We start from the raw sequence: 72,089 nt of genomic DNA, 5'->3' as shown, positions 1-72,089 counted from the left end.
CGGCAATACCGATTGCTTCTGGCCGGCAAAGAATCCGGGGACGCATTGTGGAGGAACGTATAGAGGACCTGCGGAGGAGCGCATCAATGCATTCCACCACCGAGTCCTACATGCGATCTTTCGCAGGTCCTAGTGCTCCACTGCACTGCGTCCCAACTTTCCCTGCTGGCCAGAAGCAATCTGTATCTCCGACTGTTGTGAGTGTGAGTGTGTGTGTGATCTGATGTGTTTGTAAGAGTATGAGTGTGTGCGATATGATATATTTGAGTGTGTTGGCTGGAAGCAGGGGAGGATGGCATGCAGTAAAGCTGCTTGGAACACCCGCTAAAGATTGCAGGAGGACCTGGGAGCCACGCAGACGTCTGGGTCCTGGTAATTATGATTCTCCTGGGAAGTGGGGTCTGCTTTAATGAGGGGTAAACTTACCCCCAACTGTGTTTCCACAAAAATAATCCCTAGCGCATTTTTCAGGGCAAAAAAAAAAGAATAACACAACATCTTATTTTTGGAAAAAAATTGTAATATTAGGCATTATTAGATCTGATATACCCCCAACTCTAGAAAAATACAGAAATCTACCTGCATTGCCCGGGATGCCCCTCAGGATGCCAGCCAAACTGGGTAGAGACCTCTTTGTCCTCTTCTTGTGCTTTTGAAGCATGGAGATATACTTGCTCTCGATGTGTCTTGGGACCACCAGATTGTCAATGTCTCTCTTCACCAGCTTTGGCGGATGACTTAATTTGAGTTTCTTTAGTAGAGCTTCTTTGAGGTCGTCGGGAGTAAACCCACAAGTCGTCGATATAAGAAAGGTACAGAGGAACCCGATGAGTCCCATCATTAGATTAGTGTTCATTATTCTTCTCTAAGCGAAGAGAAACGTCCAAGTTGTCTGGAGGATATGATATCTTCTTGTTCTGAAGGTTTCTGATGGAGAGCTGAGGCTCCTTTTATATGTACTCCAAGGGACGACCCTGCTGTGAAGAGCCAATAATGTAAAAAGGGAATCAGGGCTGAGACAACACGACAACATTAAGGAGTCTGACAGATTCTTAGCTTAATCTTCAGACAAGAATTACTCTAATAATTAGGTTTGTTTTAACCAATCCGCCACTGAAAGGACCGCCGACATTTATTAGGAAGTAAAGATATTGTGATAAGGGAATTTCATTTTCTTGTATAATTTTTGTTTAGAAAATGAATTCATTTTACAATTATCTTTACTTGGTTTAAGTGTTAACCAAAAATCAAAGGCATATCTTTATTTTGGAAGTATAGCACCACAGTTACATCATTTCTAGATTTTGTATTATTGTGTGCATTTAATAGATGGATGGATGGATAGAAGGATAGATAGAAGGATAGATAGATAGATAGATAGATAGATAGATAGATAGAGGGATAGATAGATAGATAGATAGACACATGGATGGATGAATGGATAGATATAGAGATAGATAGATGATAGAGAAATGGATGGATAGAGAGATAGAGGGATGATAGAGGGATAGATAGAGGGATAGATAGAGGGATAGATAGATAGAGGGATGGGTAGATAGTGGGATTGATAGAGACATAGATAGATGGATAGATAGATAGAGGGATAGATAGATGGATAGATAGAGGGATAGATAGATAGATAGAAGGATAGATAGATAGAGGGATAGATAGACAGATAGAAGGATAGATAGAGGGATAGATAGATAGATAGATAGATAGATAGACACATGGATGGATGAATGGATAGATATAGAGATAGATAGATGATAGAGAAATGGATGGATAGAGAGATAGAGGGATGATAGAGGGATAGATAGAGGGATAGATAGATAGATAGATAGATAGATAGATAGAGGGATGGGTAGATAGTGGGATTGATAGAGACATAGATAGATGGATAGATAGATAGAGGGATAGATAGATGGATAGATAGAGGGATAGATAGATAGATAGAAGGATAGATAGATAGAGGGATAGATAGACAGATAGAAGGATAGATAGAGGGATAGATAGATAGATAGATAGACACATGGATGGATGAATGGATAGATATAGAGATAGATAGATGATAGAGAAATGGATGGATAGAGAGATAGATAGAGGCATAGATGAATGGATGGATAGATAGATAGAGGGATAGATAGATAGATAGATAGAGGGATAGATAGATAGATAGATAGATAGAGGGATGGGTAGCTAGTGGGATTGATAGAGACATAGATAGATGGATAGATAGAGGGATAGATAGATGTATAGAGGGATAGATAGATAGATAAAGGGATGGATGGATAGATAGAGGGATAGATAGATAGATAGATAGATAGATAGAGGGATGGATGGATAGATAGATAGATAGATAGATAGAGGGATGGGTAGATAGAGGGATAGATAGATAGATAGATAGATAGATACATAGATAGATAGATGGATAGATAGATAGAGGCATGGATGGATAGATAGAGAGATAGAGTGATAGATGAATGGATGGATAGATACATAGCTAATAGATAGATAGATAGATAGATAGAGGTATAGATGGATGGATGGATGGATTGATGGACAGATAGAGGGATGAATAGAGGAATAGATAGATGGATGGATAGAGGTATAGATAGAGGCATGGATGGATAGAGAGAGATGGCTAGAGAGATAGGTAGAGAGAAGGATGGAGAGATAGATAGAGGTATAGATGGATGCAGAGATAGATAGATAGATAGATAGATAGAGTGATAGCTAGATAGGTAGAGGAATATATTGATGGATGGATAGATAGATATTTAAATTAAACAGAATTAACTTTAATAAAGTATCATGAGAAATTTAGTTATGGCTTTAATAGATTTATGGACTTTATCCCCTTCACAGGCGATTTTCCATTTTTCATTTTTTTCTTCCGTTTTTTCCAAGAGCCATAACTTTTTTATTTTTCCGGCCATTTAGCCACATATAAGGGCTTGTTTATTGTGAGACGAGTTGTACTTTTGAATGACACCATTGATTATACCATATAATGAACTGGAAAACGGGAACAAATTCCAAGTGTGGTGAAATAGCAAAAAAAAGTGCAATTCCACAATTATTATTTTTTTTTTTTCACCATGTTCATTATATGGTAACACTGAGCAGGTATTATGATTCTCCGGATAAGTACGAGTTTGTAGATACGAAACATGTATAGTTTTTTTTTATTATTATTTAAACAGTAAAAAAAAAAATCAGAAATTTGTAAAAAGGTAAATTAAAAAAAGAATCACGTTTTTGGTGCCATTTTCTTAGACCTGTAGTGTTCTCATTTTTCAGGATCTGGTGCTCAGTGACTGCTTATTTATTGTATGTGAGCTGGCGTTTTTATTTATACCATTTTTGGGTAGATGGGATGTTTTGATCACCCGTTATTGCATTTTATTGCAATGTTGTGGCTACAAAAAAACCCCCAGAATTTGGTGGTTTGAATTTTTTTCCATTACGCAGGGTTAATTTATTTTAGATTTTGATAGATCGAGCATTTCTGAACTCGTTGATATGTGTATTTTTTTATTATTGTTTTATTTTTAACAGGGCAAAAGGTGGTAATTTGAACGTTTGTGTATTTTTTTATTTTTTTTATTTTATACTTTTTATTGTTTTTATTGGTCCATACTGTTCGATCGCATTTGTTGTTCTGTGCGATGCGTCAGCCTCAATAGCACCGCCCTGTACAGCACAAATACTGATCTCCTGTGAACGCTGACGCTCACAGGAACTTCGTTATGACAGCGACAGAGGCCATCAGCTGATGGCGGCAGGTAATGGCGCGCTCCTTGCCGGCGCTTGTTACATTGCGTTGTCAGAGTTTGCTCATAGCCTGGAGGAGCTCATTTACACATAAGAAAAATGTGGATTTCTCCATCGGATCGCAGATCTCAAGGTATCATTTTACTGAGCCTCCTATGACCTACACGCCCATATAGACGACTCAGATGATTCCCTTTAAGAAAAAAAATAATTATATATATATATTTACAGTATATTACAAAAGTTAGTACACCCCTCACATTTTTGTAAATATTTTATTATAAATTTTCATGGCACAACACTGAACATGGTGCGTAGTACAATTGTATATAATGTATATGGGGTATATATAGTGTAGTGTACAGTGCTGTTTAATATGTATATTGTGAGTAGTACTACTTTATAAATTGTATATAATGCATAGTACGGGTCTATATAATATGCAGTATATTACAAAAGTTAGTACACCCATTACATTTTGTAAATATTTTATTATATCTTTACATGGGACAGCACTGCAGATCTGACCCTGTGATGTAATGTACAGTGTCGGTGTGCAGCTTGTATAATAGGGGAAATTTGGTGTCCTCTAACTAATTCAACACAGCCATTAATGTCTAAACCGCTGGGACAAAAGTGAGTACACCCCTAAGTGAAAATGTCCAAATTGTGCCCAATTAGGCATTTTTTCCTCCCCGTTGTCATGTGACTCATTAGTGTTACAAGGTCAAGTGTGAATAGGGGGGGCAGGGGTGTTAGATTCGGTGTTATCTCTCACACACTCTCTCATACTGGTCACTGGAAGATCAACATGGCTCCTCATGGCAAAGAAATCTCTGAGGATCTGAAAAAAAGAAATATTACTCTACATAAAGATGGCTGAGGCTATAAGAATATTGTCACCACCCTGAGACTGAGCTGCAGCATGGTGGCCAAGACCATACAATGGATAACAAGACAGTATCCACTCAGGACAGGCCTCGCCATGGCCGATCACAGAAGCAAAGTGCACGAGCTCAGCGTCATATCCAGAGGTCGTCTGTTCAGAATAGACGTATGAGTGCTGCCAGCATTGCTGCAGAGGTTACAGGGATGGAGGGTCCGCCTGTCAGTGCTCAGACCATACACCGCACACTGCAGAGGTTACAGGGGTGGGGGGTCCGCCTGTCAGTGCTCAGACCATACGCCACTAACTGCATTACATTGGTCTGCATAGCTGTCGCCCCAGAAGGAAGCCTCTTCTAAAAATGATGCACAAGTAAACAGCAGTTTGCTGAAGACAAGCAGACTAAAGGCTACTTTACACACTGCGATATCGGTCCCGATATCGCTAGTGTGGGTACCCGCCCCCATCTGTTGAGCGACACGGGCAAATCGCTGCCCGTGTCGCACAACAGCCGTCACACATACTTACCTGTCCGGCGACGTCGCTGTGACCGGCGAACCGCCTCCTTTCTAAGGGGGCGGTCCGTGCAGCGTCACAGCGACGTCACTGAACCGCCGCCCAATAGCAGCGGAGGGGCGGAGATGAGCGGAACGTAACATCCCGCCCACCTCCTTCCTTCCGCATAGCAGCCGGGAGGCAGGTAAGGAGAGCTTCCTCGTTCCTGCGGTGTCACACGGAGCGATGTGTGCTGCCGCAGGAACGAGGAACAACTTCGTTACTGCTGCAGTAACGATTTTTGAGAATGGACCCCCGTGTCGCCGATTAGCGATTTTGCACGTTTTTGCAACGATGCAAAATCGCTTATCGGTGTCACACGCAACGGCATCGCTAATGCGGCCGGATGTGCGTCACAAATTCCGTGACCCCAACGACTCCGCATTAGCGATGTCGCAGCGTGTAAAGCCCGCTTAAGGACGTGGATTACTGGAGCCATCCTGTGGTCTCATGAGACCAAGATAAACTTACTTGGTTCATATGGTGTCAACATGTGTGGCAGCAACCAGATGAGCAGTACAAAGACAAGGGTATCCTGCCTACAGTAATGGAGGGTCATGGTTTGGGGCTGCATGAGTGCTGCCGGCTGTGGGGAGGTACTGTTCATTGGGGGAACCATGAATGCCAACATGTTCTGTGACACACTGAAGCAGAGCAGGATCCCCTCCCTTCATATCGACCCCAAATACCTCCAAGACCACCACTGCCTTGCTAAAGAAACTGAGGGTAAAGGTGCTGGACCGGCTGAGCGTCTCCAGACCTAAACCCTATGGAGCATCTGTGGGGCCTCCTCAAACATAAGGTGGAGGAGTTCAAGGTCTGTAACATCCACCAGCTCCGTGATGTCGTCATGGAGGATGAAGAGGAACCAGCGGCTTCTGTGAAGATCTAGTGACCTCCAGGCCCAAGAGAGTTAAGGCCGTGTTGGAAAATAATGGTAGCCTCACAAAATATTCATACTTTTGGCACTATTTGGCCATTTTCACTTAGGGGTGTACTCACTTTTCTTTCTAGCGGCTTGGACATTAATGGCTGTGTGCTGAGTTATTTAGAGGGCACCAAATTTACACTGTTATCCAGACAACCTCTAGCTATGACGCTGAGCACGTGGACTCAACATCTTTGGCCGACCATGATGAGGCCGTAATACAATCTGCACACTGACACTACACATTGTATCACAGGGTCAGATCTGCAGTGTTGTACCATGAGAAGATATAATAAAATATTTACAAAAATATGAGGGGTGTACTTTTTTTTACATAATGTATTTATATTTACATTGACGGATAAACCATCAGATTCTTTGTTCATGATATTTATGTAATGACAGCGCTCTTTCATGAAATCATTTAGGTGAGCGAAAAAATTCTTGTTCATTTTTCAGAAATACACAGTGCACGATGTTCAGTGACACGATCGCCATTTAATTCACAATTCTCGTCCTCCGTAAACAATTGACGGACATCGTTTGTCGTGAGTCACAATCCAACATTTAAAAGATTATCTGCTCATGTAATGGACCATTAGCTTTTACATTGACTTTGGATTTGACCATTCTTCATTGTGTGATGTGAACCACAAACTTGATCTTGTGGGTAAAAAGATGCGCACGTCAGGTGTAGAGAACATATTATATGTAAATGTCTTTTGTCGCAGGCCGTAAAACAATTACTGAGAACTGATGGGGGCTTTTATCCAAGTGTTAAGGTTTATATTACATTAGTCGACTTCAAACAATAGCGTCCTGACCCAGGTTCAAGCTTTAAGCTACTGTATGACCTTAGCCTTGGTCCTACCCTGGGGTATAGGTTAGAGATATCTACTTCCTAATGTTCTATACATATTAATCCAATGTCAGCTAAACCTGTTCATATCAGCGGGCCCCCCATTAAATGTGTATTCCTTTTGTTTTCCATAAAAAAAACCCTCCACCAGGGAAGTTGTTGTCCAAAATATCGTTGGGTTGACAGCCATCTTAGCCAACTCAAGAGCGCTTGTTTGGCCGAGTGCTCCTAAGTTTCCTATGAGAAATCTGCTAATTGACACATCAGCCAGCAGCTTATCTCAAGGAGAACAATGCGATAGGCAGTCCCCAATCGAACATGCCTGGTTGAATTTCTCCTGACCATCAGTCGGCTGGCACCACTATAAACATTAGAACGTTGACTGAACCCTTCGATATTGGCGGGTTCGGCCAATATAAGTCTAACGTGTATGGCCAGTTTTATATCAGTTCTGTCACAGAGAACACAAACTTCTCTATATGGAGGAGTCAGGAGACATTGATGTCGGCCAAATGATCATCATCATCCAAACTATGTTTTGGCCTACAGCTATCTGCAGTTTATGGGGATGCGATAGACATCAGTCGGCTTCAGTCCACCTTTCCATTTAAAGATAGCTTCCACTGTTATGTGCTCAGTATGAATGTCTCTGCTCCTTCTCAAAAGGTGTTAATTCCTAGAAAGGATCCTTGAAAGGATATGAATGGAGCCAATAGTAAGTGAATTGGAGTCTAACAAGTTAGTGATAAATTGATTCTAATTTCCATCAAAGCCATTTGTTGTCAAATGGGATTTGTATAAACAAAATAAACGTTTTGAATTCTAAGTTCCTCAAAATCCAAGATCGGTGTCTTTGACCATAAGGTTCTCAACTGAAAATATTCCTATGGATTGTTGATTTCATTGAAGAGGACTTTTACCAATAGAGTCTTAGATCTTGCCAAAATGACGACATACTGGTGAACAGTGTTCCGATAGTCCTCCACATTGATATATTTTTTTCTTCAGGGTATTAGTTAATCTCCACATTTGGAAGGTCTCGAATTCCACATCTTTTCAATCGGTTTGTTAAAGCAGACTCATGATGGAGTCAGTCAAATTGGACACAGTAGATGTCATGTTGATGCATTGCGACTATGTGTTATTTTATATATTAACCAAACATAATGAATGTCCAGGTAATGGTCATTTTTTGTATGGATATCTCTGTTTTGTGTTTCAAAAAAATATAAAGAATACAAATGTACACATTTAGGAAATAATGACTATTTGGCTATGCTAAACCCTTATAGGCCTTGAGTTGAAATACACATTTAATAGTTGTTGATTGAAAGCTCACGGTGGCCGTAATATAGCACACACTCAGCTTGGGATCTTTTGTCCAAAGAATTGGTGACAATTGATGGAGAATTGTCCAAAGAATTGGTGAAAATTGGTACACACCACATACTATAGATTACTACCAGATCCCACTGGAAACAACATCTGACTACACAACATATACAAAACTTTGAGAGATTTTGTAATTTTAGTAACAATTGTACTTGTAAGAAACACGTTAAATCTTAAATACCGCATTTTGTTTGCATATTATATATTTTTTTATTGTTTCTCACCATATAAATAAGTGTCCTAAATTATTTACCGTATTGTTTTGTACCTTAAAGGGAACCTGTCACCACTTTTTTGGCCTATAAGCTGCGGCCACCACCACCGGGCTCTTATATACAGCATTCTAACATACTGCATATAAGAGCCCAGGCCGGGGGTATAAAATAAAAAACACTTTATAATGCTTACCTAGCGGTCACTGCAGTGGGCCTTATGGGCGTCTCCGTTGTCCGGTGCCGGCGCTGCCTCTTTCGGCCATCTTTGTCCTCTTTCTGAAGCCTGGGTGCATGACGCGGCTGTGTCATACACACTCACCGTTCCTGTGCAGGCGCACTACAATACTTTGATCAAAGTGCGCCTGCTCAGGACCTGAATGCCAGCTAGTATGTGTGACGTCGGACCCATCATGCACCGCGGCTAGAAAAGGAGCACAAAGATGGCCAAAAGAGTCGGCGCCGGCACCGGACAACGGAGTTGCCCATAAGGCCCACCGCACGACTGTTAGGTAAAGTTTTTTTTATGTTATACCCCCGGCCTGGGCTCTTATATACAGCATGTTAGAATGCTGTATATAAGAGCCCGGTGGTGGTGGCTGCAGCTTATAGGCCAAAAAAGTGGTGACAGGTTACCTTTAATATTTTCTTACACTATCTTATAATGTTTGAATATTTAATTAAATAATATTTTGAGTGTTAAGACATTTTGTAAAATCCTAAATGTGGTAACTTTTCTTTTAAAGCTAATTCTTAATTAGTTTTTGTTTCTTTTAAGTCCCTATTACATGTGAACTATTCTTTAACCAAGAATCTGCAAAAACACTATTGCATGCCCTCATCATCTCCCGCCTCGACTACTGCAACCTCCTGCTCTGTGGCCTCCCTTCCAACACTCTTGCACACCTACAATCTAAACTATGTGACCCAATTAATCCACCTGTCCTCCCGCTATTCCCTGGTCTCTCCTCTCTGCCAATCCCTTCACTGGCTTCCCATTGCCCAACAGCTCCAATTCAATACCCTAACCATGACATACAAAGCCATCCGCAAACCTGTCTCCTCCTTACATCTGTGACCTAGTCTCCCAGTACTTACCCGCACGCAACCTCAGATCCTCACAAGATCTCCTTCTCTACTCCAGTCGCATCTCCTCTTTGTACAATCGCATTCAAGATTTCTCCTGTGCCTCCTCCATACTCTGCAACTTTCTACCCCAGCATATCAGACTCTCACCTACCGTGGAGACCTTGAAAAGGAACCTGAAGACCTGAAGATCTTCCGACAAGTCTACAACCTATAATAACCCTCAGTCCAGTACACCAGTGCCCAACCAGCTCTGTCCTCACCTACTGCATCCTCACCCATGTTATTTTATTACGGTATGCAATAATTTGAAGACCACTTTTTGAAAATGGAATTTTTATATTTGCACATTATTATGCATAAGCACTGGACGGTTTTGTACATGTTAATCACTTACCTCTTTTTCCCCCTTCACTCTTATTTTCGCACTTTACATGAGGAGGTTATTGTGATTTGGTATGCTATCTTACTTACACATTTGCTTGGGTGGTTCTGTGCTGACGTATGATTTGGAATTGTCCATAGAGATCTGATCTGTGGTTCGATTCCGTGTCCCGTCGCCCTTTTTCTACCAGGCTCTCAATATCAATCCTGTACCTGCTCATTATTTTTGGTGACTTGTTCCTTTCCCGCACATGCACAGTCTGTCTTGATAGATTGGAGGAGGGTAACAATGTATGCAACTGTAACATCTCACTATTTAGGTGATATGGGGAGGATTTATTTTCTGTGACCCCCTGAGGAAGCAAAAGGGATTTAGCGAAACCTGTTTGTGGACTCATTTGGTGCTCTCTTTGCATAGTGGGTAAAATTGTATCTCTCATTTACATATGGATTACTGATATTCTATTTAGGAGATCTAAGATCCTGACTTTATATGTGATGCAAGCTTGCAGTGTTGTCTGGATGACTTGGTGTTGTCTCTAATTTTTAGGCCTTGTGACTGTTTTAACAGATATATGATAAATTTTAAATATTTTTTGATTTGACTCGCTTTTTGTGTTTTATTTGTTTTGTTAAACATACCATACAAGTAATGGGAGCGAGGGATTTTGGAGCATTGAGGGATAAACTCTGCTGCCCGACTGATCCACCTCTCTCCTCAATACCACCCCGCTTCTCCTCTCTGCAAGTCCCTCCACTGGCTCCCAATCTTCCACCGTATCCAATTCAAATTACTAACACTGACCTACAAAGCTATCCATAATCTGTCTCCTCCATATATCTCTGAACTAATCTCTCGCTACACTCCAAAACGTAACCTCCGGTCCTCCCAAGATCTCCTTCTATCCTCCTCTCTCATTCGCTCCTCATGCAACCGACTCCAAGACTTCTCCCGAGCATCCCCAGTCTCCTGGAACTCACTGCCTCAACACGTCAGACTATCTACTACACTCGCAAGCTTCAAACGGAACCTAAAGACTCATCTGTTCAGAAATGCCTATAACCTTCAATGACCTCACTGCTTCACCACCGTGCGGAGCTGCCGCCCCACCACCGTGCGGAGCTGCCGCCCCACCACCGTGCGGAGCTGCCGCCCCACCACCGTGCGGAGCTGCCGCCCCACCTACACCCCACCTACTGTCTCCTCCCCAAAATCCTTTAGGATGTAAGCCCGCAAGGGCAGGGCCCTCTTCCCCCTGTGCTAGTCTGTCTATTGTAACGTGTACATGTATTCTGTATGTAACCCCCTCATGTACAGCACCATGGAATCAATGGTGCTCTATAAATAAACAATAATAATAATAATAATAATAATAATCATAAAGGATCGCAGATGTGAACACTTCTTGGATTCTCCCAGACAACAGATGCTGCAATTGACGTTCCAGACATGGATACGCACATGTCTTGTGCCCGTTTACACTTGTCTGATTGCTCTCACTGGCCTATGACGGGTTTTGCTACCTCTTTATGTCTGACACTGATACTCAAAATGCCTGTCCTAATGACCCTGGGTCATATGGGGGCCCCCATTTCTTTTCTTGCCCAGCTCTGTGGATTGCAGAGGTGGCTTTATGGGGTCTGCAAATAGCATAAAATTAATGAGCAAACACAGTGAGTGGAGAATAAGATGTGTATTGGGTGCACTTCACAGTGTGCTGTTCTCATTGCTGGATTTATCAGCCCCTCTTGTCATGCAAACAAGGGACGCCTGGAATTTGGGGAAAGCTCTGGACTGGTTTGTGTATTGGGAGTTAAGGTGGTGCTTTTAGCTTGTCAGACAGGAGATTAAACAGGCTGAACAAAGTGAAATATGGACGGCAAATGGCCCCGGGACATAAGATTCCTTCCTGGGAAAGGAATATGTATCCAGGCCTTTAAGATAAGATGAATGTGTGTATATCAAGGGTGGGCAATTCATTTTGCCGAGGGGCCACATGAGAGACCGTGACTGGTGTGGAGGCCGAACCAATAGGCTGAAATTAATTTTGCTCAATATTAATATTAACTTATTAATCCTAATTATTATTTTGTATTAATATTAATTGTATCACTTAATATTGCTCAGAATTAAGTATGCTGACAATGCCTATATACATTATGAACTCATACACAGCCCCTATATACAGTATGAACCCATACACAGCCCCCTAGATACAGTATGAACCCATACACAGCTCCCTATATACAGTATGAACCCATACACAGCCCCTTATATACAGTATGAACCCATACACAGCCCCCTATATACAGTATGAACCCATACACAGCCCCCTATATACAGTATGAACCCATACACAGCTCCCTATATACAGTATGAACCCATACACAGCCCCTTATATACAGTATGAACCCATACACAGCTCCCTATATACAGTATGAACCCATACACAGCCCCCTAGATACAGTATGAACCCATACACAGCTCCCTATATACAGTATGAACCCATACACAGCCCCTTATATACAGTATGAACCCATACACAGCCCCCTATATACAGTATGAACCCATACACAGCCCCCTATATACAGTATGAACCCATACACAGCTCCCTATATACAGTATGAACCCATACACAGCCCCTTATATACAGTATGAACCCATACACAGCTCCCTATATACAGTATGAACCCATACACAGCTCCCTATATACAGTATGAACCCATACACAGCCCCTTATATACAGTATGAACCCATACACAGCCCCCTATATACAGTATGAACCCATACACAGCCCCCTATATACAGTATGAACCCATACACAGCCCCTTATATACAGTATGAACCCATACACAGCTCCCTATATACAGTATGAACCCATATACAGCCCCTATATAGAGTATGAACCCATACACAGCTCCCTATATACAGTATGAACCCATACACAGCCCCTTATATACAGTATGAACCCATACACAGCCCCCTATATACAGTATGAACCCATAGACAGCTCCCTATATACAGTATGAACCCATACACAGCCCCTTATATACAGTATGAACCCATACACAGCCCCCTATATACAGTATGAACCCATAATAATAATATTTATTTCTTTAGCGCCAACATATTCCGCAGCGCTTTACAATTCAGGAGGATCATATACAAACAAGTAACAGTTATAGAAGATACAATATTTAAAGGGAAAAAAGGCAACCCTGCTCGTGAGAGCTTACAATCTACAATGAGATGGAGGGGGCAAGGTACAAGTGCTTATTTACAATGACAATCCAGCCATCTCAAGGAAATGGGGGATAGATAATGGCTTCCTGGACCAGTTGGCCAGAGCCTTGAGATGCATTTGGGTGCCATGGAATTTGACGTGGGGTTATTTTCTGATATGTTGTGGAGGGATTAGGTGAAATTAGTTCGGCTAGGGAGTGTGATAGGCCGCCCTAAAGAGATGCGTTTTTAGGGTGCGTCTGAAGCTGAGTAACTTGTGATTCGTCCTAACTTCTTGGGGTAGAGCGTTCCAGAGGTTTGGTGCAGCTCGGAAGAAGTCTTGGATTCGGGAGTGGGAGGTTCGAATTAGTGTGGATGTTAATCGACAGTCATTTGCAGAGCGTAGAGAACGGGTGGGATGATAGACAGAGAGGAGGGTGGAGATGTAGGGGGGGGGGGCACACTGTGGAGACACAGCTCCCTATATACAGTATGAACCCATACACAGCCCCCTATATACAGTATGAACCCATACATAGCCCCCTATATACAGCATGAACCCATACACAGCTCCCTATATACAGGATGAGCCCTCACATAGCCCCTATATACAGGATGAGCCCACATATAGTTCCCTGTATACAGAATGAGCCCTCACATAGCATCCTATATATAGGATGAGCCCTCACATAGCCCTTATATATAGAATGAGCCCACATATAGCCCCTCCTACATACAGGATGAGCCCCCATATAGCTCCCTAAATACAGCATGAGCCCCACATAGCCTCTTATTATAGACCACTGGATCAATCAGAGGTTTTGGATGAGAATTTTTCACATCAAATGGCCAAACTCTCAAAAAAAGAATTAAATACTGATCATGGGATAATGTCTCATTTGGTTGATAACTATGAAGAGTTCCACAGACCAGTGTGTAAGGAAAAGGATAAATCTTCTATAAACCCGGTGGCCAAAATAGCCACGTCCGCCTTGTGTGGCTTGTACTAGTTTGATGCTTATCAGACCTCAGTGATCAAGACGGTCATACAGTAAAAACACTTTTATTTTCTTTTTGCCTAAAGTAACCAAGGCTTTGCTTTATTTTACCATAGCAACCAGTCAGAGCTCAACTTTCATTTGACCTGAGCAGCCAATCAGATCTCAGCTTTCCTTTTGTCAGGGCAACCAACAAGAATTTAGCTTTCATTTTACTGTAGCAACCAATCAGAGCTTAGCTTATGTGTCACTATAGCAACCAGTTTAGATCTCAGCTTTCATTTTACTATAACAACCAGTCAGACCTTAGCTTTAAATTTTACCGTAGCAACCAGTCAGAGCTTAGCGTTAATTTTACCATAGCAACCAGTCAGAACTCAGCTTTAATTTTATCATAGCAACCAGTCAGAGCTCAGCTTTAATTTTACCATAGCAACCAGTCAGAGCTCAGCTTTAATTTTACCATAGCAACCAGTCAGAACTCAGCTTTAATTTTATCATAGCAACCAGTCAGAGCTCAGCTTTAATTTTATCATAGCAACCAGTCAGAACTCAGCTTTAATTTTATCATAGCAACCAGTCAGAGCTCAGCTTTAATTTTACCATACCAAGCAGTCAGTGCTTAGCTTTAATTTTACCATGGCAACCAGTCAGAGCTCAGCGTTAATTTTACCATAGCAACCAGTCAGAGCTCAGCTTTAATTTTACCATAGCAACCAGTCAGAGCTCAGCTTTAATTTTATCATAGCAACCAGTCAGAGCTCAGGTTTAATTTTACCATACCAAGCAGTCAGAGCTCAGCTTTAATTTTACCATACCAAGCAGTCAGTGCTTAGCTTTAATTTTACCATGGCAACCAGTAAGAGCTCAGCTTTAATTTTGCCATAGCAACCAGTCAGAGCTCAGCTTTAATTTTACCATAGCAAGCAGAGCTCAGCTTTAATTTTACCATAGCAACCAGTCAGAGCTCAGCTTTAATTTTACCATAGCAAGCAGTCAGAGCTCAGCTTTAATTTTACCATAGCAACCAGTCAGAGCTCAGCTTTAATTTTACCATAGCAACCAGTCAGAGCTCAGCTTTAATTTTACCATAGCAATGAGCCAGAGCTTATTTCTAATTTTACCATCTCCTGGGCAATTTCCAGGCTTTTCTGTTTCATCAATGAGCTGTGTTCTTGGTTTGGTGCGGAAGTAACATAAATACAAGATCTAAAAAAAAAAAATAGTGAAAAGATAAAAATAAAATAAAGAGTCACCTGTAATGGTGCAGACATCCAGGAGAGGATTATAAGAGGCCCGAGGAACTCAATCACCTTACCTGACGTCACGGAGCGTCAGCAGTGAGGGGGTTAAACATGGGGGATAAAGAGAAGCGTGGGGCGGATTGGCTATTGTATTCAGGGATAGGCGGCCATTGTGGCTTCCTGTACATCATTTTTCCATAATTCTGTACAAGCCATAAAAGGAAAACATAGCCCTGTTTTTCGTTGCCCGCCATTCACGACGTGATGTGGATTCAATGGCTAATGTGATCCAGTTATGGGCAGCCAGTGTAATAATCTGTTTATTTCTACCCCCGGAGATAGTTCATCTGAGAGGTCCTAAGCCCTATATATAGACTGTATCCCATTCATCACTAAGTACATAGGATTAGTGGTGTGCGCCCCGCAGGGGGCTGACGGGGAATGCCAACGAGGACACAACTTAACTGGATTCGGGATGTTTGCTCTGCAGGTGCCGATTACTCCAGGTCATTTGCACCATACACTGACAAAAAGGGATGAGGTTTGCGTTGCAGTTATCCCTTAAGGCCCATAAGCCCTAAAGCGCATCAACACCAGGGCCCCCATGTGCCATGTGCACACACAAAGTTTGTAGAAAATGTCTCAAAAGCCGTTTAGGGTACTTTCACACTTGCGTTTTTTTCCTTTCGGCGCAATCCGCCGTTTTGGAAAATAGCGCAATCCATTAACGGATTCTGCTGCTTCCCATAGACTTGTATGGACGACACATTGCGACTGATGGTCCTGCGTTGCATCTGCTGGCTGACGCTGCGCTGCATCCCCTAGGCAGAAAGAACGCAGCATGTAGCGTTTTTCTGCGCTTCCCAGAGCGTAAAAAAACTGCAATGTGCTGAATTCCGTCGGCGGCCGTAATTTTTATAATGGAAGCCTATGGTGGCGGAATCCGTCGGAATCCGTCATTTGACTGATTCCTTTGACGGATCCGTTTTTACACAACTGCGCATACTCAGTTGAGTAAATTGCTAAAAAAAAAAAAAAAAGCTACAACGAATTCCGTTGTTTTGCACGATCCGTCGCATCAGTTGTGCCACTATATGCAATGCATCCGTCACACAATGCAATGCGGCGGATGACGCACAATGCAAGTCTGAAACTAGTTCAGTTACATTAACCATGACATACAAAGCCATGCACAACCTGTCTCCTCCCTACATCTGTGACCTAGTCTCCCGGTACCTACCTGCACGCAACCTCAGATCCTCACAAGATCTCCTTCTCTGCTCCTCTCTTATCTCCTCTTCCCACAATCGCGTACAAGATTTCTCCCGTGCATCCCCCATACTCTGGAACGCTCTACCTCAGCACATCAGACTCTCCACTACCGTGGAAAGCTTCAAGAGGAACCTCAAGACCCATCTCTTCCAACAAGCCTACAACCTACAATAGCCCTCAGTCCAGTTGACCACTGCGCAACCAACTCTGTCCTAACTTATTGTACCATCACCCATTCCCTGTAGACTGTGAGCCCTCGCGGGCAGGGTCCTCTCTCCTCCTGTAGACTGTGAGCCCTCGCGGGCAGGGTCCTCTCTCCTCCTGTAGACTGTGAGCCCTCGCGGGCAGGGTCCTCTCTGCTCCTGTAGACTGTGAGCCCTCGCGGGCAGGGTCCTCTCTCCTCCTGTAGACTGTGAGCCCTCGCGGGCAGGGTCCTCTCTCCTCCTATACCAGTCTGTTTTGTACTGTTAATGATTGTTGTACGTATACCCTCTCTCACTTGTAAAGCGCCATGGAATAAATGGCGCTATAATAATAAATAATAATAATAATAATAAACTAGCCTTAGCAACACAATAACGCTGAATGTTGCTCGTGCTACCGTGTGCAGCTTACATGACCTAACATGGCCAGCAGCGTCTCCAGACTTGTTTCCAATCAAGCACATATGGGATGTCATTGGTCGGTGATTACACAGGAGCTGCCAGCAGCAGATCTTGATGATTTTCCCAAATGCATTTAGGACGGCCAAACACTGATCAGATGACCATTAATTACCTTGCAAGGGTCTGAATTGCTGCACATGACCCTAATGCTATAGACTGATGCTTTAAAAATGTTGTTTCCACTTTTCTATCATTTTCATGTCTGTCCATTCTGTGACTTCCATCATTCCAAGACTTTTCCTTCTTGGTCTTGTTACAATATCAATATTGAGGGGTTTAAAATACCGGAGATCTTCTTATACAGTTTATCACAAAAGTGGGTACATCCTCACACGATATAAAGTAGTCATTGTCCAGCTTGTATAATAGTGTAAATTTGGTGTCCTCTAAATCAGAGGTCCCCAACTCCAGTCCTCAAGGCCCACCAACAGTGCAGGTTTTTGGGATTTCCTTAGTATTGCACAGGTGTTAATGTAATTACCTGCCCAGGTGCTGGTTCCAACAGCAGTGCAATGCTAAGGAAATCCTGAAAACATGCACTGTTGGTGGGCCTTGAGGACTGGAGTTGGGGAACCCTGCTCTAAATAACTCAACACACAGCCATTAATGTGTGAACCGCTGGTGTGACGCCCTGGCGCAGCCAGGTGGTCACAGAGAAACAGTACACCCCCACACAACACCATCCCACATCAGGTACCATCTGCCACAAAACCCTAGCCACCCGAGTTCAAGGGAGAGTTCAAGTTAGAGTGGAGTCAAATCTGAGCCTAGCGAAGGGTAGCCAGGGTAGTGGCCCTGGTCTACTGGCTAGGTGGCAAGCAGTGGACCGTGTCCAAAGTCGACGGGAGTCCGGTCGCGGGAAATCCAAAGTGGACCGGGACAGGGTTGGAGCCCGCCGGTACCGACAGCGGAGATCCGGTCCGGAAACCGTGCAAAGGCAGGGTACCTGGACCCTAGTTAGAAGACGATTGCAAGCCCCTTCTCTAATTAACCAGGCCAGGGACAAGGTTCCAGACGTTGTTCCAGTGTGTTAGCCAGATAGAGCGAAACGGCAGCCCACCGCTGGGGATAGGGTATCCGCAACAACCCACTGAGATCCCAAGGGTCAGTTTTCGCAGGCACGTTTCGCCACAAAAGCAGAATCGGGAAGGACTTCCCCGGTCCACACGAGGTCGTCCAAAACAAGAGAAAAGTACATAGTGCCGGAGAAAGGGACATTGGTACACCAGCCGGGTGTGGGAACCGTATACACCCAGAAGCGGCAGCTGGCCACTGACACCTTGGTTTACCAGCAGACTTGTGTGCAATCATTTAACCGTGAGTACACCAACACCCTCCGGTCCGGCCTGGCGCACCACCACCGGCAGCCATAACCTACAGTGTTCTGGACACTGAGCCCCGGGGCATCCACCCCTACCCACGGAGGGGTCAACACCTAGCTGCCACTCCATCGCCCCTAGGTGCTCCCGAACAGCAGCTGTGGTACTCCACCTTACCACACACCGTGGGTGGCATCACAAAGTATCTACAACAATCCCCTGTACATATTACATCCCCTTTTTATTTGCGTGTCCGCACGACCCCCGGGTCCGGAGATCCCTCGAGCCACTGCAGCTCCGGATCCGAGCAGCCCGGCTGCTGACGTGGGGGCGGCGCACTGGCATCAAAAGTGAGTACACACCTAAGTAAAAATGGCTAAATTGTGCCCTTCATGTGAATATTTTGTGTGGCCACCATTTTTTTCCAGCACGGCCTTAACTCTCCTGGGCCTGGAGGTCACTAGAGCTTCACAGGAGCCACTGGATCCTCTTCCATCCTCCATGACGACATCCCGGATCTGATGGATGTTCCAGACCTTGCGCTCCTCCACCTGCCGTTTGAGGAGGCCCCACAGATCTAAGTAATCTGACCTGCGTTACGTTTTGTAATCCACAAAAATTCTCTTGCAAGTATGCTAAGTTGAGATTTATGTGAAGATTTTCCTCAAAGCATTGTTTTAGATGCTGAAATTCCAGGCATTTTTATTTTTTAGCGTGTTTTCGCTGCGGATACTCATCAAAATAGCCTCTAAGTCCATCTGAACTCCCACCCATTGATCCCCAGCAGTGTTAACAAGTCCCATGTCAATACTTTTAAGCATATTGGTAAATGTATTTGTTTTCCTGTCCGTACGCGTGATGGAGAGAAAAGGATGCACATATTAATGGCTGTTTTCTGGAGGACTTATTCCAGGAAGGAAAGAGAGTTTGGATTAAATAATGATAAAGAAAAGTCAGCAATGTAGGAGAAAGGTAGATTTCCTCCCAACCTCTGGACAAGGTACATAAGGCTCGGGGATTCACGGCGTGTGGCATCTCTCTGTGTCAATACTTCCATGAATACGTCCTATTCAGACCTGCACCTGCGACATTCCCCGACCTCCGCAGGGAGCAGCCAGACTAAGGGACAATACACCTGCTTCACCAGGGTCAACTCAGGCCGTATAGGAAGCCTCATGAAAAGTTAACAGATACCTGCTTCTATCATCATCATATGATTACTGTCAGGGCCCTTTAAGATAGAGGATACATCCAAGATTTGCCAAGTCCTACCACGTCAAGGGCCCCCTCTCCCCATATTCCACAAACTAGTCGACGGTCCAAAAATGAAAACTACCTTCAGTCCTTCACGCCAGTTATACTCCAATCCTATCAGAAAAAAACTGACATTCACATCTTACAACGATCTCTAACGATGTAGGTGCATTGGAATTGAGAATATGATCCCTTATGGAATTGTTGTTTGTTTTTTTTATTATTATTATTGTACCACACAATACCAGGCAGGAGCTGCAAAAGAAGATAAAATTTTAGGTTTGAAAATAAATAAATAAATAAAAACTTTAAATGTAAATTAATATCAATTATTTAAGGTAGCAAAGGAATAAAACTGGTCAACATTCATGTGAGGCATAAGTTTAACTGATAAGGTGCAGCCAGAGGTGTCTGGAGGGAGGGAATAAGGAGAGTGTGGAGTCTGGAGTGAGGGAGGAGGAAGACAGAGGAGTCTGGAGTGAGGGAGGAGGAAGACAGAGGAGTCTGGAGTGAGGGAGGAGGAAGACAGAGGAGTCTGGAGTGAGGGAGGAGGAAGACAGAGGAGTCTGGAGTGAGGGAGGAGGAAGACAGAGGAGTCTGGAGTGAGGGAGGAGGAAGACAGAGGAGTCTGGAGTGAGGGAGGAGGAAGACAGAGGAGTCTGGAGTGAGGGAGGAGGAAGACAGAGGAGTCTGGAGTGAGGGAGGAGGAAGACAAAGGAATCTGGAGTGAGGGAGGAGGAAGACAAAGGAGTCTGGAGTGAGGGAGGAGGAAGACAGAGGAGTCTGGAGTGAGGGAGGAGGAAGACAGAGGAGTCTGGAGTGAGGGAGGAGGAAGACAGAGGAGTCTGGAGTGAGGGAGGAGGAAGACAGAGGAGTCTGGAGTGAGGGAGGAGGAAGACAGAGGAGTCTGGAGTGAGGGAGGAGGAAGACAGAGGAGTCTGGAGTGAGGGAGGAGGAAGACAGAGGAGTCTGGAGTGAGGGAGGAGGAAGACAGAGGAGTCTGGAGTGAGGGAGGAGGAAGACAGAGGAGTCTGGAGTGAGGGAGGAAGAAGACAGAGGAGTCTGGAGTGAGGGAGGAGGAAGACAAAGGAGTCTGGAGTGAGGGAGGAGGAAGACAGAGGAGTCTGGAGTGAGGGAGGAGGAAGACAGAGGAGTCTGGAGTGAGGGAGGAGGAAGACAGAGGAGTCTGGAGTGAGGGAGGAGGAAGACAGAGGAGTCTGGAGTGAGGGAGGAGGAAGACAGAGGAGTCTGGAGTGAGGGAGGAGGAAGACAGAGGAGTCTGGAGTGAGGGAGGAGGAAGACAGAGGAGTCTGGAGTGAGGGAGGAGGAAGACAGAGGAGTCTGGAGTGAGGGAGGAAGAAGACAGAGGAGTCTGGAGTGAGGGAGGAGGAAGACAAAGGAGTCTGGAGTGAGGGAGGAGGAAGACAGAGGAGTCTGGAGTGAGGGAGGAGGAAGACAGAGGAGTCTGGAGTGAGGGAGGAGGAAGACAGAGGAGTCTGGAGTGAGGGAGGAAGAAGACAGAGGAGTCTGGAGTGAGGGAGGAGGAAGACAAAGGAGTCTGGAGTGAGGGAGGAGGAAGACAGAGGAGTCTGGAGTGAGGGAGGAGGAAGACAGAGGAGTCTGGAGTGAGGGAGGAGGAAGACAGAGGAGTCTGGAGTGAGGGAGGAGGAAGACAGAGGAGTCTGGAGTGAGGGAGGAGGAAGACAGAGGAGTCTGGAGTGAGGGAGGAGGAAGACAGAGGAGTCTGGAGTGAGGGAGGAGGAAGACAGAGGAGTCTGGAGTGAGGGAGGAGGAAGACAGAGGAGTCTGGAGTGAGGGAGGAGGAAGACAGAGGAGTCTGGAGTGAGGGAGGAGGAAGACAGAGGAGTCTGGAGTGAGGGAGGAGGAAGACAAAGGAGTCTGGAGTGAGGGAGGAGGAAGACAAAGGAGTCTGGAGTGAGGGAGGAGGAAGACAAAGGAGTCTGGAGTGAGGGAGGAGGAAGACAAAGGAGTCTGGAGGGAGCAGAAAGACAGAGGAGTGTGGAGGGAGCAGGAAGACAGAGGAGTGTGGAGGGAGCAGGAAGACAGAGGAGTGTGGAGGGAGCAGGAAGACAGAGGAGTGTGGAGGGAGCAGGAAGACAGAGGAGTGTGGAGGGAGCAGGAAGACAGAGGAGTGTGGAGGGAGCAGGAAGACAGAGGAGTGTGGAGGGAGCAGGAAGACAGAGGAGTGTGGAGGGAGCAGGAAGACAGAGGAGTGTGGAGGGAGCAGCAAGACAGAGGAGTGTGGAGGGAGCAGGAAGACAGAGGAGTGTGGCGGGAGCAGGAAGACAGAGGAGTGTGGAGGGAGCAGGAAGACAGAGGAGTGTGGAGGGAGCAGGAAGACAGAGGAGTGTGGAGGGAGCAGGAAGACAGAGGAGTGTGGAGGGAGCAGGAAGACAGAGGAGTGTGGAGGGAGCAGGAAGACAGAGGAGTCTGGAGGGTGCAGGAAAACAGAGGAGTCTGGAGGGTGGGAATAAGCAGAGTAAGGAGTCTGGAGGAAGGGAGTAGGAAGACTGAGGCATCTGGAGAGAGGAAGACAAAAGGAGTCTGGAAAAAAGGAGTGGGATAGAAGAATAGAAGACTATGCAAGGAAGGAGAAGTCTGGAAAAGCTAGTGAGATAGGAGGACAAAAGAGTCTGGGGGAAGAGACTATAGAAGTCTGGAGGTAGGGCAGTGTAGCACCCCTGAAGCCATCAGGGAGCTACAAGGTTCTGCATTCTCACCAGGATGCAGGGCCTACCCCCTAGGGACCCGGTAGACCGATGCCGGTCACACACAAACACTCCAGGTAATCCCAGTTTTCCCAAACAATCCCCCATACAATGGATGGCCGCCTAGAGGTGGAGCCAGTCCAGTCCACTAGTTGACCAGGTAGGAGGGGCGGACTGAGGATAGACAGATAGTCTGAGGGAGTCGAGGAGTGAAGTTGACAGGAGACGCACTGACATGGGGTTGACAGTAACCTGGTGCCCAGGAGGGTAGTTGCCGCTGGAGTACGGTGGAGTACTCCCGGAACTTCGCACCGACCGGGTACAGGACCTAGGACAGGCAGAAGCTCCAGGCCGGCCTGTTAACACCTGCACAGCAAGGGGACCATCAAGTGACCCTAAGAATCCGAGACTCAGTAGCAAAGAGAGAGCCGGGGACAGGACCAGAGACTCCAACCCCACAGGGTTCACGCTACCGTCAGGCGGACAGCAGTAGAAAGAAACACCACCGGACAGGGATCCCCAGTTGCTCTACGCCACAGGGACCCACCAACCAAAGACAGGTGCAGGGGAAGAAGGCACCAGATTACTAAACTGGCACTGGGACTAAGGGTACCTGGAGGTGAAACCAGCCGGCCTCGGGTAACCAGTTACCACCAGCAAAAGTGAGTAAAAACCCAGTTGCACTGAACTCGTGTGGACTACCTTCTTCCGACACCTGTCACATCACCTACCCTCTGGGGCCCGCCCTGCTTGCGGAGGGCCTACCAACCAAGCTGCCATTAACACCATCCCCAGTAGTGGACATTGTGCAGCGGCTGCTCCATCTACATAGCCGCAACACCGCAAGTGGTGTCACGTGTAAACACTAATCTAACCCCATGTAAATATATCCCGTTTACAAAAAGGGCCCAGGGCACGGAACCGGGCAACAGCCACCAAAGTGACATTCCCTAGTTATACACTGCCAGAGACCAAGTACCCCATAACTCTGGGCGCGACAGCAGAGGGCGGGAAGAGGAAGACAAAAGAACCTGGAGAAAGGAGTGGGATAGGAGAAGAGAAGACTATGCAAGGAGGAAGGAGGAGTCTTGAAAAGGTAGTGAGAGAGGAGGACAGAAGAGTCTGAATGGAGGTGGACAGAGATATCTGGAGGGATGGAATAAGATGAGTGAGGAGTCTAGAGGGAGGAAGGAGGAAGACAAAGGAGTCGGGAGTGAGGAGGAGGACAGATGAGTCTGGAAAAAGGAGTGAGACAGGAGGAGAGAAGAATATTGAGGGAGGAAGGAGGAGGAGAAATGAGTCTGGAAAAGGGAGTGAGAGGAGAACAGAAGAGTCTGGAGGAAGAGAACAGAGAAGACTGGAGGTAGGGAAGAGGGAGGGAGAAGGAAGAGAGAGGAGTCAGTAGAAAGGGAGGATAAAGAAGGAGGATTCTGTAGAAAGAGATGAGGAACATAGAAGTCTGGAGAAAGAGGGGGAAGGCAGAAAAGTCTGGAAAAAAGGGAGGAGGAAAAAAGAGGAGTCTGGATGGAAGAAATAAAGGAGTGATGAGTCTGGAGGGAGGAGGATAAAGGAATGAGACAGGAGGAGAAAAGATTATTCAGGGAGGAAGGAGGAGTCTGGAAAAGGTAGTGAGAGTGGAGTACAGAACAGTCTGGAGGTAAGAGAATAGAGAAGTCTGGAGGTAGGGAAGAGGAAGGGAGGAGGAAGACAAAGGAGTCGGTAAATGGGGAGGATGAAAACAGAGCAGTCTGGAGAAAGAGGAGGAAGACAGAAGAGTCCAGAAAAAAGGGGAGGAGGAAAACAGGGTAGTCAAGAGGGAGGTGAAGTTTCTGGTCCCTCAAGAAAAGAAAATACCATCTTTCATACTGACTCCTTCCTGGTGTCCACACGACCAGCCTTCCAAGTCTTCACGGACCAGAAGCAACAAGTTCCTCTACACATGATGGGGCACCATAATACAGGATCCCTCTAAAAGGGTGGGGGGGGGACTGTCTATTCCCGTTCAGGGATGTGTGGCTCCCCGCAGTCAATGACACCTAGTCAGAGAGACCATCTCCTCTGGATACAAGTTAGATATCCTTGCTTCTCCATCAGGCGTCTTTGTCCAGTTCCTACTCCAGAACGGTTCAAAGTTTTTTTTCAATCAACCTTTTTTTGTGAAGGACACTTGAATTTGTTACATTTTGGACTACATTTTGCTGAAGAAGGGTGTCCAGCTTCACCAACTCAAGATGGGAGTCCCTGTGTTTGGCCATTGTCTTCATGGAACCTGAAAAAATGTCTTTCCTCAGTGGACATTCAGGATGCCTATCTCCACATTCCCAAATGCATCAAAAGTTTCCCAGTTTTGCTGCAAAGGACTCCTCCCCATTTCAGTTTGGGGCCATCCCCTTCGGACTGGCCACGGCTTCCCGGATGTTCACAAAAGGTTATAGCTGCCTTCATAGTTCTTTTGTGTATCTTGGGGAGTAGTGGTCATTCCCTACCTGGTCAAAATCATTGTCAAAGAGCTCCTCTTTGAGAACCTACAGAATTTGCAGATCACCGACACGTTGTCCTGCTTAGAATGGATCTTCAAATCAATAAAAGTCATCTCTAATCCTAGCTGCATGCATCATTTACCTGGGAATGCTGTTCAGCAAAGTCCAAGGGAAAGTTTTCCGTCAAGAGGACAAGATGTCGAACTTGCAAACCGGCATTCAAACTCTCAGCCACCCATCTCCCTTTCTGCATGAGCATCCTTGGCAACATGGTGGCGGCCATTGAGGTAACCTCATTTGCTGTGCTCCACCCAGGCCTCTTGAGATGGTTCTGCTTTCCCATTGGGATCAGTCTGTCCTCTCTCTGGATCGCACAGTAGGTATCCCCATCATCCCTGTGGGCCCAAATTAGCCCAGATAATTTTACTCGTTAGTGGTCAACCTCCTCGCAAACATTCCATGGACACTTCCAGACCAAACAGACCTACTTTTCCAAGTTCCTCTCTTCCTCGTCTCGTATACACCCAGGGCCGTATTTGCCACTAGGCACCCGTGGTCCCGTGCCTAGGGCGGCACGTTGCGGGGGGGGCGGCACTTTCTGGCAGCAAAAAAAAAAAAAAAAAAAAAAAAAAAATATATAATTTTTTTTTTTTTTTTATACATCCCCGCCCCCCCGCCCCTCCCTCCGTTGCACTTCGCTGTGTTCTCGGGGGGGAGGGGGGGGGGGGTTTGAGAGGGAGAGAAAAGGCGCACTTCTGTCTCTTTAAATACACGGAGGGCGCCAGGCATAGTGAGCTGATTAACCCCGGAAGTTCCATCGTCTGCACTTCCGGGTCAGAGGCGCGCGGGCGCGCCAATCAGCTCACTGCCCCATGCTGCAGCGTCCAATTCTGCAGACATCACACGCCGCGGAGGAGGACGCGACTGGAGCTGGAGCCAGCCGGCAGAGGATAATAGCAGAGCAGGGCAGCAGGCACCGGAGCAGGTATGCGTAAGGCAGAGCCTAGAATGTATGGGCACCTTACAGGTTAGTTGATGATCGTTGCGATGCCTCTTTTTGGCTGGGGGGAGGCTGGGAAAAGAGAGAGGCTGGGAAAAGAGAGAGGCTGGGGGGGAGGCTGGGAAAAGAGAGAGGCTGGGGGGAGGCTGGGAAGAGAGAGGCTGAGGCTGGGGGGGAGGCTGGGAAGAGAGAGAGGCTGGGGGGAGGCTGGGAAAAGACAGGCTGGGGGGAGGCTGGGAAAAGACAGGCTGGGGGGAGGCTGGGAAAAGAGAGGCTGGGGGGAGGCTGGGAAAAGAGAGGCTGGGGGGAGGCTGGGAAAAGAGAGAGGCTGGGGGGAGGCTGGGAAAAGAGAGAGGCTGGGGGGAGGCTGGGAAAAGAGAGAGGCTGAGGCTGGGGGGGAGGCTGGGGGGAGAGAGAGGCTGAGGCTGGGGGGGAGGCTGGGGGGAGAGAGAGGCTGAGGCTGGGGGGAGAGAGGCTGAGGCTGGGGGGAGGCTGGGGGGAGAGAGAGGCTGAGGCTGGGGGGGAGGCTGGGGGGAGAGAGAGGCTGGGGGGAGGCTGGGGGGAGAGAGAGGCTGGGGGAGAGGCTGGGGGGAGAGAGAGGCTGGGGGGGAGGCTGGGGGGAGAGAGAGGCTGGGGGAGAGAGAGGCTGGGGGGAGAGAGAGGCTGGGGGGGAGGCTGGGGGGAGAGAGAGGCTGGGGGGAGAGAGAGGCTGGGGGGGAGGCTGGGGGGAGAGAGAGGCTGGGGGGGAGGCTGGGGGGGAGGCTGGGGGGAGAGAGAGGCTGGGGGGGAGGCTGGGGGGAGAGAGAGGCTGGGGGGAGAGAGAGGCTGGGGGGGAGGCTGGGGGGAGAGAGAGGCTGGGGGGGAGGCTGGGGGGAGAGAGAGGCTGGGGGGAGAGAGAGGCTGGGGGGGAGGCTGGGGGGAGAGAGAGGCTGGGGGAGAGGCTGGGGGGAGAGAGAGGCTGGGGGGGAGGCTGGGGGGAGAGAGAGGCTGAGGCTGGGGGGGAGGCTGGGGGGAGAGAGAGGCTGAGGCTGGGGGGGAGGCTGGGGGGAGAGAGAGGCTGAGGCTGGGGGGGAGAGAGGCTGAGGCTGGGGGAGGATGGGGGAGAGAGAGGCTGAGGCTGGGGGAGGCTGGGGGAGAGAGAGGCTGGGGGAGGCTGGGGGAGAGAGAGGCTGGGGGAGAGAGAGGCTGGGGGAGGCTGGGGGGAGAGAGGCTGAGGCTGGGGGAGGCTGGGGGGAGAGAGGCTGAGGCTGGGGGAGGCTGGGGGGAGAGAGGCTGAGGCTGGGGGAGAGAGAGGCTGAGGCTGGGGGAGAGAGAGGCTGAGGCTGGGGGAGAGAGAGGCTGAGGCTGGGGGAGGCTGGGGGAGAGAGAGGCTGAGGCTGGGGGAGGCTGGGGGAGAGAGAGGCTGAGGCTGGGGGAGAGAGAGGCTGAGGCTGGGGGAGAGAGAGGCTGAGGCTGGGGGAGAGAGAGGATGATGCTGGGGGAGGCTGCGGGAGAGAGAGGCTGATGCTGGGGGAGGCTGGGGGAGAGAGAGGCTGATGCTGAAGGTGGGGGAGAGAGGCTGCTGCTGGGGGAATGGGAGAGAGGGGCTAATGCTAGAGACAGAGGACAAGGGTTGAGGGATAGTGCAATGACAAAATCGATGGGGGGAGTGTAAGGACTCAGAATGAGAGGGGGCAGCATGTGTGGGCTCAGTATGGAGTGGAGCAATGTAGGGGAGTCAATATCAAGAGTGGGGTAGTGTGTGTGTGTGTGTGTGTGTGGGGGGGGTCTCAGCATAAGCGTTAGTGTGGTGGTCTTAGTATGATGAATGGGGCAGCATGGAGGTGTCATTATGGAAAAGAGTAAGGCAGCATTAGGAGCTCATGGAGAGGGGCAGCATGCATGGGACACTGTGAGGATGGAGCAGCATGCATGGGACCCTGTGAGGAGGGAGCAGCATGCATGGGACCCTGTGAGGAGGGAGCAGCATGCATGGGACCCTGTGAGGAGGGAGCAGCATGCATGGGACCCTGTGAGGAGGGAGCAGCATGCATGGGACCCTGTGAGGAGGGAGCAGCATGCATGGGACCCTGTGAGGAGGGAGCAGCATGCATGGGACCCTGTGAGGAGGGAGCAGCATGCATGGGACCCTGTGAGGAGGGAGCAGCATGCATGGGACCCTGTGAGGAGGGAGCAGCATGCATGGGACCCTGTGAGGAGGGAGCAGCATGCATGGGACCCTGTGAGGAGGGAGCAGCATGCATGGGACACTGTGAGGATGGAGCAGCATGCATGGGACACTGTGAAGATGGAGCAGCATGCATGGGACACTGAGGAGGGATCAGCATGCATGGGACACTGTGAGGAGGGGGCAGCATGCATGGGACACTGTGAGGAGGGGGCAGCATGCATGGGACACTGTGAGGAGGGGGCAGCATGCATGGGACACTGTGAAGATGGAGCAGCATGCATGGGACACTGTGAGGAGGGATCAGCATGCATGGGACACTGTGAGGATGGAGCAGCATGCATGGGACACTGTGAGGAGGGGGCAGCATGCATGGGACACTGTGAGGATGGAGCAGCATGCATGGGACACTGTGAGGATGGAGCAGCATGCATGGGACACTGTGAGGATGGAGCAGTATGCATGGGACACTGTGAGCATGGAGCAGCATGCATTGGACACTGTGAGCATGGAGCAGCATGCATGGGACACTGTGAGGAGGGGGCAGCATGCATGGGACACTGTGAGGAGGGAGCAGCATGCATGGGACACTGTGAGGATGGAGCAGCATGCATGGGACACTGTGAAGATGGAGCAGCATGCATGGGACACTGAGGAGGGATCAGCATGCATGGGACACTGTGAAGATGGAGCAGCATGCATGGGACACTGTGAGGAGGGATCAGCATGCATGGGACACTGTGAGGATGGAGCAGCATGCATGGGACACTGTGAGAAGGGGGCAGCATGCATGGGACACTGTGAGGATGGAGCAGCATGCATGGGACACTGTGAGGATGGAGCAGCATGCATGGGACACTGTGAGGATGGAGCAGTATGCATGGGACACTGTGAGCATGGAGCAGCATGCATTGGACACTGTGAGCATGGAGCAGCATGCATGGGACACTGTGAGGAGGGGGCAGCATGCATGGGAAACTGTGAGGAGGGGGGCAGCATGCATGGGACACTGTGAGGAGGGGGGCAGCATGCATGGGACACTGTGAGGAGGGGGGCAGCATGCATGGGACACTGTGAGGAGGGGGCAGCATGCATGGGACACTGAGGAGGGGGCAGCATGCATGGGACATTGTGATGAGGGGGCAGCATGCATGGGGCATTGTGAGGAGGGAACAGCATGCATGGGACCCTGTGAGGAGGGAGCAGCATGCATGGGACCCTGTGAGGAGGGAGCAGCATGCATGGGACCCTATGAGGAGGGAGCAGCATGCATGGGACATTGTGAGGAGGGAGCAGCATGCATGGGACACTGTGAGGATGGAGCAGCATGCATGGGACACTGAGGAGGGATCAGCATGCATGGGACACTGAGGAGGGATCAGCATGCATGGGACACTGTGAAGATGGAGCAGCATGCATGGGACACTGAGGAGGGATCAGCATGCATGGGACACTGAGGAGGGATCAGCATGCATGGGACACTGTGAGGAGGGGGCAGCATTCATGGGACATTGTGATGAGGGGGCAGCATGCATGGGACATTGTGATGAGGGGGCAGCATGCATGAGACATTGTGAGGAGGGGCAGCATGCATGGGACATTGTGAGGAGGGGCAGCATGCATGGGACATTGTGAGGCGGGGGCAGCATGCATGGGACATTGTGAGGAGGGGGCAGCATGCATGGGACATTGTGAGGAGGGGGCAGCATGCATGGGACATTGTGAGGAGGGAGCAGCATGCATGGGACACTGTGAGGATGGAGCAGCATGCATGGGACACTGAGGAGGGATCAGCATGCATGGGACACTGAGGAGGGATCAGCATGCATGGGACACTGTGAAGATGGAGCAGCATGCATGGGACACTGAGGAGGGATCAGCATGCATGGGACACTGAGGAGGGATCAGCATGCATGGGACACTGTGAGGAGGGGGCAGCATTCATGGGACATTGTGATGAGGGGGCAGCATGCATGGGACATTGTGATGAGGGGGCAGCATGCATGGGACATTGTGAGGAGGGGCAGCATGCATGGGACATTGTGAGGAGGGGCAGCATGCATGGGACATTGTGAGGCGGGGGCAGCATGCATGGGACATTGTGAGGAGGGGGCAGCATGCATGGGACATTGTGAGGAGGGGGCAGCATGCATGGGACACTGTGAGGAGGGAGCAGCATGCATGGGACCCTGTGATGAGGGGGCAGCATGCATGGGACATTGTGAGGAGGGGGCAGCATGCATGGGGCATTGTGAGGAGGGAGCAGCATGCATGGGGCATTGTGAGGCGGGGGCAGCATGCATGGGACATTGTGAGGAGGGGGCAGCATGCATGGGACATTGTGAGGAGGGGGAAGCATGCATGGGACATTTTGAGGAGGGGGCAGCATGCATGGGACATTGTGAGGCGGGGGCAGCATGCATGGGGCATTGTGAGGAGGGAGCAGCATGCATGGGGCATTGTGAGGCGGGGGCAGCATGCATGGGACATTGTGAGGAGGGGGCAGCATGCATGGGACATTGTGAGGAGGGGGCAGCATGCATGGGACATTGTGAGGAGGGGGCAGCATGCATGGGACATTGTGAGGAGGGGGCAGCATGCATGGGACATTGTGAGGCGGGGGCAGCATGCATGGGACATAGTGAGGCGGGGGCAGCATGCATGGGACACTGTGAGGAGGGGGAAGCATGCATGGGACATTGTGAGGAGGGGGCAGCATGCATGGGACATTGTGAGGAGGGGGCAGCATGATGTGAGGTCAATGTGCAGATCATATTTCATAATTGAGGAAGGTGTGGTGGGTATAATTTATAAGGGAGGGCAGTGTGTAGTTTATTAGGGGCAGTGTGACAGTCACAGTATATAAGTGGGGACGGTGTGGTGGGAATATTTTATACTCATGCTATGTTTTGATGTGCCTGTGGTGATCCCCATTGGGGGGGGGGGGTTAGTGCCCTTTGTTTCTCATTTATACTTTTTAAAGTGTTTTACAAAGTAGATCTGCCTTAAACAGATGTCGAGTGCGAAAACTCAGTTTTACGTTGTCACTAAGGGGTGCGACCACTTAAAGTGCCTAGGGCAGCACGAAGGCAAAATACAGCCCTGTATACACCATTGTGCCTGGAAGGACGACTTCTGCTGGTACGAATTTCATGAGCCCTCACCTATGTTTTTCCCCCCCCCCTTCCTTCCCTTTTTACTTTCCTGCAGTTTGGTCTTGAGTTTGGCTTAGCCCTCAGCTCATTAGACAGCCAGGTCATGGCCCTGTCCTTACTCCTCCAGAAAAACCTGCCTTCAAGGCCTTGTAGGAAGGCAGCACCGGGCTGCTCGGTCGCTACGCTCCTATTCTTACGGATCCCTATGTGTGGGGTGCTTGCCACTCACTTGCTTTCCTGGGACTCCATCTGCCTTCCTGTGCTCAGATGCAGAGACAGCTGTAAAGGAACCACGCCACACCAGGGATTTCTTAACCATACTTGTTCTTTAAACCTCTATGACAGACATGGCAACATACATCCTTTTACTCTTCAAATAAGCTTCCCAATATGGGTATAGCAACCACTGCCTGATTATTCTCCGTCATCTTCCCTCACTATTCTTACATGGTCCTGGAGTACCATGGACTATCTCCTTGTCCCTCTTACCAATCCTTCTCCATTTTTCCCCCAGACAGGCTTACCAAGCCTGCCGGGGTGAGTCTTAGGCTCCGGACCTCTAGAGGTGGCCTTAGGTTCCAGGACCAGCCATCACACCTTGGCCCACGTCCTCTGTTGTTCCTACCCACACTGCCTCTCCACCCTAAGATGGCCGCCTCTGTTACTCTTTCCACTCCTTTCACCATCGTTGACCCCATCTTTTCTAGAATCATAGCTACAACCCTACGTTGTATCTTGCGATTGCATTACCTACAATAGCCGCTAGATGACAACATTTATCATAAAATACATTCTAATCTAACTATTACATATCATTTATACATAAGTTTACATTGTTTTATAACACAAACATAACATACAAGACAAAACCATTATTTAATTTACTGGGGCTCGGCCACCTACTACATCCTCAAGTCAGGACTTTTCTTCAGGCTGTGGCCCACTCTGTTCCTCCTTACCGACTTCCGTTGAATCTTAACCTAGTGCTTCAAACCAATTCACAGAATTTCCCGAGGCTCGGCCACCTACTACAGCCTTAAGTCAGGACTTTTCAGGCTGTGGCCCACTCCGTTCCTTCTTATTGGCCTCCCTTGAATCTTAACCTAATGCTTCGTACCAATTCACAGGATTTCCCTGCTTTGGCTTTCCTGGAAGATGGCGTTCCTAATTGCCATCACGTGAGTCTGAATTGGTGGCTCTATCCTGCTGCTCTCATTTTCTTATCTTTCACCTTGACATGGTGGAGTTGCGTCTGGCCCCTTCGTTTCTTCCCAAGGTGATTTCTTCTACCTTAAAGGAGTTGTCCGACATTAGCTTAACAAAAATTTTTGAGTTTATCTGTGCTATATTGTCATAAATCACACCTACATTGTTATTTTTTGTTTTCTAACTTTTGTTCCTCTTGAATTATCCCTTTATTCTCTGCAGCTTCTTGTTTACATTCAGCTCTAGCAAACTGACCACTTCCTGTGCAAAACCTCAGTCACAGCTGGCACCACCCACCCTAGTGTCCAGCCTCGCCCCCTGCCCGCCCCCTGCACACACATTCCCTGTCAGTATTCTTCCCCAGCACCTGACCTGGTATCACTACAGCATTGCAAATCACAGCCCCACATCGGGCTCTGCACCGTACACGCACACACATGGCTCTGCACCGTACACGCACACACATGGCTCTGCACCGTACACACACACACACATGGCTCTGCACACGCACACACATGGCTCTGCACACGCACACACATGGCTCTGCACACGCACACACATGGCTCTGCACACGCACACACATGGCTCTGCACACGCACACACATGGCTCTGCACCGTACACGCACACACATGGCTCTGCACCGTACACGCACACACATGGCTCTGCACACGCACACATGGCTCTGCACCGCACACGCACACACATGGCTCTGCACCGTACACGCACACACATGGCTCTGCACCGCACACGCGCACACATGGCTCTGCACCGTACACGCACACACATGGCTCTGCACACGCACACATATGGCTCTGCACACGCACACACTTGGCTCTGTACCGCACACATATGGCTCTGTACCGCACACGCACGGCTCTGTACCGTACACGCACACACATGGCTCTGCACACGCACACATATGGCTCTGCACCGCACACGCACACACATGGCTCTGCACCGTACACGCACACACATGGCTCTGCACCGTACACGCACACACATGGCTCTGCACCGTACACGCACACACATGGCTCTGCACCGTACACGCACACACATGGCTCTGTACCGCACACGCACACATATGGCTCTGCACACGCACACATATGGCTCTGTACCGCACACGCACACATATGGCTCTGCACACGCACACACATGGCTCTGCAAACGCACACATATGGCTCTGCACCGCACACATATGGCTCTGCACCGTACACGCACACACATGGCTCTGCACACTACATGCACACATATGGCTCTGCACACGCACACACTTGGCTCTGCACCGTACACGCACACATATGGCTCTGTACCGCACACGCACACATATGGCTCTGTACCGCACACGCACACACATGGCTCTGCACCGTACACGCACACATATGGCTCTGCACACGCACACACATGGCTCTGCACCGTACACGCACACACATGGCTCTGCACACGCACACATATGGCTCTGCAACCCCCCCCATCCCCATAGGGAACACATGTGGAGTACATACTCACCTGTCCTCGGTCCCCGCCGCTTCTGCACATTCGTGCGCTGTCTGTGATCTCTTCAGCATAGTAGTGACGTCACCGCTGTGCTGAAGAGAGCACAGACAGCGGGAGGGACAGTGATGAGAAGCTGCGCTGCTTCTCATCAGCACTTTCAAATGTACCGGCATCGGTGATCTGTGATGCCGGTACATTTGAATGTGCGATCCTGGGCAGGGGGCCCGGTACTGGCGCTGACACCACGGCAGCTGCCGCCAGGCCCCACCCCCAGGTCACGGACCCCACAGCAGTGCAGGGGGAGGTTACTGGAGGTGCGGGGGGAATGTGTGGGAGGGTGCAGGGAAGGGGGCGGTGACTCCTCGCACTGTAGACACCCAGCAGGGAGGCGACATGCTGTTCCACATTTGCATGTCAACATGGCCCTGCCCATGTAGACGTGCAATGACCGGAAGCAGCAAAATCGCGGCAGGAGCGGTCACATGACCGCTCTGAGCCAGGGGAGAGGGGCTGACAGCAGGGCAGGTAAGTGGTCTCTATCTACTTACCTGCCCCAATGTAGCCCAATAGGGAAATAAAAAAAAAAAAATGTCAAAGAAGCCGGATAACCCCTTTAAAGATTGTTCTTTCTTCCCTATGCCTTTCTTCAAATCCTACGGAGAAATCTTTACACTATTTGGATATGATCTGAGAGGTGCGTCACTACCTGAAGGTGACAACTTCTTTCAGATTCCATTTGCCTCACAGAAGAATCTCACCGAGGTCTTCCTGCCTTGAAAGCGTCCATCGCCCAATGGATTCGTTCTCCATCCTGAAAGCTTAGGCGAAGGATGGTGGTCAATGCTCATTCCACCTCTTCACCATCAAGAATCAACCTTGCAGCTTTCTAAGGATGCTGCTTGGTACGCTTTTCACACTTTCACCTTGGTGAACATAAGTCCGAGGAAAAGGTGCTACAAGGCAGTCGCTCAGTTGAGTAATTGAAAGATTTACCTTACACATTTATATATATTTCCCACTCTAGGAACTGCTTTAGGACATTCGATGGTTTCTTGTGTCCTCAAATGAAGCGACCAACAAAACAGGTTTTATTGAAGTACCATAAAATCTTCTTCTCGTAGTCTTCCGTGGGGGGACACAGCACTCCATCTTTTTTCCACCCTCTCCTTTACGGCATTTTTCACTAGGGGAATAGCTTGGATGTCAGTAGGCTGTTGTAGCCTGCTAAGAAGAAGCCGACTATTTTCCTCAAGTTGTACTTTTTAGTATCGGCCTCCTGGTGGCAGCAGAGTTCACCCGTGGTTCCTGTGTCCCCCACCAACAAAGGCTACGAGGAAGGGATTTTACTGTAAGTACAAAAAGCCTCTTATGATTGTACTAAAAGTTATGTTCTCCCTGATCATAGAAAATAATAAAAGAATATTTATAGGTAGAACCGCCCCTGTAAAGTGTATTTGACATATCTGATTTGATTTCTCAAAACAGGACATTTAAAAGAAAAGTGTCATCAGATAACCAACTATTGTTTAAAGAGAACCAAGGATTTGGCTATATGAGGTGTAGGCAGTGTCATACTGGCAGTAATATGCTGCATCCAGGCATACCTGTTATACAGTGTGTCCACCCATATCCTGTACACCGCCATTAACTTGAGAACGGCGGCAGCTATAGGCATAGAAGTGGTGTCTAGGTATCGTAAAGTAGCCTTGCGCTATGCAATGAAACCACCTATAGCGCCACCTGGTGGAAAACAACGGAGTTAGCATTTTTATTAAAAAAGAAAAACAAAACAATTCGTCATTTTTACACTGGACCTTATCCTGCACTCTGCTTCTTGTTCTGTGCAGATGACTTTTCAGCAGTCACATTATGAAAGACAGGAATATAAATCAAGGATAGCACAGGATAGGCTGATCATAATAGGTGAGGTCACAGTTCACCTCCTCCTCCTCTTGTAGGATGACTGATAACTCCTCTATATACATTAGATAACACAGAATCCACCATTCACAATAAGTGATGTCACAGCTCCCCTCCTTCCTGTACAATGAATGGTAGGTTCTGTGTTTTCTACTGTATATAGAGGTGTTCAGTCATTGTACAGGGGAGGAGGTGAGCTGTGATATCACCTATGTTGAATGGTAGATCTTGTGTTATCTACTGTATATAGCGGTGTTATCAGTCACAAATGGTGATGGTACAGGAGGTGAGCTGTGATATTACCTATTGTGATAACACCGCTATATACAGTAGATAACAGGCTCAACATAGGCGATATCACAACTCCTATCCACCTGTACCATGACTGATAACACCTCAATATACAGTAGATAAGAGGATCCATCATTCACAATGTGGTATCACAGCTCACCTCCTCTTGTACAACCACTAATATCACCTCTATATACAGCTGATAACACAGGATATACCATTCAACATAAGTGATGTCACAGCTCACCTCCTTCTCCTATACAATGAATGACTGATAACACCTCTATATACAGTAAAGAGCATAGGATGCACTAATCACAATAGGCGATATCACAGCTCACCTCTTCCTCGAAAATTACTGACAACACCTCCCTATACAGTAGATAACAGAAGCCACCATTCATACAATAAGAGATATCACAGCTCACCTCCTCCTGTACAATGACTGATGACCCCTCTATGTACAGAACATAACACAGGATCCACCATTCACAATACGTGATGTCACAGCTCACCTCCTCCTGTAAGTGATTATGTCACAGAATAAGGAGATTTATAATGTAAAATATAGAAACTTTAATAAAAATTAACACATGAAACGTTGCGTTTGGCTTATTTTTTGCCCCCGGCTGCATGAACACTTGCGGTAATGTCCAGGTCTGATACTGTGGGAAGTATTTATTTCTTCTTAGCTTTGCTTGGTTTGGCAAACAGTGAATGGTCTATCTGTTCTCTGGAGAGTCCACGCACTGAGAAGAGTCTGGCCGCGCGCTCCTGCAGGGTTCCCCCGCATTTCAGGCCGAGCGCCACGAGTTCCACCTTCAACTTTTCCAGTCCCAGCACTTCCAGCTCTGACGGCGAGGCGATTGCAAGGAGGTCGAAGGGCACGGTAACCTGCCAGCAAGAAAAGAGAAAGAATAGTCCTCAATGACGGCACACAGGAACTTATTTTAGAGGATAGCCATGATGTGAGCCTAAAGACCTGCCATCAAACTGTGGTGGGGTCAAAAATAAAATAAAAAAAAAAAAATATAAAGAAGGGAATTTTGTTACTTACCGTAAATTCCTTTTCTTCTAGCTCCAATTGGGAGACCCAGATAATTGGGTGTATAGCTTCTGCCTCCGGAGGCCACACAAAGTATTACACTTAAAAGTGTAAACCCCTCCCCTTCTGCCTATACACCCCCCGTGCTCCCACGGGCTCCTCAGTTTTGGTGCAAAAGCAGGAAGGAGGAAACTTATAAATTGGTTTAAAGTAAATTCAGTCCGAAGAAATTTCGGAGAACTGAAACCATTAGACATGAACAACATGTGTACACAAAGAACAACAGCCCGAAGGGAACAGGGGCGGGTGCTGGGTCTCCCAATTGGAGCTAGAAGAAAAGGAATTTACGGTAAGTAACAAAATTCCCTTCTTCTTTGTCGCTCCATTGGGAGACCCAGACAATTGGGACGTCCAAAAGCAGTCCCTGGGTGGGTAAAATAATACCTCTTAATAGAGCCGTAAAAACGGCCCTTTCCTACAGGTGGGCAACCGCCGCCTGAAGGACTCGCCTACTTAGGCTGGCATCTGCCGAAGCATAGGCATGCACCTGATAGTGTTTCGTGAAAGTGTGCAGGCTCGACCAGGTAGCCGCCTGACACACCTGCTGAGCCGTAGCCTGGTGCCGTAAAGCCCAGGACGCACCCACGGCTCTGGTAGAATGGGCCTTCAGCCCTGATGGAACCGGAAGCCCAGAAGAACGGTAGGCTTCGAGAATTGGTTCCTTGATCCACCGAGCCAGGGTTGATTTGGAAGCCTGTGACCCCTTACGCTGGCCAGCGACAAGGACAAAGAGTGCATCCGAGCGGCGCAGGGGCGCCGTACGAGAAATGTAGAGTCTGAGTGCTCTCACCAGATCCAACAAGTGCAAATCCTTTTCACATTGGTGAACTGGATGTGGACAAAGAGAAGGTAAGGAGATATCCTGATTGAGATGAAAGGGTGATACCACCTTAGGGAGAAATTCCGGAACGGGCCGCAGAACCACCTTGTCCTGGTGAAACACCAGGAAAGGAGCTTTGCATGACAGCGCTGCTAGCTCAGACACTCTCCGAAGCGATGTGACTGCTACTAGGAAGACAACTTTCTGCGAAAGGCGTGAAAGAGAAATATCCTTCATTGGCTCGAAGGGTGGTTTCTGAAGAACCATCAGCACCCTGTTCAGATCCCAGGGTTCTAACGGACGCTTGTAAGGAGGGACGATGTGACAAACCCCCTGCAGGAACGTGCGTACCTTTGGAAGTCTGGCTAGGCGCTTCTGAAAAAACACAGAGAGCGCTGAGACTTGTCCCTTAAGGGAGCCAAGCGACAAACCTTTTTCCAATCCGGATTGAAGGAAGGAAAGAAAAGTAGGTAAGGCAAATGGCCAGGGAGTAAAACCCTGATCAGAGCACCAGGATAAGAATATTCTCCACGTCCTGTGGTAGATCTTGGCGGACGTTGGTTTCCTAGCCTGTCTCATAGTGGCAATGACCTCTTGAGACAACCCTGAAGACGCTAGGACCCAGGACTCAATGGCCACACAGTCAGGTTGAGGGCCGCAGAATTCAGATGGAAAAACGGCCCTTGAGACAGCAAGTCTGGTCGGTCTGGTAGTGCCCACGGTTGACCCACCGTGAGATGCCACAGATCCGGGTACCACGACCTCCTCGGCCAGTCTGGAGCGACGAGGATGGCGCGGCGGCAGTCGGACCTGATCTTGCGTAACACTCTGGGCAACAGTGCCAGAGGAGGAAACACATAAGGCAGTTGAAACTGCGACCAATCCTGAACTAATGCGTCTGCCGCCAGAGCTCTGTGATCTTGAGACCGTGCCATGAATGCCGGGACCTTGTTGTTGTGCCGGGACGCCATTAGGTCGACGTCCGGCATCCCCCAGCGGCAACAGATCTCTTGAAACACGTCCGGGTGAAGGGACCATTCCCCTGCGTCCATGCCCTGGCGACTGAGGAAGTCTGCTTCCCAGTTTTCTACGCCCGGGATGTGAACTGCGGATATGGTGGATGCTGTGGCTTCCACCCACAGCAGAATCCGTCGGACCTCCTGGAAGGCTTGCCGACTGCGTGTTCCGCCTTGGTGGTTGATGTATGCCACCGCTGTGGAGTTGTCCGACTGAATTCGGATCTGTTTGCCTTTCAGCCACGGCTGGAACGCCTTTAGGGCAAGATATACTGCCCTTATCTCCAGAACATTGATCTGCAGGGAGGACTCTGGCTGAGTCCAGGTACCCTGAGCTCTGTGGTGGAGAAAGACTGCTCCCCAACCTGACAGACTCGCGTCCGTCGTGACCACCGCCCAGGATGGGGGTAGGAAGGATTTCCCCTTCGACAATGAAGTGGGAAGAAGCCACCACCGAAGGGAGGCTTTGGCTGCCTGAGAAAGGGAGACGTTCCTGTCGAGGGACGTCGACTTCCTGTCCCACTTTCGGAGAATGTCCCATTGAAGTGGACGCAGACGAAACTGCGCAAAAGGAACTGCCTCCATTGCTGCCACCATCTTCCCTAGGAAGTGCATGAGGCGCCTCAAGGGGTGTGACTGGCCATGAAGGAGAGATTGCACCCCTGTCTGTAGTGAACGCTGTTTGTCCAGCGGAAGCTTCACTATCGCTGAGAGAGTATGAAACTCCATGCCGAGATATGTCAGTGATTGGGCCGGTGTCAGATTTGACTTTGGGAAATTGATGATCCACCCGAATCTCTGGAGAGTCTCCAGAGCAATGTTCAGGCTGTGTTGGCATGCCACTCGAGAGGGTGCCTTGACAAGCAGATCGTCTAAGTAAGGGATCACCGAGTGTCCCTGAGAGTGTAGGACTGCTACCACTGTAGCCATGACCTTGGTGAAGACCCGTGGTGCTGTCGCCAGGCCGAAAGGCAGTGCCACGAACTGAAGGTGTTCGTTCCCTATGGCGAAACGCAGGAAGCACTGATGCTCTGGTGCAATCGGTACGTGGAGATAAGCATCTTTGATGTTGATTGATGCCAGGAAGTCTCCTTGGGACATTGAGGCGATGACGGAGCGGAGCGATTCCATCCGGAACCGCCTGGTTTTCACGTGTTTGTTGAGCAGTTTTAGGTCCAGAACAGGACGGAAAGATCAGTCCTTTTTTGGCACCACAAACAAGTTGGAGTAAAAACCGTGACCCTGTTGCTGAAGAGGAACAGGGATCACCACTCCTTCTGCCTTCAAAGTGCACACCGCCTGAAGGAGAGCATCGGCTCGCTCGGGGGGCGGAGATGTTCTGAAAAAACGAGTCGGAGGACGAGAGCTGAACTCTATCCTGTAACCGTGAGACAGAATGTCTCTCACCCAACGGTCTTGAACATGTGGCAGCCAGGCGTCGCAAAAGCGGGAGAGCCTGCCACCGACCGAGGATGCGGTGTGAAGAGGCCGAAAGTCATGAGGAGGCCGCTTTAGAAGCGGTTCCTCCGGCGGTCTTTTTAGGACGTGACTTAGACCGCCATGAATCGGAGTTCGACTGACTCTTCTGTGGCCTGTTGGACGATGAGAATTGAGACCTGCCCGCGGGCCGAAAGGACCGAAATCTCGATTGTACCTTCCGTTGTTGAGGTCTCTTCGGTTTGGGCTGGGGTAAGGATGAATCCTTTCCCTTGGATTGTTTAATGATTTCATCCAATCGCTCACCAAACAGGCGGTCGCCAGAAAATGGCAACCCGGTTAAGAACTTTTTGGAAGCAGAGTCTGCCTTCCATTCACGTAGCCACATGGCCCTGCGGACTGCCACCGAATTGGCGGATGCTACCGCCGTACGGCTCGTAGAGTCCAGGACAGCATTAATGGCGTAGGACGCAAACGCCGACGCCTGAGTGGTTAATGACACCACCTGCGGAGCAGAGGCACGTGTGACTGCATTAATCTGCGAGTGACAAGCTGATATAGCTTGGAGGGCCCATACGGCTGCGAATGCCGGAGCAAAGGACGCGCCGATAGCCTCATAGATGGATTTCAACCAGAGCTCCATCTGTCTGTCAGTGGCATCTTTGAGTGAAGCCCCATCTTCCACTGCAACTATGGATCTAGCCGCCAGTCTGGAGACTGGAGGATCCACCTTGGGACACTGAGCCCAACCCTTGACCACGTCAGGGGGGAAGGGATAACGTGTGTCCTTAAGGCGCTTAGAAAAGCGTTTATCTGGACAAGCTCGGTGTTTCTGGACTGCCTCTCTGAAGTCGGAGTGATCCAGAAACGTACTCATTGTACGCTTAGGAAACCTAAAACGGAATTTCTCCTGCTGAGAAGCTGACTCCTCAATTAGAGGCGCTGGGGGAGAAAGCTCCAACACCTGATTGATGGTCGCTATAAGGTCATTCACTATGGCGTCACCTTCAGGTGTATCTAGGTTGAGAGCGGCCTCAGGATCAGAATCCTGATCTGCTACCTCCGCTTCATCCTCTAGAGAGTCCTCTCGCTGAGACCCTGAGCAGTGTGATGAAGTCGAGGGACTTTCCCAGCGAGCCCGCTTAGGCGGCCTGGGACTGCGGTCCGTGTCAGAGACCTCATTTTGGGACCTATAAGTCACCCCAGGAGCATTTTGCTGCTCTAACTGAGGGGGGCCTGGGGTCAATGAAACAACAGTGCCCGGGACCTGATTTACCGGCCTGGACTGTAAGGCTTCTAGTATCCTAGCAGACCATTTATCCATACTCTCAGACAGTTTGTCAGCAAATACTGCAAACTCCGTCCCTGTCACCTGGACAGTGGTAGCAGGTGGTTCCACTTGGGCCACCAGTAGCAGAGGCTCCGGCTGAGTAAGTGCCACAGGGGCCGAGCATTGCACACAATGAGGGTCAGTGGAACCTGCCGGTAGTATAGCCGCACATGAGGTACAGGTTGCAAAGTAAGCCTGTGCTTTGGCACCCTTGCTTTTTGCGGACGACATGCTGTTGTCTCCTCTGAGTACAATCCAGGAGGGTATATAGCCAAAAATCAACAGTGCGACCGTACAGTGTAAATGTATAGCATATAAGCATATATATATATATATATATGTACACTTCGGCACTCAGTGGGGCCAGCACCCAGGTGCTGCTTACCGACCGCTCAAAGCGGTTGTGTGATCACCAGATTCCCTGCCTGGGCCTCCCAGAGCCGTGTTGTCTCTCCTCTCCAGCGTCAGAGGTGCTGACAGGAATGGCTGTCGGCGTTCTGTGGAGAGGAGGGGGCCGTGGGCGTGCCCCAGAAAGTGCGGGAATCTGATGCCCCACTGTGCTGAATGAGGGGGGAGGAGGATACACAGTATGCTCCAGCCCTCAGCGCTGACGTTCTGTGCAGCGTCCCGCCCTTCCCCTGACTGGCAGGCCTGGGGGCGGGAGTATGCGATGCTAGGCCGCAAAAGCCGGGGACTAAAGTTATAAGCGCGGCCGGCAAATAAGAGCGGCCGGCGCGGTAGTCCCCGGCGCACTAACACACCCAGCAGCGCTGCGGCGTGTAGGGCACAAGCGCTCCATGCGCGGTCCCCCAGGGGGACACCGAGTACCTCACAGTAGCAGGGCCTTGTCCCTGACGATACCCGGCTCCGGTCCAGCAGATTCCTCAGGGGCTGCGGAGGGAGCACGGCCTCAGTGCCTGGAGGCCGATTAGGATCCCACTTCACCCAGAGCCCATTAAGGGATGGGGAAGGAAAACAGCATGTGGCTCCTGCCTGTGTACCCGCAATGGGTACCTCAACCTTAACCGCACCGCCGACCAGAGTGGGGTGAGAAGGGAGCATGCTGGGGGCCCTGTTATGGGCCCTCTTTTCTTCCATCCGACCTAGTCAGCAGCTGCTGCTGACTAAGATGTGGAGCTATGCGTGCATGTGTGCTTCCTTCGCACAAAGCATAAAAACTGAGAAGCCCGTGAGGCACGGGGGGTGTATAGGCAGAAGGGGAGGGGCTTTACACTTTTAAGTGTAATACTTTGTGTGGCCTCCGGAGGCAGAAGCTATACACCCAATTGTCTGGGTCTCCCAATGGAGCGACAAAGAAATATAAAATATAAAATATATATATAATTTTTATTAATATATATTATATTAATATATATTTTATTATTAATATATTATATTATAATATATTATATATATTATTAGTACTATTATTAATGTACATATATATAATAAAATATATAATAATGATATACATACACATATATATATATATATATTTTTTTTTTTTAATTGAAAAAAGGACATCATGTGCACATACCCTGGGGGTCCGCTGCTGCAACAATCACCTATATAGCCTGAAGGTACACTCCACCCCACAACAGTACTGGAGGCCCCTCCTTACTCCTGAAGGCCGATGTGTGGCCGCCTCTGGACTGATAGACGTCAGCATAGGGGCCTTTAGGACCCCTGTTCTCAGGATCGGTGGTGGTCTCTGATCAATTTGTTTAACCTGTTAGTCACTAGACCAATTTTGTTAGGTAGTTAGAAGGGTTCAAAGTTCATCAGCAATTTCTCGTTTTTCCCAAAACCATTTTTTTTTTGGAGACCACATCACATTTGAAGAGACTTTGAAAAGCCTAGGTGACTGAAAATATCCAAAAGCGACCCCATTCTAGAAAAAAAAACAAACAAAAACTGCACCCCTCCCACTGCTCAAAACCACTTCCAAAACGTTTATTAACCCTGTGGATGCTAAACAGGAATTTATGCACAGTGGAAAGAAAAAAAAATAATTATATTTTACCTACAAATGTTGCTTTAGCCTCAATTTATTCACTTTTACAAGAAACAGCAGAACAATGTGGACCCCACAGTTTGTTCCCCAGTTTCTTCTGAGTGTGCAGATACCCCATATGTGGTCAGAAACCTCTGTTTGGACAAATGGGAGGGCTCAGAACGGAAGGAGCAATATCTAAATTTTGGGAAAAGCTGAAATAGGCTGCGGGCACCATGTTGTACTTGCAGGCCCCTAAGGTAACTTAAACTGCAGAAAACCCCCACAAGTGACCCCATCCTAGACATTAGACTCCTCAAGCCTTCTATCTAGGGGTTTAGTGAGCATTTTGAACCCACAGGTACTACACAAAATTTGATAGCATTAGGTCGTCATATTGAAATTTTCATTTTTTCACAAAAACGTTGCTTTACCATTAAACTACTCACTTTTACAAGAGGTAATGCCAAAAAGTGGACCCCACAGTTTGATACCCACTTTCTCATGAACGCAGGGATACCCCACATGTAGTAAAAAAGTTCTGTCTGGACAAATGGGAGGACTCAGAAAGGAAGGAGCAATATATTTAAATTTCGGAAAGCGAATTTGACTGAAATAAATTGCGAGCATCTTGTCACATTTGCAGAGCCCCTAAGGTACCAAAACATCACAAACCCCCACAAGTGACCCTATTTTGGAAATTAGATCCCTTAAGGATTTTACGTTAGGGGTGTGTTGAGCATTTTGTACCCATCGGTGCTTCACAAACAATGTAGATGTGAAAACTATAGTTATGTTTTTTCCGCTAAAATATTATTTTAGCACAAAACTTTAATTTTGACAATAGATAATAGGAGAAAACAGACCCCATAATTTATTAAGCAATTTCTCCCGAACACAGTGATTCCCCCATACATGGTCAAAATCTAAAGTTTGGGTGCATGGCGGGGCTAGGAAAGCAACCAACGTTATTTGATTTTTGGAACCTAAATTTGGACGTGTTGCATTTGCAGAGCCCCTGTGGTGCAAAAAATGCAGAAACACCCACATGTGACCCCATTGGGCAAACTAAACCCTGTAATGAATTGATCTATTGGTGTGGTGAGTATTTTTAAGCCACAAATTATACAGAATTTTATTAGATTGGGTCGTGAAAACAAAAAACAAAAAAAAGTTTTTCCAATAAAATTTTACTTTAGCCCCAAAATTTTAAATACAAAGGGTAACAGGAGAAAATGGACAATTTGTTAAATAATTTTTACCGAACGTGGCAGTACCCCACATGTGGCTGTACACGACTATTTGAGCACACGGCGGGGATCAGATGGGAAGGAGGGAGACTTAGTATTTAGAACACAGATTTTGTTACAGATTGTGGCCTTCATTATCTGAGCCCCTGAGGTTCCAGATCAGCTGAAGCCCCACAAGTGACCTGTATTCGAAACGTCACTGCATAAGGAATTCATTTAGGGGTGTAGTGAGAATTGTGGACCCACAGGGGCCTCACTGAGTTTTAACATTTCAGTGGATTTTTAATTATTAGCTGCAATTTCTCAGTCAGTAACTCAAGGATTAAAAGTGAAAATGGACCCCACACAATGTAAATGTACAATTTTCCAGAACGCGCTGATGCCCTATATCAGACACCACTATGTGGCCACACGGCAGGGCTGAGCTGGAAGGAGTCATTTTCCTTTTAGAGCACAGATTTTGCTAGAATAGTTTCTGGTCAACATTTGCGGAGCCAATAAAGGTGCTAGAACAGCACAAAACCCCCAATAGTGACCCCACTGTAGAAACTGCACCTCTCAAAATCTGTGGCTGCAGTGAGCCATATTAGAGCTTGTTTATTTTGTGGGACGGTTTGGAGTCTTTTCTGCCATTTTATTTATTTTTATTACATTACTTCTTGATCGCCTTTTATTTTTTGTGTGTTCGTATGATGAAAAAGAAGGGAATTTTGTTTACTTACCGTAAATTCCTTTTCTTCTAGCTCCAATTGGGAGACCCAGACAATTGGGGTGTATAGCTATGCCTCCGGAGGCCACACAAAGTATTACACTAAAAGTGTAAAGCCCCTCCCCTTCAGCCTATACACCCCCCGTGCTGCCACGGACTCCTCAGTTTTGGTGCAAAAGCAGGAAGGAGGAAAAAATTATAAACTGGTTTAAAGTAAATTCAATCCGAAGGAATATCGGAGAACTGAAACCATTCAACGTGAACAACATGTGTATACAAAAACAGGGGCGGGTGCTGGGTCTCCCAATTGGAGCTAGAAGAAAAGGAATTTACGGTAAGTAAACAAAATTCCCTTCTTCTTTGGCGCTCTATTGGGAGACACAGACAATTGGGACGTCCAAAAGCAGTCCCTGGGTGGGTAAATAATACCTCATAATAGAGCCGTAACAGCTCCGTCCTACAGGTGGGCAACCGCCGCCTGAAGGACTTGCCTACCTAGGCTGGCATCTGCCGAAGCATAGGCATGCACCTGATAGTGTTTCGTGAAAGTGTGCAGGCTCGACCAGGTAGCTGCCTGACACACCTGCTGAGCCGTAGCCTGGTGTCGCAAGGCCCAGGACGCTCCCACGGCCCTGGTAGAATGGGCCTTCAGCCCTGAGGGAACCGGAAGCCCCGAGGAACGATAAGCTTCGAGAATTGGTTCCTTGATCCACCGAGCCAGGGTTGATTTGGAAGCTTGTGTCCCTTTACGCTGGCCAGCGACAAGGACAAAGAGTGCATCCGAGCGGCGCAGGGGCGCCGTACGAGAAATGTAGAGTCTGAGTGCTCTCACCAGATCTAACAAGTGCAAATCCTTTTCACACTGGTGAACTGGATGAGGGCAAAAAGAAGGTAAGGAGATATCCTGATTGAGATGAAAGGGGGATACCACCTTAGGGAGGAATTCCGGAACCGGACGCAGAACCACCTTGTCCTGGTGAAACACCAGGAAAGGAGCTTTGCATGACAACGCTGCTAGCTCAGACACTCTCCGAAGTGAAGTGACTGCTACTAGAAAAACCACTTTCTGCGAAAGGCGTGCGAGCGAAATATCCCTCATTGGCTCGAACGGTGGTTTCTGAAGAACCATCAGCACCCTGTTCAGATCCCAGGGTTCTAACGGACGCTTGTAAGGAGGGACGATGTGACAAACCCCTTGCAGGAACGTGCGTACCTGTGGGAGTCTGGCCAGGCGCTTCTGAAAAAACACAGAGCGCAGAGACTTGTCCCTTAAGGGAGCCTAGCGACAAACCCTTTTCCAATCCGGATTGAAGAAAGGACAGAAAAGTGGGCAAGGCAAATGGCCAGGGAGAGAAACCCTGAGCAGAGCACCACGACAGGAATATTTTCCACGTCCTGTGGTAGATCTTGGCGGACGTTGGTTTCCTAGCCTGTCTCATGGTGGCAATGACCTCTTGAGATAATCCTGAAGACGCTAAGATCCAGGACTCAATGGCCACACAGTCAGGTTGAGGGCCGCAGAATTCAGATGGAAAAACGGCCCTTGAGACAGCAAGTCTGGTCGGTCTGGCAGTGCCCACGGTTGGCCGACCGTGAGATGCCACAGATCCGGGTACCACGACCTCCTCGGCCAGTCTGGAGCGACGAGGATGGCGCGGCGGCAGTCGGCCCTGATCTTGCGTAACACTCTGGGCAACAGTGCCAGAGGAGGAAACACATAAGGAAGCTGAAACTGCGACCAATCCTGAACTAAGGCGTCTGCCGCCAGAGCTCTGTGATCTTGAGATCGAGCCATGAATGTTGGGACCTTGTTGTTGTGCCGTGACGCCATTAGGTCGACGTCCGGCATCCCCCAGCGGCAACAGATCTCCTGAAACACGTCCGGGTGAAGGGACCATTCCCCTGCGTCCATGCCCTGGCGACTGAGAAAGTCTGCTTCCCAGTTTTCTACGCCCGGGATGTGAACTGCGGAGATGGTGGAGGCCGTGGCTTCCACCCACATCAAAATCCGCCGGACTTCTTGGAAGGCTTGCCGACTGCGTGTTCCCCCTTGGTGGTTGATGTAAGCCTCCGCTGTGGAGTTGTCCGACTGAATTCGGATCTGCTTGCCTTCCAGCCACTGCTGGAACGCTTTTAGGGCAAGATACACTGCCCTGATCTCCAGAACATTGATCTGAAGTGAGGACTCTTGCTGAGTCCACGTACCCTGAGCCCTGTGGTGGAGAAAGACTGCTCCCCACCCTGACAGACTCGCGTCCGTCGTGACCACCGCCCAGGATGGGGGTAGGAAGGATTTCCCCTTCGATAATGAGGTGGGAAGAAGCCACCACCGAAGGGAAGCTTTGGTTGCCTGAGAGAGGGAGACGTTCCTGTCTAGGGACGTCGGCATCCTGTCCCATTTGCGTAGGATGTCCCATTGAAGAGGACGCAGGTGAAACTGCGCGAAAGGAACTGCCTCCATTGCTGCCACCATCTTCCCCAGGAAGTGCATGAGGTGCGTCAAGGGGTGTGACTGGCCTTGAAGGAGTGATTGTACCCCTGTCTGTAGTGACCGCTGTTTGTCCATCGGAAGCTTCACTATCGCTGGAAGAGTATGAAACTCCATGCCAAGATATGTAAGCGATTGGACCGGTGTCAGATTTGACTTTGGAAAATTGATGATCCACCCGAAACTCTGGAGAGTCTCCAGAGTAACGTTGAGGCTGTGTTGGCATGCCTCTTGAGAGGGTGCCTTGACCAGCAGATCGTCTAAGTAAGGTATCACCGAGTGACCCCGAGAGTGGAGGACCGCAACTACTGTAGCCATGACCTTGGTGAAAACCCTTGGGGCTGTCGCCAGGCCGAACGGCAGTGCCGCGAACTGAAGGTGTTCGTCTCCTATGGCGAAGCGCAGGAAGCGCTGATGCTCTGGAGCAATCGGTACGTGGAGATAAGCATCTTTGATATCGATCGATGCTAGGAAATCTCCTTGGGACATTGAGGCGATGACGGAGCGGAGGGATTCCATCCGGAACCGCCTGGTCATTACGTGTTTGTTGAGCAGTTTTAGATCCAAAACAGGACGGAAAGACCCGTCCTTCTTTGGAACCACAAACAGGTTGGAGTAGAAACCGTGACCCTGTTGCTGAAGAGGAACCGGGACCACCACTCCTTCTGCCTTCAGAATGCCCACCGCCTGCAGAAGAGCCTCGGCTCGCTCGGGAGGCGGAGATGTTCTGAAGAATAGAGTCGGAGGACGAGAACTGAACTCTATCCTGTAACCGTGAGACAGAATGTCTCTCACCCAACGGTCTTTTACTTGTGGCAGCCAGGTGTCGCAAAAGCGGGAGAGCCTGCCACCGACCGAGGATGCGGTGTGAGGAGGCCGTAAGTCATGAGGAAGCCGCCTTAGTAGTGGCACCTCCGGCGGTCTTTTTAGGGCGTGATTTGGACCGCCATGCGTCGGAGTTCCTCTGATCCTTCTGAGGCCTTTTGGACGAGGAGAATTGGGACCTGCCCGCCCCCCGAAAGGACCGAAACCTCGACTGTCCCCTCCTCTGTTGGGGTGTTTTTGGTTTGGCCTGGGGTAAGGATGTTTCCTTTCCCTTGGATTGTTTGATGATTTCATCCAATCTCTCACCAAACAAGCGGTCGCCAGAAAATGGCAAACCAGTTAAGCACTTTTTGGAAGCCGAATCTGCCTTCCATTCCCGTAGCCACAAGGCCCTGCGTATTGCCACCGAATTGTCGACTGCAACCGCCGTACGGCTCGCAGAGTCCAGGACAGCATTAATAGCGTAGGACGCAAATGCCGACGTTTGAGAGGTTATGGACGCCACCTGCGGCGCAGACGTACGTGTGAGTGCGTCAATTTGCGTCTGACCAGCTGAGATAGCTTGGAGTGCCCATACGGCTGCGAATGCTGGAGCAAAAGACGCGCCGATAGCTTCATAGATGGATTTCAACCAGAGCTCCATCTGTCTGTCAGTGGCATCCTTGAGTGAAGCTCCATCTTCCACTGCAACTATGGATCTAGCCGCCAGTCTGGATTGGAGGATCCACCTTGGGACACTGAGTCCAGCCCTTGACCACGTCAGGGGGGAAAGGGTAACGTGTATCCTTAAGGCGCTTGGAAAAACGCTTATCTGGACAAGCTCGGTGTTTCTGGACTGCCTCTCTGAAGTCAGAGTGGTCCAGAAACATACTCGTTGTACGCTTAGGAAACCTGAAACGGAATTTCTCCTGCTGAGAAGCTGACTCCTCCACTGGAGGAGCCGAGGGAGAAATATCCAACATTTGATTGATGGACGCAATAAGATCATTCACTATGGCGTCCCCATCAGGAGTATCAAGGTTGAGAGCGGCTTCAGGATCAGAATCCTGATCAGCTAGCTCCGCTTCATCATACAGAGAGTCCTCTCGCTGAGACCCTGAACAATGTGATGATGTCGAGGGGATTTCATAGCGAGCTCGCTTAGTCGGTCTGGGACTGCGTTCCATGTCAGAGACCTCACCCTAGGATCTATGAGACACCCCGGGAGAACATTGTTGTTCCAACTGAGGGGGACCAGGGAGCAATGATAACACAGTGTCCCTGGCTTGAGATGCCGGCCTGGACTGCAAGGCTTCTAATATCATAGCCATAGTCTCAGAAAGTCTCTCAGTAAAAACTGCAAACTCCGTCCCTGTCACCTGGACAGTGTTAACAGGTGGTTCTCCCTGGGCCACACTTAGCAGAGGCTCCGGCTGAGTAAGTGCCACAGGGGCCGAGCATTGCACACAATGAGGGTCAGTGGAACCTGCCGGCAGTATAGCCGTACATGCTGCACAGGCAGCATAGTAAGTCTGTGCTTTGGCACCCTTGCTATTTGTGGACGACATGCTGTTGTCTCCTCTGAGCAATACAGGAGGGGATATAGCCAAAAACAACCGTGCACCATACAGTGTAAAGTATAGCCTATAATCATATAATCTATAAGTACACTTCTGCACCAGTGGGGCCAGCACCTAGGTGCTGCTTACCGCCCGCGCAATGCGGTTGTGTGGTCACCAGAAATCCTGCCTGGGTCTCCCTGAGCTTGTCTCTCCTCTCCAGCGTTAGCAGAGCTGACAGGAATGGCTGCCGGCGTCCTGAGGAGAGGAGGGAGCCGTGGGCGTGCCCTAGAAAGTGCGGGAACTGGTGCCCCACTGTGCACAGTGAGGGGGGTGGAGTATGCAAAGCATGCTCCAGCCTCAGTTGCTGACGTCCTTTACAGCGTCCCGCCCTTCCCCTGACTGGCAGGCCTGGGGGCGGGAAAATAATGAGACTAGGCCGCAAAAGCCGGGGACTAAAGTTATAAGCGCGGCCGCCGTATAAGCGCGGTCGGCGCGGAAGTCCCCGGCGCACTAACAGTCCCAGCCGCGCTGCAGTGATAACAATGGCAGCGGCGGTCAGCGCGGCAGTCCCCATACACTAACACAATCAGCGACGCTGCAGTGTGTAAAGGCACAAACGCAGTCAGCGCCGTGGTCCCCGGTGCACTAGCACACCCAGCAATGCTGGAGTGTTGCTGTGCGCGGTCCCCACGGGGACACAGAGTACCTCAAAGTAGCAGGGCCATGTCCCTGAACGATACTCGGCTCCTATCCAGCAGAGTCCTCAGGAGCTGTGGATGGAGCACGGTCTCATGTGCCTGGAGACCGATGGGATCCCACTTCACCCAGAGCCCTAAGGGGGATGGGGAAGGAAAACAGCATGTGGGCTCCAGCCTCCGTACCCGCAATGGATACCTCAACCTTAACAACACCGCCGACAAGAGTGGGGTGAGAAGGGAGCATGCTGGGGGCCCTAGTATGGGCCCTCTTTTCTTCCATCCGACATAGTCAGCAGCTGCTGCTGACTAAGCTGTGGAGCTATGCGTGGATGTCTGACCTCCTTCGCACAAAGCATAAAAACTGAGGAGTCCGTGGCAGCACGGGGGGTGTATAGGCTGAAGGGGAGGGGCTTTACACTTTTAGTGTAATACTTTGTGTGGCCTCCGGAGGCATAGCTATACACCCCAATTGTCTGGGTCTCCCAATGGAGCGCCAAAGAAAAAAAAAAAAAAAAAAGCAATTTTTGGCTTTTTTTTTTTTTTTAAAGTATTCGCCATACGGAATAAGCAAAGTGACATTTTTATGGCGATACCAATTACGTCTAAGTTTCTTTATTTTTGTTTTAACACAAAAGCTGCGTTTCTAGTGCCGAAACAAGTTTCCGTGATGTGTGCCCTTTTTATGCGTATTCCTTTTTTAATATTTTTACTTTGATCACTGATGTCATGTGCTTCTGTACACATCTACACGTTTAACCTTTTAAATAACGCTGTCGCAATTGATAGCGGTATTTAAAAGGTGTTCTTCGGTTTGTATAGGACAGCTGATCGCAGTGGAATTTTCATCCGTGCGGCGGTGCTATTTACTTATTCCTCAGTGCCGTTAAAAAGCGGTGTTGAGGAATAAGGCCCCTGAACTACCACAGTCATTGGCGGTCGTTAAGGGATTAATAGAAAAAAAAAACGCATAACTGTTGCTTACCCCATTGGGAGTTTCTTGATCTGCGTGGACAGTCACAGGTGAGTTTTCTGGTTCTGGGTCGACCCTTGGCGGCTCCACATCCTTAGCCTCCTGTATGGAGACGTTTGTTTGTTCGTCTTCAGCACCGGTCTCAGTCTCTGTAATACTGGGGGAGCCTTGTGCCCGCCCCTCAGGGTCGCACACTGCCCGCCCCTCAGGGTCCGCCTCGGATCTTCCCACTCTGCTGCATTCTGCGCTGTGTTCGGAAGCTGCGTCAGAGGACGGACATTGTGCGGGTCCATCAGAATCACCGTCAGAGCTGCTACATGATGCAGACGTACAGGGGGACTCCGAATCGCTCTCACTCCCGCTGTCAGACGCTTCTAGACCCTCCAATCCCGTCCTGTGAAAGAACACAATTATTAGAGGAACCAGAATCCTTTTAACATTTGTCTATACTTTTACATTTAATGTGTACCTGTTTCAGGTGACTAAATAGGAATAGCTCTATTTCTACTCATTACATGGCTTGTATACAGACTATATATCCTTAATTCTCAGTTGTCTCTGAGCTGGTGGGTGGAGATGTCTCCCATACACAGCCCACACAGACATGGGGGATTGCTGCTCTCCAGTCTCTATGTAGCACATGTTCAGCAGCAAAAGCATGGAGGACAGTATACAGCAATACTAAGCGGTGTAGCTGTGAATCCAGCACTAGAGTGGGATAAACACATAGTGGAAAGCAGCAGCCCAGTGTGAGTCTGTATCCCCCTGCCCCTCAGCATAGGCTTCACTGATCTCAGTGCACTTGCAGCACATCTTTATATTCCCCCTGCCCCTCAGCATAGACCTCACTGATCTCAGTGCACTTGCAGCACATCTTTATATTCCCCCTGCCCCTCAGCATAGACCTCACTGATCTCAGTGCACTTGCAGCACATCTTTATATTAGCAGTGATATGATATCTTACAAAGTCTTTTTTTCTAAATATGTTCTTGCAATTTGTCTACATGGCAGCGTAATCCATCAATGCTGAGGCATCTCCGATTAGTACGATACATTACTGGAGGTCTTCGTGAGGTCCACCATAGTAACGCCATCCCTCCTGATCACCATTTCACCAAGGTTTCCGCTTTTGTATATTTTGGCGATGATGCTCTATTTCAGCACATAAAAGGTCAACCAACCGCCAAGGGTCAAAGTTTTCTACAATCTCGGTAGTTGTGTCGGGAACAGAATTAGTTATTCAGCCCCGTTCCTGATTTTACAGATGCGCCGACTACCCCTGTATGGTGATCACGACAAAAATGTACATCAAAGCGGTGCAACAAGAAGCCGCCCCAATGCACATTTGTGTCAGAAGAATAGAAGAAGGCATGTGACCAAGATCGGTGCAGGGCATGTACTGGCTGCGACGTAAAGGTGCAGAATGGTACGTGCAGGCTCAGCCACATATCCTGCACGACGTGTGCACCCCGCACACCTACAACAGATGAGCCCCATTATTACCACAGACCCTGCGTACCACAAGCATTTCTTTTTCCCAGATTCCTTTTTGCTGCTCTTTGTTTCTTTCTTGCGTTTTCGAGTGTCACTTGAATCTGCAGAAACCGCTGAACTGGAGGAAGCCTGCAGTCCTGTGCAAGAAAAGGGATACGTCAGCGAGGAACGGGCCTAAAGAGACAAGGTAAGAGAGCGACGGAGGCCCACAGACACCGGAAACACAGAGGATTGCACCACTCATAATCTGGCATCATACACCGTTCCTCCCGAACACACACACACACACACACACACACACACACACACACACACACACACACGTCTGCCACTCCTTCTCCCGACCTCCCCTGTACACACAAGTCTGCCGCTCCCTCTCCCGACCTCCCCTGTACACACACGTCTGCCGCTCCCTCTCCCAACCTCCCCTATACACACACGTCTGCCGCTCCCTCTCCCGATCTCCCCTATACACACACGTCTGCCGCTCCCCCTCCCGATCTCCCCTATACACACACGTCTGCCGCTCCCTCTCCCGACCTCCCCTATACACACACGTCTGCCGCTCCCTCTCCCGGCCTCCCCTATACACACAAACACACGTCTGCCGCTCCCCTTCCCGGCTTCCCCTATACACACACGTCTGCAGCTCTCCCTCCCGATCTCCCCTATACACACACGTCTGCCGCTCCCCCTCCCGATCTCCCCTATACACACACGTCTGCCGCTCCCCCTCCCGGCCTCCCCTATACACACACGTCTGCCGCTCCCTCTCCCGATCTCCCCTATACACACACGTCTGCCGCTCCCTCTCCCGATCTCCCCTATACACACACGTCTGCCGCTCCCCCTCCCGATCTCCCCTATACACACACAAGTCTGCCGCTCCTCCTCCCAACCTTCCCTATACACACACGTCTGCCGCTCCCTCTCCCGACCTCCCCTATACACACACAAGTCTGCCGCTCCTCCTCCTCCCGTCCTCTATACATTTTTCTGCCTCAGTAATTATCCTCTATATAATGAGACAAGTCCACCTTTAATAACGGAGTCCTCCAGCCTCTCTGACATGTCGCTGCACTGCTGATGATACTCTGGGTCGGTGAAGTAATGTTTCGGCTCGGCTAGTTTGCGTTTCAGTCTCTCCAGGCGCCGCTGCTCCTTCTCGGCTTCTCGCTCGGCTTGTTTCTTTATCCATTCTGCCATGCTAAAAACAACAAAAAACAATCATCAGCAGCAGACTCTCCTGACTTAGTAAAAACCATTCACCAGCGCATAAGTGATAACAATTGTGAGAGGGGTCAGGCGGACAAATAACGCAACCACCGCCAGCTTTCAGTCCACAAGGACAGATCATCATGTCTATTCCTTACAAGACTCACGGACGACCGGGACCTTTATGGCCATAAATAGGGTCTGATGTGAAGATGCGTAACTTTTCCACGCACAGCACTGATAATGATATTTTCTGACTCCTCTATAAAGGTTTGAACCCCACGGCCGCTTTCTTCCAGGCGCTGCCCCACGCTCGCCTGCAGGCCGTCTGTGGTACTGCAGCTCAGCCAGAATCACTAAGCGCAGCCGCAATACCAGACAATAGGAGAAGAAAGCAGACCTTTTTTTTTTTGCAATGGGTGAAAGGTGGTATCACTCCCCCCATAATACCCTTAAAGTCTTCTCTTACGCCTTCTCGTGGTTGACGTCTCTGAGCCTCCGGCCGCTCAGGTCACGGCAGGCCTCCCTGTTTGTCGTCTTCTCGATCTGTGCACCGAGCGCACGAAGCATGGAGCCGAATCCTGTGAAGACACAAAAGTGCAAGGATTGAGGCATTACTTGTGTTTCTGGACACTTAAAGGGGTTGTCCTCATTGTTTATGAAGTGCCAGGGAATAAGTACAGCGCTCTTCCATCTCTGGCAGCGCTGCAGACAATCAATGATCGGCGGTGTGCACCCCCGGCCATCGCTCCCATTCATGGCACCAGTTCAGACCCCCACTAATTATCTAACTATCACATTTAAAAATGATAAATCAGTCGCCTTCAACCCCATCGATCAGCTGGTACCGATTCCACAGGAAGAACACAGTGTACGGAGACCAACAGCTCGGATCCCATCCACTTTAATAGGAGCCGAGCTGCAGTAGCACAGAACGGCCACTACACGGCGCTGTGATACTGCAGCCCTATACATTATACACATCCTGTGGTCCCAGCACTAAGAATTTCTTATTGTTGGGGGGGTGCCGGACCCCTATAATCCCATACCGATAAGTCCTAGAGGGGCTTTAACAAAATTGTCCATCAGTTTGGAAATCCATTACTAACCCATTGATTTCCTGCAGCTCGTGTGATCGGCGGCAGTTCTGTGGTGATGACATCAATTGGTCATTCACGTGACAGCTGCAGTCAATCACTTACCCGCACGTGCTGGACTTGCAGAGATCAGTGAGGACAGTGACTGGTTGCAGCGGTCACTGTAAAATGACAGGTACCACAATAGTAATGCTCATTTCTTCACTTTGCAACATTTCCTACCTTAGGAATCATTTTTGTATCAGGGACTGTGCACACATCGCAGTTGTCGCTTTTTTCTGTTCAGATTTATCACAAAACCTGATGGATTTTCCGGTTCCAGCAAAGTTAATGCGGTTCCTTTACTCTCACGCACACGATATTATTGGTTCCTTGCAAATTTAAATGTGAAGGAGCGGAAAAATGCATGATATTTCATGGTGTGTTTTTTTCCTGCCAACACAACAATTTTTCTACTGCAAACACTGATGGTCTTGGTCTTAGTCTGAAAAAAACTCTTTATACAGGACCGGTCACTTACATTATATTTTGACATAATTATCGATGTTCTCCTGAATCCGGCGATGTTTTTCTTATGTTCCTGCACCTCTCCATTCCTGAGATATGAGCCTTTCTTCCATGTATATAAAATTAGTCTTATTAGCCAAGTGGGTGTGGTCAGAACAAACCCTAACCACACCCACTAGGCAGAGAAACAGACTAGATTTACATACAGAGAAAAAGGGGCTGTATCTCCGGAATAGAGGGGCGCAGGAACAAAAGAAAAACATTTCCGGATTTAGGGGAACAGCGGGATTTATACTGAATAACAAAATACATATTTATGGAGAGTGACAAATTCGACTTTAACACTTAATCTTCAGGTAAGAAGTTAATCCAAGACAAACAAACAATACAGAAAAATTTCTTTAATCCAATGTCTAAAGAAGCCAGACAAGTTCAGTGCTGGATAATCAGACGCTGGATTAAAAGGAACCTGAATATATACTGGACTCACCCCCTTTGCCGCCACATAGCCGCGGTTCAATACTGTACATGAGCCCGCTCCGCAGCGCCTCCTCCGCACCGACACCGCGTCCATTGCACTTCACGTAAAAATCGCTCAGCGGTCCCAGCTGCAAACAGAGATCACAGACTGATCAGAGATACATGGAAGTCAGATATGCGGTCATATAGGGGGAACGCTGCTATTCTAGACAATTGTAATGCAAAAAAAAAAAAAAGAAGGGAGAAGGGAATTTTGTTTACTTACCGTAAATTCCTTTTCTTCTAGCTCCAATTGGGAGACCCAGACAATTGGGTGTATAGCTATTGCCTCTGGAGGCCACACAAAGTATTACACTTAAAAGTGTAAGGCCCCTCCCCTTCTGGCTATACACCCCCAGTGGGATCACTGGCTCACCAGTTTTAGTGCCAAAGCAAGAAGGAGGAAAGCCAATAACTGGTTTAAAGACCAATTCAATCCGAGGAAACATCGGAGAACTGAACCATACCACATGAACAACATGTGTACCCGAAAAAACAGAAAAACCCCGAGAAAACAGGGCGGGTGCTGGGTCTCCCAATTGGAGCTAGAAGAAAAGGAATTTACGGTAAGTAAACAAAATTCCCTTCTTCTTTGTCGCTCCATTGGGAGACCCAGACAATTGGGATGTCCAAAAGCAATCCCTGGGTGGGTAAAAGAATACCTCATGATAGGGCCGTCAAACGGCCCTCTCCTACAGGTGGCCAACCGCCGCCTGAATGACTTATCTACCTAGGCTGGCGTCTGCCGAAGCGTAGGTATGCATCTGATAATGCTTGGTAAAAGTAAGTAGACTCGACCAGGTGGGTGCCTGACACACCTGCTGAGCCGTAGCCTGGTGCCGTAATGCCCAGGATGCACCCACGGCTCTGGTAGAATGGGCCTTCGGCCTTGAGAGAACCAGAAGCCCAGTAGAACTGTAGGTTTCAAGAATTGGTTCCTCGAGCCCCCGAGCAAGGGTGGATCTGGAAGCTTGCGACTGTTTACGCCGACCAGCGACAAGGACAAAGAGTGCATCCGGGTTGCGCAGGAGCGCCATGCGGGAAGTAGAACCTGAGTGCTCTCACCAGAACCAACAGATGCAAATCTTTCTGAAATTGATGGACTGGACGAGGACACAAAGAAGGTGAGGTGATATCCTGATTGATATGAAAATGGGATACCACCTTAGGGAGAAATTCCGGAACCGGACGCAGAACTACCCTGTCCTGGTGAAGGACCAGGAAGGGAGTTTGTATGAGAGCGTTGCTAGCTCGGAAACTCTCCTAAGAGACGAGACCGTTACTAGAAGGCCACTTCCCGTGAAAAACGGGAAGGGAGACATCCTTCAAAGGCTCGAAAGGCGGCATCTGGAGAGCAATTAGAACTTTGTTCAGATCTCAGGGCTCTAACGGCCGCTTGTACGGAGTGCTGAGAAGACAAACTCCCCGTAGGAACGTGCGTACCTGAGGAAGTCGTCGTTTCTGAAAAAATACAGATAGCGCTGAGACTTGTCCCTAAAGGGAACTGAGCGACAACCCATTTTCCTACCTAGATTGCAGGAAGGAAGGAAACATAGACGATGCAACCGGCCAGGGAGAAACACCCTGCGCCGAGCACCGAGATAAGAACATCTTCCACGTCCTGTGGTCAATCTTGGCGGACGTTGGTATGCTAGCCTGTCTCATGGTGGCAACCACGTCCTGAGGTAATCCTGACGACACTAGGTTCCAGGACTCAATGCCACACCATCCGGTTGAGGGCCGTAGAATTCAAATGGAAGAATGGCCCTTGAGACAGCCAGTCTGCTTGATCTAGCGCAGTACTCTGGGCAACAATGCCAGAGGTGGCACCTAAGGTAGCTGGAACTGCGACCAATGCTGAACTAAGGCGTTTGCCGCCAGAGCTCGATGATTGTGAAACCGTGCCATGAAGCTGGCACATTGTTGTTGTGCCGTGACGCCATTAGATCGACGTCCGGCCTCTGTCAGCGGCGCCAGATCTCCTGAAACCCGTCCGGGTGAGGAGACCATACTCTTTCGGCCACACCTCAGCGACTTAGGAAGTCAGCTTCCTAGTTTCCACACTTGGGATGTGAATTGTGGATATGGTGGATGCCGTGTCTTCCACCCACATCAGAACCTGCCGGACTTCCTGGAAGGCTTGCCGGTTGCGCGTTCTTCCTTGGTGGTTGATGTATGCCACCGCTGTGGAGCTGTCCGACTGAAGTCGGATATGCTTGCTTTCCAGCCGCTGTTGGAAGGATTGTAGGGCAAGATACACTGCTCTGTGTTCAAGAACATTGATCTGAAGAGTGGACTCTTGCTGAGTCCACGTACCCTGAGCGCTGTAGTGGAGAAAAACTGCTCCCCACCCTGATAGACTCGCGTCTGTCGTAACTATCGCCCAGGACGGGGATAGGAAGGACCTTCTTTTTGACCAAGAGGTGAGAAGAAGCCACCACCGTAGAGATTCCTTGGCCGCCTGAGAAAGAACGACGACTCTGTTGAGGGACGTCGACTCCTCGTCCCATTGGCGGAGAATGTCCCATTGTAGTGGACGCAGTAAAACTGCGCGAAAGGAACTGCCTCCATTGCTACCATCTTACGTAGGAAGTGCATGAGGCGTCTCAATGTGTGCGACTGGTTCTTAAAGAAGAGCTTGCAGCCCGTAGTGAATGCTGTTTGTCTAGCGGCAGCTTCACTATCGCTGAGAGAGTAAGAAACTCTATGCCTAGATATGTTATCGATAGGGTCGGGGTCGGATCTGACTTTAAAAAGTTGATGATCCACCCAAAACTCTAGAGAGTCTCCAGCGCAACGTTCGGGCAGTGTTGGCATGTTTCCTAAGAGAGTGCCTTGACAAGTAGATCGTCTAAATACGGGACCACAGAGTGACCCTGAGAGTGCAGGACTGTGACTACTGCTGCCCTGACCTTGGCGAAGACCAGTGGGACTGTCGCTAGCCGGAAGGTAGAGCTACGAACAGAGGGTGTTCGTCTCCTATAACGAAGCGTAGAAACGCTAGTGCTCTGGATCAATCGGCACGTGTGGATAAGCATCCTTGATGCCTAATGATGCTAGGAAATATCCTTGGGACCTTGAGGCGATGACATGGCGGAGGGATTCCATCCGGAACCGCCTGGTGTCCACGAGCTTGCTGAGCATTTTTAGATCCAGAACGGGACGGAACGGCCCGTTGTTATAGGTACCGCAAAGAATTTGGGGTAAAAACCGTGACCTTGTTCCTGAAGAGGAACGGGGGTCATCACTCTTTCTGCCTATAGAGTGCACCCTGTTTGCATAAGAGCAGCGGCCCGGCCGGGAGGTGGAGAAATTCTGAAGAATCGAGTTGGAGGACGAGAAGTGAGCTCTATCCTGTACCCGTGAGACAGAATGTCTCACACTCAATGGTCATTGACCTATGGCAGCTAAATATCGCCAAGGCGGGAGAGCCTGCTACCGACCGAGGCCGCAAGTCATGAGGAAGCCGCCTTGGAAGCGGGTTTTCAGACTGTCGCTTTTTTGGGCGAGACTGAGCCCGCTAAGAATCTTAGCTCCTCTGATCCTTTTGAGTCCACATTGGACGAGGAAAAATGGGACCTGCCCGAGCCTCGAAAAGGCCGAAAACCCCGACTGCCTCTTGCTCTGTTGGGGTTTGTTGTGTCCGGGCTGAGGAAAGGATGAATCCTTACCCCTGGACTGTTTGATGGTTACATCCAACGCTCACCAAACAGTCGGTCAGCAGAAAAAGGCAACTGGTTAGGCAACCTTTTTTGGAAGCAGAATCTGCCTTCCATTCACTTAACGAGCAGACCAGGCTCTGCTTAAAAACACGGAGTAGCGGAGGCTACCGCCGCACGGTTCGCAGAGTCCAGGACAACCTGAATCGCGTAAGAAACAAATGCAGACATTTGAGAGGTTAAGGATGCCACCTGCGGCACAGATGTACGTGTAACCGTGTCAATCTGTGTAAGACAAGCTGAAATAGCTTGGAGTGCCCCAAGGGAGAGAATGCCGGAGCCAACGGTGCGCCGACAGCCTCATAGATGGCTTTCGACCAGAGATCCATCTGTCTGTCAGTGGCATCTTTGAGTTTGCAGTTCCATCTCCCACTGCAACTATGGATCTAGCTACAAGCCTGGAGATTGGAGGATGCCGCTCGGGACATTGGGTCCAGTCCTTGACCAAGTCAGGGGACAGGGATAACGTGTATCCTAAGCCGTTTGGAGAAGCGCATATCTGGATAAGCGTGGTGTTCCTGGACTGCCTCTCTGAAGGCAGAGTGGTCCAGAAAAATACGTGAAGCTGACTCCTCCACTGGAGGAGCTGGGTGAGAAATAACCCACATTCTATAGATGGACGCTATAAGATTATTTACTATGGCGTCACAATCAGGTGTATCCAGATTGAGAGCGGTCTCAGGATCAGAATCCTGAGCCGCTACTTCCGCCTCATTACACAGCGAGTCCTTCTGTTAGGACCCTGATGAAACCGAGGCCGCTCATAGCGAGCCCACTTAGGCTGTCTGGGACTGACGTCCGTGCAGAGCCGTGACTCTGGGATGCGTGTGACATTCCCGGAGCTGTTAGTTGTTCACACTGAGGGGGGCCATGGATCAATGATTCAACAGTGCCCATATTGTGAGAGACATGTCCGGACTGCTAGGCTTCTAGTATCATAGCCATAGTCTCAGAAAAACTGTCAGTAAATACTGCAGACACCGTCCTCATCCCCTGGCCATTAGTGCATACAATGGGAGTCTATGTACCTGCCGGCCGTATAGCCGTACATGCTGTACCAGCTGTATAGAAAAACATGTGGTTCTGCACCTTTGTTTTACACAGAGAATATGCTGATAACTCCTCCGCATAATCCAGGAGGGTATATACAACGTGCGACCAAACAGTGCAATGTATATAGTACAAGCATATCTATAAGTGCACTTCTGCACTAGTGGGGTTAGCACCACAGGTGCTGCTTAACGCCTGTTACAGCGATTGTGTGACTATCAGAATGCCAGGGTCTTCCACACTTGTCTCTGTATCGTACAGAAACTGACACTAATGGCTGCCGGTGTCCTTGTAGAGAAGGAAGCCGTGGGCGTGCCTGAGAAAGTGCGGGAATCCGGATTCACAGTGCACACAGTGAGAGGGGTGGAGTATGCAAAACATACTCCAGCTCTCAGCTCTGCTCTATGCAGCGTCACGCCCCTACCCTGACTGTCAGGGCTGTGGGCGGTAACGAAGGGAGACTAGGCCCAGAAGCCGGGGACTCGAGTTAACAGCGCGGCCGCCGTAAAAGCGCGGGCCGCGCTGAAGTCCCCGGCGCACCACAAGTGCCAGCCGCGCCGCAGTTCCAGCGGCCGGCGCGACCGATTCATAGAAGTGGCCAGCGTCCCGCCCCTCTCCTGACTGGCAGGTCTGGGGGCGGGAACGAACGGAAGCAGGCCGCAAAAGCCGGGGACTCTAGTTATCAGCGCGGCCGCCGTAAAAGCGCGGGCCGCGCTGAAGTCCCCGGCGCACCACAAGTGCCAGCCGCGCCGCTGCCAGCGCGACCGATTCCTGGAAGTGGCCAGCGTCCCGCCCCTCTCCTGACTGGCAGGTCTGGGGGCGGGAACGAACGGAAGCAGGCCGCAAAAGCCGGGGACTCTAGTTATCAGCGCGGCCGCCGTAAAAGCGCAGGCCGCGCTGAAGTCCCCGGCGCACTACAAGTGCCAGCCGCGCCGCAGTCCCAGCGGCCGGCGCGACCAATTCCCATAAGTGAGCCTGCTTCAGCAAAGCTGAATGAGGCCATGGCACAGGCGCCGCAGCGCTGATGTCCCCCGGCGCACTACAACACCCAGCATGCTGCGGTGTGAGCGCCAAATGCACGGGGACACAGAGTACCTTGAGGAAGCAGGGCCATGTCCCTGATGTACTCCGCTCCATCCAGCATCTTCTCCAGGGGCTGTAGATGGAGCACGGTCTCAGTGCCTGGAGACCGGTAAATCCCACTTCACCCAGAGCCCTGTAAAAAGGGATGGGGAAGGAATCAGCATGTGGGCTCCTGCCGCCGTACCCGCAATGGGTACCTCAACCTTACAAACACCTCCGACATACAGTGGGGTGAGAAGGGAGCATGCTGGGGACACTATATGTGTCCTCTTTTCTTCCATCCGACATAGTCAGCAGCTGCTGCTGACTAAAAAGTGGAGCTATGCGTGGATGTGTTGCCTCCTTCGCACAAAGCACAAAACTGGTGAGCCAGTGATCCCACTGGGGGTGTATAGCCAGAAGGGGAGGGGCCTTACACTTTTAAGTGTAATACTTTGTGTGGCCTCCAGAGGCAATAGCTATACACCCAATTGTCTGGGTCTCCCAATGGAGCGACAAAGAAATTTTGTTTACTTACCGTAAATTCCTTTTCTTCTAGCTCTAATTGGGAGACCCAGACAATTGGGTGTATAGGCTATGCCTCCGGAGGCCGCACAAAGTATTACACCAAAAGTGTTAAGCCCCTCCCCTTCTGCCTATACACCCCCCGTGCATCACGGGCTCCTCAGTTTTGGTGCAAAAGCAAGAAGGAGGAAAAAAATTATAAACTGGTTTAAAGTAAATTCAATCCGAAGGAATATCGGAGAACTGAAACCATTCAACATGAACAACATGTGTACACAAAAAAACAGGGGCGGGTGCTGGGTCTCCCAATTGGAGCTAGAAGAAAAGGAATTTACGGTAAGTAAACAAAATTCCCTTCTTTGTCGCTCCATTGGGAGACCCAGACAATTGGGACGTCTAAAAGCAGTCCCTGGGTGGGTAAATAATACCTCATAATAGAGCCGTAACGGCTCCGTCCTACAGGTGGGCAACCGCCGCCTGAAGGACTTGCCTACCTAGGCTGGCATCCGCCGAAGCATAGGTATGCACCTGATAGTGTTTCGTGAAAGTGTGCAGGCTCGACCAGGTAGCCACCTGACACACCTGTTGAGCCGTAGCCTGGTGCCTCAAAGCCCAGGACGCACCCACGGCTCTGGTAGAATGGGCCTTCAGCCCTGAGGGAACCGGAAGCCCAGCAGAACGGTAAGCTTCGAGAATTGGTTCCTTGATCCACCGAGCCAGGGTTGATTTGGAAGCCTGTGACCCTTTACGCTGGCCAGCGACAAGGACAAAGAGTGCATCCGAGCGGCGCAGGGGCGCCGTACGAGAAATGTAGAGTCTGAGTGCTCTCACCAGATCTAACAAGTGCAAATCCTTTTCACATTGGTGAATTGGATGAAGGCAAAAAGAGGGTAAGGAGATATCCTGATTGAGATGAAAAGGGGATACCACCTTAGGTAAAAATTCCGGAACCGGGCGCAGAACCACCTTGTCCTGGTGAAACACCAGGAAAGGGGCTTTGCATGACAATGCTGCTAGCTCAGACACTCTCCGAAGTGAAGTGACTGCTACTAGGAAAACCACTTTCTGCGAAAGGCGTGCGAGAGAAATATCCCTCATTGGCTCGAACGGTGGTTTCTGAAGAACCATCAGCACCCTGTTCAGATCCCAGGGTTCCAACGGACGTTTGTAAGGAGGGACTATGTGACAAACCCCCTGCAGGAACGTGCGTACCTGTGGAAGTCTGGCCAAGCGCTTCTGAAAAAAAAAAACACAGAGAGCGCAGAGACTTGTCCCTTAAGGGAGCCTAGCGACAAACCCTTTTCCAATCCGGACTGAAGAAAGGACAGAAAAGTGGGCAAGGCAAATGGCCAGGGAGAAAGACCCTGAGCAGAGCACCACGACAGGAATATCTTCCACGTCCTGTGGTAGATCTTGGCGGACGTTGGTTTCCTAGCCTGTCTCATAGTGGCAATGACCTCTTGAGATAATCCTGAAGACGCTAAGATCCAGGACTCAATGGCCACACAGTCAGGTTGAGGGCCGCAGAATTCAGATGGAAAAACGGCCCTTGAGACAGCAAGTCTGGTCGGTCTGGTAGTGCCCACGGTTGGCCGACCGCGAGATGCCACCGATCCGGGTACCACGACCTCCTCGGCCAGTCTGGAGCGACGAGGATGGCGCGGCGGCAGTCGGTCCTGATCTTGCGTAACACTCTGGGCAACAGTGCCCGCGGAGGAAACACATAAGGGAGTTGAAACTGCGACCAATCCTGAACTAAGGCGTCTGCCGCCAGAGCTCTGTGATCGTGAGAACGTGCCATGAATGCCGTGACCTTGTTGTTGTGCCGGGACGCCATTAGGTCGACGTCCGGCATCCCCCAGCGGCAACAGATCTCCTGAAACACGTCCGGGTAAAGGGACCATTCCCCTGCGTCCATGCCCTGGCGACTGAGAAAATCTGCTTCCCAGTTTTCCACGCCCGGGATGTGAACTGCGGAGATGGTGGAGGCCGTGGCTTCCACCCACATCAAAATCCACCGGACCTCCTGGAAGGCTTGCCGACTGCGTGTTCCTCATTGGTGGTTGATGTAAGCCACCGCTGTGGCGTTGTCCGACTGAATTCGGATCTGCTTGCCTTCCAGCCACTGCTGGAATGCTTTTAGGGCTAGATACACTGCCCTGATCTCCAGAACATTGATCTGAAGTGAGAACTCTTGCCGAGTCCACGTACCCTGAGCCCTGTGGTGGAGAAAAAACTGCTCCCCACCCTGACAGACTCGCGTCCGTCGTGACCACCGCCCAGGATGGGGGTAGGAAGGATTTCCCCTTCGATAATGAAGTGGGATGAAGCCACCACCGAAGGGAAGCTTTGGTTGCCTGAGAGAGGGAGACGTTCCTGTCGAGGGATGTCGGCTTCCTGTCCCATTTGCGTAGGATGTCCCATTGAAGAGGACGCAGGTGAAACTGCGCGAACGGGACTGCCTCCATTGCTGCCACCATCTTCCCCAGGAAGTGCATGAGGCGCCTCAAGGGGTGTGATTGACCTTGAAGGAGAGATTGCACCCCCGTCTGCAGTGAGCGCTGCTTGTTCAGCGGAAGCTTCACTATCGCTGAGAGGGTATGAAAAACTCCATGCCAAGATATGCCAGCGATTGGACCGGTGTCAGATTTGACTTTGGAAAATTGATGATCCACCCGAAACTCTGGAGAGTCTCCAGAGTCGCGGTGAGGCTGTGCTGGCATGCCTCTTGAGAGGGAGCCTTGACCAGCAGATCGTCTAAGTAAGGGATCACCGAGTGACCCTGAGAGTGGAGGACCGCAACTACTGCAGCCATGGCCTTGGTGAAAACCCGTGGGGCTGTCGCCAGGCCGAACGGCAGTGCCACAAACTGCCGGTGTTCGTCTCCTATGGCGAAGCGCAGGAAGCGCTGATGCTCTGGAGCAATCGGTACGTGGAGATAAGCATCTTTGATATCGATCAATGCAAGGAAATCTCCTTGGGACATTGAGGCGATGACGGAGCGGAGGGATTCCATCCGGAACCACCTGGTCTTTACGTGTTTGTTGAGCAGTTTTAGGTCCAGGACAGGACGGAAAGACCCGTCCTTCTTTGGAACCACAAACAGGTTGGAGTAAAAACCGTGACCCTGTTGCTGAACAGGAACAGGGACCACCACTCCTTCTGTCTTCAGAGTGCCCAGCGCCTGCAGAAGAGCATCGGCTCGCTCGGGAGGCGGAGATGTTCTGAAAAATCGAGTCGGAGGACGAGAGCCGAACTCTATCCTGTAACCGTGAGACAGAATGTCTCTGACTTAGACCGCCATGGATCGGAGTTCCTCTGATCCTTCTGAGGCCTTTTGTACGAGGAGAATTGGGACCTGCCCGCACCCCGAAAGGACCGAAACCTCGACTGTCCCCTCCTCTGTTGGGGTAGTTTTGGTTTGGCTTGGGGTAAGGATGTTTCCTTTCCCATGGATTGTTTGATGATTTCATCCAGCCTCTCACCAAACAAACGGTCGCCAGAAAATGGCAAACCGGTTAAGCAGTTTTTTTGGAAGCCGAATCTGCCTTCCATTCCCGTAGCCACAAGGCTCTGCGTATTACCACCGAATTGTCGGCTGCAACCGCCGTAGGCTCGCAGAGTCCAGGACAGCATTAATAGCGTAGGACGCAAATGCCGACGTTTGAGAAGTTATGGACGCCACTTGCGGCGCAGACGTACGTGTGAGTGCGTCAATTTGCGCTTGACCCGCTGCAATAGCTTGGAGTGCCCATACGGCTGCGAATGCTGGAGCAAAAGACGCGCCGATAGCTTGATAGATGGATTTCAACCAGAGCTCCATCTGCCTGTCAGTGGCATCCTTGAGTGAAGCCCCATCTTCAACAGCAACTATGGATCTAGCCGCCAGTCTGGAGATTGGAGGATCCACCTTGGGACACTGAGTCCCGCCCTTGACCACGTCCGGGGGGAAGGGATAACGTGTATCCTTAAGGCGCTTGGGAAAAACGCTTATCTGGACAAACTCGGTGTTTCCGGACTGTCTCTCTGAAGTCGGAGTGATCCAGAAACATACTCGTTGTACGCTTGGGGAACCTGAAACGGAATTTCTCCTGCTGAGAAGCTGACTCCTCCACTGGAGGAGCTGAGGGAGAAATATCCAACATTTCATTGATGGACGCAATAAGATCATTCACTATGGCGTCCCCATCAGGAGTATCAAGGTTGAGAGCGGCCTCAGGATCCGAATCCTGATCAGCTACCTCCGCTTCATCATACAGAGAGTCCCCCTTCTGAGACCCTGAACAATGTGATGAGGTCGAGGGGATTTCCCAGCGAGCTCGCTTAGGCGGTCTGGGGCTGCGGTCCGTGTCAGAGACCTCACCCTGGGATCTATGAGACACCCCGGGGGAACATTGTTGTTCCAACTGAGGGGGACCAGGGGGCAATGATTCCACAGTGCCCATGGTCTGAGATACCGGTCTGAACTGCAAAGCTTCTAGAATCTTAGCCATAGTTTCAGAAAGTCTGTAAGTAAAAACTGCAAACTCCGTCCCTGTCACCTGGACAGTGGTAGCTGGTGGTTCCCCCTGGGCCACCCCTAGCAGAGGCTCCGGCTGAGAAAGTGCCACAGGGGCCGAGCAGTGCACATAATGAGGGTCAGTGGAACCTGCCGGTAGCGAGGTCATACATGCTGCACAGGCAGCATAGTAAGCCTGTGTTTTGGCACCCCTGCCTCTTGTGGGTGACATGCTGTTGTCTCCTCTGAGCAACACAATAGGGTATATAGCCAGAAATCCACCGTGCACCCTACAGTGTAAAGTATAGCCTATAATCATATAATCTATAATTACACTTCAGCACTAGTGGGGCCAGCACCACAGGTGCTGCTTACCGCCCGCTTAAAGCGGTTGTGAGGCCACCAGAGTCCCTGCCTGGGTCCCCCAGAGCTTGTCTCCCCTCTGCAGCGTCAGGGGAGCTGACAGGAATGGCTGCCGGCGTCCTGAGGAGAGGAGGGAGCCGTGGGCGTGACCCAGAAAGTGCGGGAACTGGTGCCCCACTGTGCAGAGTGAGGGGGGTGGAGTATGCAAAGCATGCTCCAGCCCTCAGTGCTGCCGTCCTGTACAGCGTCCCGCCCTTCCCCTGATTGGCAGGGCTGGGGGCGGGAAGAAAACGAGACTAGGCCGCAAAAGCCGGGGACTCGAGTTATCAGCGCGGCCGCCGTATAAGCGCGGTCGGCGCGGAAGTCCCCGGCGCACTAACAGTCCCAGCCGCGCCGCAGTGATAACAATGGCAGCGGCGGTCAGCGCGGCAGTCCCCATACACTAACACACTCAGCGACGCTGCAGTGTGTAATGGCAGAAACGCAGTCAGCGCTGCTGTCCCCGGTGCACTAGCACACCCAGCAATGCTGGAGTGTTGCTGTGCGCGGTCCCCACGGGGACACAGAGTACCTCAAAGTAGCAGGGCCATGTCCCTGAACGATACCCGGCTCCTATCCAGCAGGGTCCTCAGGAGCTGTGGATGGAGCACGGTCTCCTGTGCCTGGACACAGATGAGATCCCACTTCACCCAGAGCCCTAATTGAGGGATGGGGAAGGAAAGCAGCATGTGGGCTCCAGCCTCCGTACCCGCAATGGATACCTCAACCTTAACAACACCGCCGACAAGAGTGGGGTGAGAAGGGAGCATGCTGGGGGCCCTATATGGGCCCACTTTTCTTCCATCCGACATCTTCAGCAGCTGCTGCTGACTAAGCTGTGGAGCTATGCGTGCATGTCTGCCTCCTTCGCACAAAGCATAAAAACTGAGGAGCCCGTGGAAGCACGGGGGGTGTAATAGGCAGAAGGGGAGGGGCTTTACACTTTTAGTGTAATACTTTGTGCGGCCTCCGGAGGCATAGCCTATACACCCAATTGTCTGGGTCTCCCAATGGAGCGACAAAGAAAAAAAATTATATATATTTTTTATTATTGTAAAATGATTTTCAAAAGATTTTAAAACTAAAAATTAATTTTAAAAAATCATTTATATATTTTTAAAAAGTTTATTAAACAAATATATTTTTTTAAATAAATTGATATTTAAAATTATTTTTTTAGCTGTAAATATATTTTTTATTTTAATTATAATTAAATTATAAATATAATATTTATTAGAATTTAATTATAATTAAAATAAAATATATTTTTACAGCTAAAAATAATTTTAAATATCAATTACTTTATTTAAAAAAATACATTTGTTTAATAAACATTTAAAAATATATAAATTATTTTTTAAAATTAATTTTTAGTTTTAAAAGTTTAAATATATATATATATATAAAAACAAATTTTTAAAGCTAAAAAGAAATCATTTTAAAATAAAGAAAAAAAATACAAAAAATAAAAATACTCTATATAATTGCGCCACCTGGTGGCCGCTCAGGGAAGTGCACGATAAGCTGTACAGAATGTCGGCCGGTCACTCACCGAGTCAGTACCGGCCAGCAGGTCCCGCACCACAGCTCCTGCCGGCGCCTCACACACCGACACCCGGCCGCTCACCGCCTCCCTCACCCACACCACAGCCGCAGCCATCTTTCCTTCCGCCTCCCCAGCACCACCTACGTCAAGAAAAATCAACAGCGGGGCGGAGCCTCGGCGAGGAGCTGACGTTAAACGTGTTGACGTCATGCCGAGGGCAAAGAAACGACCGCCATCTTTGATAAGGGAATTCGGTCCGAACTCCTCCTGAAATACAACATGAGAGAATATTCTAGAAAATAACTGCGCAGAGGGACGGAGAACGACAAAACTCGACCCCAGCAATGTATTTGTAGTAAAAAGCGCTACATTTATGGGCATTTTGTATAATTCAGCTTCGAGTTTAATTTTCGCCTCACTGGCGCATTTTAATTTGCTCCACAGTTTTGCCGCGATGAGAAGAAGCAATCTGTGGCGTATTTGTTTTTCTCAAGGTTACTGGAATAGACACCATTATTCCCTGAACAAAGATGGCGGCCGGTAATCCCGGTGTGGGCGTGGTTGAGGGTGAGGTGACGTCCTGTGAGATGATTTGTTGGTGTTGTTGGTGGGCGTGGCTACGGTTGGGTTTTGTCGTGTTGTCTCCGTGCAGCTCGGATCTTCTACGCTCCAGTCCCGCGCCAGTCCCGCTCCAGCCCCGCTCCAGTCCCGCTCCAGTCCCGCGTCCTGTGTGACCGCAGTGTGTGCCCGGAGCCTCGCTCCGCCATCACTGCTTCAGTGACTAGAAACCAACTTTATAAGTTACAAAACCTGCCGAATATAACTGCTCATATCAGCCATGTTACTACTAAACTCGTATAACAAGTCATACAGGATGTGGTAAAGTCACCGCAAGTGTCTGCAGCACAGTGTGATGGCAATAATAGCCACCAGACATTACTCATCTGTGCTGATCCTGAGCTATATAATGTATTATACTCCAGAGCTGCACTCACTATTCTGCTGGTGCAGTCACTGTGTACATACATTACTCATCTGTGCTGATCCTGAGCTATATGTAGTATTATACTCCAGAGCTGCACTCACTATTCTACTGGAGCAGTCACTGTGTACATACATTACATTACTGATCCTGAGTTACCTCCTGTATTATGCTCCAGAGCTGCACTCACTGTTCTGCTGCTGCAGTCACTGTGTACATACATTACATTACTGATCCTGAGTTACCTCCTGTATTATACTCCAGAGCTGCACTCACTATTCTGCTGGTGCTGTCACTGTGTACATACATTACATTACTGATCCTGTGTTACCTCCTGTATTATACTCCAGAGCTGCACTCACTATTCTGCTGGTGCAGTCCCTGTGTACATACATTACTGATCCTGAGTTACCTCTTGTATTATACTCCAGAGCTGCACTCACTATTCTGCTGGTGCAGTCACTGTGTACATACATTACTGATCCTGAGTTACCTCTTGTATTATACTCCAGAGCTGCACTCACTATTCTGCTGGTGCAGTCACTGTGTACATACATTACTGATCCTGAGTTACCTCCTGTATTATCCTCCAGAGCTGCACTCACTATTCTGCTGGTGCAGTCACTGTGTACATACATTACATTACTGATCCTGAGTTACCTCCTGTATTATACACCAGAGCTGTACTCACTATTCTGCTGGTGCAATCACTGTGTACATACATTACATTACTGTTCCTGAGTTACCTCCTGTATTATACTCCAGAGCTGCACTCACTATACTGCTGGTGCAGTCA

The 72,089-nt window shown here is 49.5% G+C and overlaps 2 protein-coding genes across 2 annotated transcripts in view; both read right to left on the bottom strand.

The window, feature by feature from the left end:
• Nucleotides 1-856, bottom strand: part of LEFTY1 (left-right determination factor 1) — a 6,408-nt gene extending 5,552 nt beyond the window's left edge. Inside the window, exon 1 of the mRNA XM_075337962.1 lies at nt 580-856. Coding sequence (XP_075194077.1) covers nt 580-856 — 277 coding nt within the window. The remainder of the gene's footprint in view (nt 1-579) is intronic.
• A 36,199-nt stretch (nt 857-37,055) lies between these two features.
• Nucleotides 37,056-70,475, bottom strand: SDE2 (spliceosome associated SDE2). Its single transcript, XM_075339068.1, has 7 exons — nt 70,318-70,475; nt 57,481-57,598; nt 55,856-55,967; nt 55,209-55,378; nt 54,197-54,308; nt 52,689-53,070; nt 37,056-37,388 (listed from the first exon to the last, which is right to left on the bottom strand). The coding sequence occupies exons 1-7, from the start codon at nt 70,423-70,425 to the stop codon at nt 37,173-37,175; spliced, it is 1,218 nt and encodes a 405-aa protein (XP_075195183.1). The 5' UTR covers nt 70,426-70,475; the 3' UTR covers nt 37,056-37,172.
• Between the last annotated feature and the right edge of the window lie 1,614 nt (nt 70,476-72,089).

The sequence above is a fragment of the Anomaloglossus baeobatrachus genome, chromosome 3 (assembly GCF_048569485.1).
Source record: "Anomaloglossus baeobatrachus isolate aAnoBae1 chromosome 3, aAnoBae1.hap1, whole genome shotgun sequence".
Classification (NCBI taxonomy): Eukaryota; Metazoa; Chordata; class Amphibia; order Anura; family Aromobatidae; genus Anomaloglossus; species Anomaloglossus baeobatrachus.
Note: the sequence above shows the minus strand (reverse complement) of the source record. Positions and strands in the feature narration are given on the sequence as shown.

What these genes read in the sequence shown, in the direction of transcription:
- SDE2 (XM_075339068.1), bottom strand. Translation starts at nt 70,425, where the DNA reads ATGGCTGCGGCTGTGGTGTGGGTGAGGGAGGCGGTGAGCGGCCGGGTG. An exon ending in GACGTCAACCACGAGAAGGC is followed by an intron (nt 55,379 to 55,855) that starts GTAAGAGAAGAC and finishes TGTTGTTTTTAG; the next exon opens with CATGGCAGAATGGATAAAGA. An exon ending in GGGAAAAAGAAATGCTTGTG is followed by an intron (nt 53,071 to 54,196) that starts GTACGCAGGGTC and finishes GTTCTTTCACAG; the next exon opens with GACGGGATTGGAGGGTCTAG.